Consider the following 66,050-nt stretch of genomic DNA (forward strand, 5'->3'; position numbering starts at 1 on the left):
TATGTAGTGTGGTTTTACATTCACTGTAGTGATAATTTCTGCTTATTGCAAATATGTACTGCATTTTATGTCAGTAAAAGCCACATTTTAATAAAACTGCAATCTTAGGGTCGTTTTGCAGTCTTTTTATCTGCAGCACTGTGAAAAGTGGCTCATCTTTAATTCCTTGCGCTTACATTCTTTAAGAAGCTATCCCACCCGGGAGTAAAGTGAACATGGCAGTGATAAAAGAAAGTATGGAGACCGCGCTCCGGCTTTCCCTCTGGTGAGATAATATTCACTCGTCTGTTCTGTTTGCTGCTGTAACCTGGAGCACTCCAAACAGCTCCTAAATGAGAGCTCACAGACAAAGAGAGAAAAGCAGGAAACCGTGCACAAGGGATCAGATGTTTTTTATTGATCAATACAATTTATTAAGGTAAAGTTGACCAAACATATGAACATGTGGTGTTTCGCAATTGAACACATACAAATACAATGCCGATATTAAACATTGGACTACAACGATAGCATGTCCATCTGAGGATAGCAAACATATAAATAGGAGTGGCTCTGTGAGTAAAGACACTGACTGGCACTGAGTGTGAAGCAGGGGGACAATTCCTGGTGTCAGCTCCTTGTGACCTTGGGCAAGTCACTTTTATCTCCCTGTGCCTCAGGCACCAAAAACATAGATTGTAAGCTCCACGGGGCAGGGACTGTGTCTGCAAAATGTCTCTGTAAAACTAGCAGCGCTATACAAGAACAAACTATTATTATTATTATTATTAATAAATAGGACATTTCCATGGGATTTCCATGTAGGTTGCTAATACGTGAGTCTTTTGGGCAACAGCAATACATAGATTCATCTATCTAACGGCACAGAATGAAAACAAACAAACACCAAAGATCTATTTTTATCAGCATCATCTGTTAATGGAGGGAAAATTTGAGCTACACATTTATTTTGGATCTGCACTGCACAGGGGATTAGGTCATTAAAAGAAGGAACATCGCGTTACCATGGAACCCACAGCTATTTGGCATCTATCGGTTCAGAGAACTAGTGGGTGGGAAAGGATTTATCCTTTTTGTGTGGCCTGATGTGATATGTTCATTTGAATTGTATGACCTGCCTAATAATGTTTGTAGGTCTTTTTGCTGTATTTTTCAAACTACAACCCTCTTTTCTTCATTTGCCTTGTTTAAATGACCATCACTCGCAGTATTTGGTAAATGAGCCGGCTGCAGTGTATCATTTCAGTCTGTAGAACAGATGAGAACAAACAAACAATGGGGGAGCATGGGATTAGAAAGACATATACAATAATAATGGTGATGAATATTGACAGTAGTTCCAAAGGTGGGGGGCGGGTTGTAAATATAATAATACTTACACGGCCATGTGTAAGCAACCACAATTAGTGATCACCTCCTTGAGGGCGAGCTGTGCCTCTTCCAGCTAGATATAGCTGTATGTTGATAGGGTTAGGGGAAATGATATATAATCTATAAGGCTATACTCACACGGCCCTGTGTGAGCTGGTGTAGAAATTGGGGAAGGGAAAGAAAAGAGGCAGAGAGGGAAGAGAGGAAGACGGAAATGTAGGCCAAAAAAAACAAGCTCACTGAAAGGTGTTTTTAATTTAAGTTCAAGGCCACTGGACCCAGTGCAAACACAAGTATTGGCCAAGGGACTGAATTTTGCACCCTCAAGGGGTCCCAGTGGCTTTGATCTTTTTATTGATGCACAAAAATATCTACGACAATTAACAATCAAAAGGTTTTTTATTAATAAGAATATCACTGGAAATAGCACAAATCACCATACACCAGTAACGGATCAATTAGAGTCAGAGTCCACCAGGAAGGATGTGTTTATACACTCCAACCTTAAAAATAAATCTAACTTTTACCCAGGACACTGTAAAGGCCAATACCTAGAAGTTTTCAATAAACTTATTTTGGACGACTTTGAGGAACTCGCATCTAGAAAATACAGACAACAAGAAAACATGACTAAAGAAGAAAAACACGCACTTAAAACACTAGGTGACGACACTAGCATTACAATCAAACCCGCAGATAAGGGGGGAGGTGTCGTCATCATGGACACTAGTTACTACCTTGCTGAGTCCCTTCGTATTTTAGGCGATAGAACGACTTATGAGAAGTTAACACAAGACCCTTCAAGGGCTTACCAGGAAGAGCTAAAACAAATTTTAGGCGAAGCTAGGGACATTGGAATCTTGGGTGAAAGAGAGTTCACCTATCTGCTTAAAACAGAACCAGTGAAACCGGTGTTCTACTTTTTACCCAAGATTCACAAAAACCGCCAGAAACCACCAGGCAGACCCATAATTTCGGGTATTGGTTCTCTGACACAGAACTTTTCAGAATATGTGGACATATACCTCCAGAAATACGCGACAAGTGCGAAAGCCTATCTGAAAGACACAGTAGAGGTCCTGAGTTTACTATCAAAACTACAATGGCAGGAGGACTATATATTAGTAACCTATGTCGTTACGTCTCTGTATACGTCAATCAGGCATGAGGATGGGTGTACAGCAGTGGCATCAGCTTTAGATAAAGACGCTTCAGTTCCACCAGAGCAGAAACGCTTTCTGTTAGATGGGATTAAATTCATCCTAACACATAACCTGTTCTGGTTCGATGGGTCAATGTTTTTGCAGAGGTGCAGGACCGCCATGGGGACCAGGTTTGCTCCCAGCTATGCTAATACCTTCATGGCACATTGGGAAGAGACCAATATTTGGTCTGGGAACCCATATGGAGCAAGCCTGGTCCTCTGGCGGAGATACATCGACGATGTGCTCATTGTTTGGCAGGGGAGTGAGGAGAGCCTCGGCCCCTTTTTGACGCATATTGACAACAATAGTGTCAACTTGAGTTTTACGTCTGAGATAAGTAAAGAAAGCATCAACTTCCTTGACTTAACCATCTACATTGAGGACAATGTGGTTAAAACAAAGACTTATTTCAAGGAAGTTGATGCCAACAATTTTCTGCTTAATAATAGCTGCCATCATCATAGATGGCTAAATAACATACCGTTCGGGCAATTTAGACGAATAAGGCGGAATTGTACGGAGGTTGAAATATATAAAGAACAAGCAGAAATTCTGGGAGCCAGATCTGGAGAAAGGCAGTACAAACCAGACGTAATTGAAGCAGCGCACTTGAGAGCCTTAGATTTAAACCAAGAACAATTGATGGTGCCAAAACAAAAAAAAGACAAAACAGATTTTATTGTACCATTTGTCACCAAATATAACAATGAGTCCCATAAAATTAAAAAATTTTTAGGGAAACACTGGCATGTGCTGTGCAAAGACCCAGTACTAAAAGATTATTTGCCAAAAACACCCCGCATAATTTAAAAAAAAGCAGAGAATATAAAAAGTAGACTGGTACCGAGAGTATATAGAAAAGAATCGGAAACCAAGGTTACTAATTGGCTACCGAAACCAATAGGATTTTTTAAGTGTTTTGAGTGCAAGGCCTGCAAACATGCACTTACTGACAGAATACACTTCAGTTCAAATGTCACCAAAGAGGTCTTTAAGAACAAACAATTAATTAGTTGTAGAACGAACTACGTAGTGTATTTACTCCAGTGCCCATGTGGATTGCAGTATGTGGGCCGGACCTCAAGAAGTCTTAGAGTCCGCATACTGGAACACTTGGGCAATATAAGAAGGGGCCTGACCACACATAGCGTGCCACTCCACTTTACACAACATCATGGGGGAGACCCCTCAGGACTACTCTACTACTACTAGGACTACTCTACTACTCTACTACTACTACTCTACTACTAGGACTACTCTACAGAGGATTAGAGGTGGTTCCTGAGAACTGGAGAGGGGGAGATAGATTGAAACGTCTCCGACAGAGAGAGACGTTTTGGATATATCGTTTGAAATCTATGTCCCCAGCTGGTCTCAATGTCGACCTTGATATTGCAGCATTCAACTAAAAATATAAAAAGGCAACTGTGATTTTCTAGAGGTATAAGACATTTTCATAAGTGCCACATATATGTCTAACTATTTAAGAAGAGTGTTATACATTATAAAGTATCTAAACAAACTTTTTATTTGCGCTTGTTTTTTCCTTTTTTTTCAGACTCTTTTTCCGATCATTATGCATTTTTAAACATTTTTATGTATTTATGTAATTATTTATGTTTTAATGTATTAATAAGTAATCATTGAGTGTGTCGAGATTATCAATATATTTTAGAGAGTAATTAACTTGAATTTTTAGATTACACGTGAGGTGTATATTATATGAATTTTAATTATTTTTTAGATTTTGAATATGATGTTTATAATGAACATAGCCCTTTGCTAAAATCATTCTTTGCCCAAATTCAATGCCAAATGCTTAGGGGGTATACATGACATTAATGCAAGCTGGTAACCTAATAGGACCATTAATTAATGATGAAAGAGTTAATGGAGAATTTTGTGACAATGGCTATTTAATGATTTTACAGATATTTGTATAAAGATTGTATTGTATTATATATTTATATACTTAAGACATTATAAGTAAACACTGTCTTAAATCCTTACCCCTATCGGGTGATAGTTTATTCCATTGATCCCTACCTTAATGGAGGCTTGATTAATGATTTTAACATGGTTAATGAAACCAATATAGATTTTTAGACTCATATTAGTATGAAAGTGAGCAAGAGGCACATATGTGTGTTAGAATATGTACAGAAAGGATTTTCCATATATATGCAATGCCATGTCATTGAAAACAACACAACCAAGCTGAATTCAATTTGAAACAACAAATCAGCTTTAATCAATCCTTTAATCATCCAGAGGGTCTATAAAAAGCCACCAGACCCCTGCAACGTCATTATTTGGAAGTCGATTTGTTGACGAAACGCGTTGCTCTAAACCACCAGAAGATTTTGACCTATGGAGGCTTCCGCAGTCAGACCGTGGAGCAGTGTTTGCAGCCCAGCAGGATAGTTTTTCTTCCTGCATCCCGGACGCGGGAAGGGCGCACAAAGCTGCTCAAACTCGATCCTGGACTGCGTGAGGAGGCCAGGAGTCCATTCTATATGTATGTGAGTCCCTTTGCTGTTTTAATTAATAAATGCGATTTCTTGTGAATATTTAACTGGAACCGTGCCTCACTCGTTTTTCTCATCACCCAACCCCTCCCCCCCCCCCACGTATCATAACACCTGGGGGGGGGAGCCTGGCTGACGCCTGGGAGTTAGCACTGATTTTCGTGCTGCCCTGGATACTGGAGAAAACCCCCATTACGTGACGAATAGATGTGAATGGGTTAAATTTAACCCCAAAGTAACCAATTTCTACACCAGCTCACACAGGGCCGTGTGAGTATAGCCTTATAGATTATATATCATTTCCCCTAACCCTATCAACATACAGCTATATCTAGCTGGGAGAGGCACAGCTCGCCCTCAAGGAGGTGATCACTGATTGTGGTTGCTTACACATGGCCGTGTAAGTATTATTATATTTACAACCCGCCCCCCACCTTTGGAACTACTGTCAATATTCATCACCATTATTATTGTATATGTCTTTCTAATCCCATGCTCCCCCATTGTTTGTTTGTTCCCATGTTTCTATAAGGGCTCTGGATTAACCCTTTTCTGGGGTTGAAGCTGAAGGGATCCTACTGTTTGCTCCAAGTATTTGTAAGAGAGCTATTGTCGAATTGACCGCTTTACTGTAAGCACACTTTTGTTTCTAATCTGAGGTAAGCGCCTGGTTTTTTGCACACTGTAGAACAGATGAATAAGGAGATGCACTCCGGTGGTCGGTCTTAATAAAAAGTGGGTTTATTGAACAGTAATCAATGTCTGTCGATCACTGCTCAATAAACCCACTTTTTGTTAAGAAAGACCATTGGAGTTCCTCTCCTTATTCATCTATGTACTTTGGACATTGTCTGCGTTTGTACCGCGCACCGTACCCTGTGACTGAGCACCCACGGCTGCTGGCTGCTAGTCGCGAGTGTTCCTTCCCCTTGGATCAGTCTGCCGAACATTACAATTCTTCAAATGTTTTGCGATGGGATGCCCACTGGTTCCCAAAAAGAGTTTACTGGGGTTTTGTGTTTTGGGATAGTCTTATAATACCCTGAGGAAAGGACTATAATGATGGATTTGTATTGTGGCATGTTTATTTTCTGGAGTATGTGGGGGCGCAGGAAATACACCTACAAATTATTATTATTATCTTATGATAGTCCTTTTTATTTGTAAAACTGCAACATATTCCACAGCACAGTACAGAGTGACAATTACATAAACTGAATGACATACAAGGAAGGACAGACAAGCGCAACAAGATACAGAAGGTAATGAGGGACCCTGCTCCTTTGCACTTACAAACTAGAGGGAATAAAGTTGATGATTATTAATTCTGTTTTGGACATGTTGAGCTTCAGATAATGGTGGGACATCTATGAGGAGATGGCGGAGGTAGATTTGGGTGTCCTCAGCATATAGCTGATACTGTAAACCAAATGTTTGTATTAGTTCACCGAGAGAAGAGGTATAGAGTGAGAAGAGCTGAGGGCAAAGGACAGAGCCTTGTGGGACCCCGACAGAATGAGGGACTGAGGAGGAGGAGACGCCAGAGAAGGAAACGCCAAAAGAGAGGTTGGATAGGTAGATCGTGAACCAGGAGTGAGCTGCATCATAGAGGCCAATGGAGTGAATGGTGGGCTAGAGAAGGGATGAACAACTGTGGCAAAGGCAGCAACGAGATCCAGGGGACTTTGTAAGGAGAAGTGACCCTTAGGCTGAGTCCCCGGTGGTCATGGCAGCACACGCTACGGCACAGCACTCTATGGGGGCAGGCCCCAGTGGCTGTGTGTGTGGGCGCGCAAAGCGCTGTGATGCGTACGCTGGCAGGGAAGACAAGAATTCTGTCTTCCCGTGCCGCAACGCGGGCACGTGGTTGGCGCGCAGCCAATGGCAGGGTAGATATGCCCCGTCATGGCTCCGCCCCTGCACTCCCCTAGAGCTCCCCTACAGACCGCCGATCGCGGCTGTAGTCTCTGCACGTGCCTCCAGGTGCGCGTGCAGCAGAGAGGACTGGGGCCGTAGCTGCAAGTAGGTTGTTGGCCACTTTTCACTCCATGTTGACTAATGTTGCATTTGAGAGAGGGTCAGACATTGGTTTATTAAAAGCTTTTTCTTGTTTGTATAAGCTGATTATAAAAATATCAAAAAGACAGACGTTTTGTTTAATACGTGTAATATATCACACTTACTCTGCAAAGAGATGCCCCAGTGGTCCCTCCAGCCCCTGTCCGACAAAACAGCTACTCTGTATATTTTGTTTTCCACTTTATGTGCGCTCTGTACCCATAATGTGTGCTGATCGCCATACTAAAGTAACCCCTTGAGGTCAGACACAGGGATTTATAGCTATGAAACTAATGACATAATAATCATGGTGAACTATTTCCCATCAAACCACATGGACATGTAACTTCTCGTGCCTGTCCTCCCAAGCACATGATAGCTACTACTTAACGAAAGAGTGTGTTTTACAAGATGTTATAGAAGGAATTTTATGTATACCCTCTATTCAGTTTAGACACAAACAAGGAACGGGGGGTACTCTCGCTCAGCTAAAGTATGTGGTTGGGGATGGTGCTGCTCTGGGTCGAGGTAAGTACAATATACTGAATGGAGAAAAGTAAACCCAGTTTTGGGCACTCTCTCCCCTTAGTGGATGTGTTGAGTGAGTAGAGATGGCAAATCCCACTCTTGGCATCTACTGTATTTATTTTTCAATACCTAAAAGGTGATTTATTTAAGAAAAAATGCCTGGGCACAATATGGTTTGTCCACACTTTTGTGAAGGTCAGATAATGTACAGTATAAAGAGTATTTTTTCAGAAAGGTAATTCACTACATTCTCTGCCTAAAAATCAACTAAAGGGAGTGTATGATACAGTAGCTTGCTGTGTCTCTAAATATAAGGATTTGGTGCAGTCTGAATGCATGACCAGTGTGGCAAAGGTAGATAATAACTGCGAGAGTCCATATGAGCTGTAATCTTGTATGTCAGTGACATAATCTGGTGGTATTTGGCATTCATACGGCATTCGCTTGTCAGTTCTGTCACAAATGTGAGACAATTGTCTGGGCTCCACATATCACTGCGGATCACCGCAGGCCTGGGAGGCGAGCGTCCGTGTGGAGAACAAGGGGCAAGGCTGGGAGTGATTTTAAAGCAGAGATGAGGTACCAAGCTGCGCCTTATATATGTTGTCTTTGTACAGAATAAAAAATGAGAAATTAAACATTTTTTCTTATTTTTAAGTGTTGGAAGTTAAAAAGCGTTATGCTAGTTTTTTGTTTTTTTTAAAACACAGGTTATATATATATATATATATGTATTTTTTAAATTTCTTTACTGTTTAGTTTGCTTGTCTGGCCCTGTGGTGACAGTGATTCCAAGCTTACGCTTAGTTATGTTCAGTCACTTCAGTTTTGGTTGCTGATCGGATACCAATACATCGCCTTAAGAGCACAGTCCTCTTTAGGCTGCGGCCACGCTGCCGCTGAGTGCGCTCATACTTGAGAGCAGTGATGTCACCAACTCTCCAAGCATGAGCGCAGGGTGTCCTGCATAATTTTGCAAGCGCGAGCCGGGGGGGGGGGACCCCCATCTGCCCCGCGCCTCCACTCCCACCCCTCCCTGCCTACCCGCACCTCCCCACCTTTCAAGACACGTTGAAGTCCTAGACCAGATTTATAATGAAAAAATGTGATGTAAGTCTAATCGATCATCACTTTTTAAAGTGCCCCCCCCCCTTTTAGTTAACGATCTATTCTCTATTTATTGTGACCTAGCCCTGTCACTTCTCTGTGGTTTATAATTAATAAAATAAATGAAGATTCTTAAAAATCTGATAAATGGTGTGAAGCCTAAAGAGGAATATCCCCCCCCCCCCCTCTCCACTCCCCCCACCCCCAAAAGTAAATTTGTGTGAATCCAACCAGGAATCTGTAAATTGCAGCAGATGGCAGATTTGTGGTTTCATTTCTCATCCTGTCTTGTGTAATCTCAAGGGTTTAACATTGAGATGAACGGATATAGGATGAGTGTAATGTTGGACGGACTGCCTTCTAATAAAAACCAAGAGGAAGATTTCCTTGCAAAGCTGCGTAGCCACCAGATTACACATTCTATACAACAGCAGATTAGTGATAAATTAGGAAGGACTCTTTAACTAAAGGCCAAAATATTCAGCAGTTATATATTATCAGATTCCTTTTACCCCACAATTACAAAGAATTGGATATCTCTACTATGGTTTTTTTTTTTTTAATCACAGTAAATACATTAAAGCAAAAGGTTACCCTCCGGTGTTATGCTTAACCGATTGCTAGGTAACTTCAAAGCAATACATCCTGGATCTAGATCAGAGGGGAGCATGAAGGAATAATTTGCACATCAATTGACTTGCTGATAGATGTCAGACTGCTGCATCTGCGACCCACAGTGGAATCAGATTGTAGGCTCCCCTCACCCCTCTTAACCTCCCGATTGCCCACCATGGTTTGTGTGAGGAACGGAGGGTGGTGGTGTTCCGAGTGGAGTGCTGTGATTGCCAAGTAGGGTAATGGGTGGTCATGGTTGTTGAGCTCACTGGCTCAGAGCCAGTCCAGAAGGTGAGGGAGTCCAGTGGAGGAATGGGTCCTGTTTTGCTTCCCCCTTCCTCCACCTGTCCTGTCTTTCCCCGCTATTTTGTGGTACTGACATGCGATGCCTGCTGGGGAGAGCGAGGGTATCAGAGATTTCCCTGGTGGGCCAATCCGACCCTAATGCTGGTTGTGGAACATTAAGACCAAACCCTTGTCTCCCGTTAGAGGAGTCAAGGCACCCTCCCCATGCCCGTTGTTACATAGAGCACCTACTGCTTGGTCCATATTGAGTATAAATCTTGACATAACTGATTTAAGGAGGCCTGTCCATAGTTAGTTTTGTCTGCATATAATGTAATGCTTTAGTGCTTAAAATACCAGTACATTTCTCATTGTTGCTGAAGAATGAGCCTATGCTGTGCCTGCTCTCTAGGAAATGTGTTGCTACTATATTTAATACAATATTTTTCTCGTGCTGCTATTCTTTAAATATGTATCATTTTTTACACCGCTGTAGGAGAACTGTTTTAAGAACAGCTGAAACGATTTCTTAATGAAAAGTTTGTAAATGTTACAAACCTTTTAATGCTGATTGGCTGGGAAATACATCAAAGAGCAATTAATTGCTTATCCATCCAACAGTGAAGGGAAGACCAGTCAACAGTCACCAACCCCTATTTACTCATTCAATGAAGGAACAATTAAATGGGTATTCATATCTTCACACTTATAATTGCATCTTTAATTTCCCTAAAGTTTAGCTCAGAAGCAGTGGAAGCAACTACACCACTCAGAATGAGTTGGTTCATTAAGGTACTTTAGTAAAACTGGGATATCAGGTTACGATAAAATATCTAATGATTAGGCATGGGTTATTAATTATTATTTTTTATAAAAATGTTTTACTAGGAAGTTATACATCTAGAGTTACCTCTCATTTTCAAGTATGTTCGGGACACAGTTATAATGACAATATATTGTTACATTAAATAATAAAACAGAGGTTAAGCATTATATTTAAAGACATTTCATGGATAGTTAGAGATAATAGAGAAACATGCTTTAAACTGGTTTAATTCCTAACTATCAGGCAGATCCCAACATGTGTCTATCTCGGACACTAGCTCCAACCCCTTGGATATCACCTGTGGTGTCCCGCAAGACTCTGTTCTGGAACCCGTACTTTTCTAAGTCGTCATCACTGATCTTCCTACAGCTTGTAAGGAAGCTTCAATACACATGTATGCAGATGTCACAATCCTATATGCACACAGCCCTAGCCTCTCTGACCTTGAACACATACTTCAATCTGATTTTTGGGACTTGAAAATTGGATTTCCCAAAACAAACTGTTTTGTAAATCTGACAAGACTGTAACAATGTAATTTGCGACCAATGCTAAATTTCTAAAGCTGCCAATGACAGAGCTTCAGATAAGAACCAGCTCTAATACCATCCTAGCCCGTTACTAGTTTTAAATATCTAGGCATATGGTTTGATCCCATTTAACATTTGGGTTGCATATTGATACGCTGACATCCAGCACCTATGCCAAACTAGGTGTACTTTATTGGAACAAATCTTCCTAAGCCCGCTGGTCAGAAAGCACATTGCATAGCAGATGCTAATGCCAATTATACACTATGGGGACACAGTATATAGTACACCACCCCAAACTCACCTTAGCAAACTAGACACCCTCTACAATTCAATATGCCGCTTTGTCCTCCAATGTAACTACAACACACATCACTGTGAAATGCTCAAAGAACTAGATTGGCCATCACTTTAGTTAGGCGCAAAGTTCATCTTTCCTGTCTTGTCTTCAAATACTTCTTGGGCAAGCTATCCCCATATCTGAACAAGCTCCTCACCCCTACCATACGCAGCATTTATCACCTGAGATCAGACTCCAAGGGACTTTTCATGGTCCCAAGGTTCAACAAAGTATTCGGCCGCTCACCCTCCTCTTAGCGTGCACCTCACAACTGGAACAACCAACCTGAGACTCTCAAAACCCCCACCAGTCCATGTTCTTTCAAAACTAAAGCTGTCTCACATTTTAATGTGGTCTGTAACTGTTACATACGCCTGTAACTTATTTTATCTTTAACTGTTCATGCAATGTCTTCATATTTAACCCTGTTCACCTAATGTAACCATGTATTTGTAACCATGTATCTGTCATCATAACTGTTCCCAGGACATACTTGAAAACAAGAGGGAACTTTCAATGTATTACTTCCTGGTAAAACATTTTATAACTAAATATATTTTGGGGGGAGACTTGTGGGGTCTCATATCAAAGAGAGTTCTGATGTGAAGTGATTGCTTCCAGCTGATAATAGACCCACCCAGCAAAACTGCAGGGCGAAGGACAAGAAGGTAAGGAATTCCAGATTTTTCCATGTTGCATCAGTCCTTTCTTCAGGAAATTAACCCTGTCCATGCTGGTTTAGTGGAGAGAAGTGAAGGGGGAGCATGGTGGCGAGATCTCTTTGGGGAGACTCATGTGGCTCGGTGAGTAAAGACACAAGTTTGAATCGGGGGAAACTGGTTAAATTCCCGGTGTCAGCTCCTTGTGACCTTGGGCAAGTCGCATTATCTCCCTGTGCCTCAGGCACCAAAATCAGAGATTGCAGGATCTTCGGGGCAGAGACCTGTGCCTGTAACATTCCTATGTGCTGCGTACCGCGCGCTGTACTGTAATTGTGACGCGCTTTGAGTCCCATGGGAGAAAAACTCTATATGAAATAAAGTTAAAGTCTCATATCGGAGAATCTTGAGGTGATTGCTTCCAGCAGCTAACAGACCCCCCCCTAGCAAAAATGGATGGCAGAGAAAGAAGGTAACGTATTTCAGGTTTTTCCAAGCTCGGTCAGCTCTTTCTTGATGTCCATTCTGGTTTAGTGGACAGGAGCAGTGAAGGGGGGAGCATGGTGGGCAGAGCCAGCTTGAAACTTAGCAGGGCTCGGTGCCGGCAGAGAGCTCGAGGCCTCTTTCCTGCTCCAGCATCTCCTCTCAGCGACGTAGCAACTTCACGTTATCATGGCGACCTCGTAGAGATGAGGAGACGCCGGATACAAGGTAAGAGGCACTTGCAGAGGCCCTGTGCTCTCCCTCAGCAAGCAGCTTAACTGTTGTGGGGAAAAGCGCAGGACTCAGTGTGATGCACCAAAAGCATCAAGCTGGCCTGGTGGGGAGGCCTCTTTGGGGAGGCGCCTATAATTCTCTGTCTGGATAACAAAGAGCTGTTATTCACAGTAGGCCATAGCTGTTATATACTGTAGGTAATCCGTGGAAGTACAAAGCAAATATGAGTGCATTCAGTATAAAAAGAAATATTGGGCCAGCCGAATGTAGGATGTATGTTTTTGAAACACTGTCCAGGATTGTTAGTCAAAATTTTACTTCTAATATGTTACTAATGGCTAATGTCAATGCATAATTTCAAAGTGCTTTTAAAATGAGTTCGGGGAGGATTTAATAGGGAGAACATTAGAATAGTATTCTATATCTTCAAAATAGCACTTAATAATAAATAATAGCTGTTCCTTAACCTCTGCGGCCAAGGGATAAGCACGTAATTCAATTGGAGCAAAATATATATTCAGTATTCTACTCTGTCGAGTCAGTGGCCTGTTAAAGTACATGGCCGACAATAGTGTTGCAAAGTTAGCATGTTTGATTGAAATTAGAGTGCAATATATTCACTGCTTATCTACTGAGCACATGGGAGCAAAGTCGGCTCCTGTATTAAGCACCATGATTTAGATCAGGGGGGTTCTCACGACCCCCCAACAGTTCAGGTTTTCAGGATAACCCTGCTTCAGCACAGGTGGCTCAATCAGTGGCTGCTGTTGATTGAGCCACTGATTGACCTGTTGGTAGCCCTTGAGGACTGGAGTTGGCCACCCCCTGCTTTATTTAGTCTTAGTGGCTGAAAACAACCCGTCTAGCTGCTTCGCAAAATACTGTGTAGAAAAGGGGTGCGCAGTTTTCTCCTTGTACCCCCCTGCCTGCTCTCCTCCCCTGCTCTCCTCCCCTGCTCTCCTCCCCTGCCTGCTCTCCTCCCCTGCTCTCCTCCCCTGCTCTCCTCCCCTGCCTGCTCTCCTCCCCTGCTCGCGCTGCCTCCCCCCCCCCCTTGCTTGGCTCCGGCATCAAATTACGTCACAGGGGTCATGTGACGTCACGTTGCCATGGCACCGCAACGTCACCTGACCCCGGAACGCAGTTTGACGCCGGGTTATCTTGGCGACATGTCGCCGAAGACCAGATAGGAGACGTTACAGAGGCTTCGTGCAGAAACCCGAGATTTAATTAAAATGACTTGGGGGAGAACGCGGGACCTCTGTAACCGCCGCACCCCACTTTGAAAACCTCCCCCCAGTTTGTGCACCCCTGGTGTAGAATCAGCCTATGAATCAGATTCATAGAATCAGAATCAATGGTTTAATAAATTCATGTAATTGTTGAAAAATAAAGTGCGCACAGCTCTGTTATACCAGGGCCCTCCCACACGTTATTTCGGGCTGTGTTTTCAATCCAGGATTTTTTTTCCCTTTCAACCTGGAATGATATCTCCCAAGGGATTCCCAGGCATGTGCTATTTTTAGAGCGCCATAGGAAACCACGTCCTATGGATAGCACATCTGCAATGACATTTTGCACCTGACCTTTACATTCCTGGATGTGTGATACTAGTATTGTCTTTTGAGAGCAATATTATTCAAGTAATATTTACCATGTATAATAAAACTTGGCAGGTGGTTAATTATCTATTTTTTTTAAACTTGTATTTTATTGTTTTTTTTACCAATTATATTTAGGAAAGGGGTGGCAGGTGGTTAATTTAAACAGAACTTTATTTCTTTTATTTTTGCTGTGTATTAAAGGAGCAATCCAAGCAATATCCCATGTGCTTTTTTTTCTAAAAATAAATCAGTTCTGTAGTATTAGATAATACTTACTACATTTTTTTTATTATTCAACTCTTCCATTTTTAATGAGTTTTAATATACTGAACTTTCGTTGATTTCTGTAGCCCAGCAGTGCAAGATCTTTGCAACAGTTTCCTGTTTGTGATCATTTGTTGTCATTATTCCCAGCAGTTTGAGCTGCAAACGGTAACAGGTAATGTTACCTTAGTAATATAAGAATACATTGTAGCTGCTGAGTTACACTGACTGAAGGATTGATTGAAACTGAAAGGCGACCATTTAAAACTGCAGTTCAGGCAATATCCAGCATGTGTTTTTTTTTTTTTAATAAATCAGTTCTGTAGTAAGAAAAAATACTTTTAGCATTTTCTGTTTTAAAAAAAACAACTTTGAAAGACCAATTTTCTTGTATTCTATTTTAACAAGCATGCTTGTTCCTATAGCAACGATTTTTATTCCCCATATTTAAAGATGTCGACAAACTTTGCCGATCAATAGACGGAGAACGAATTGACCGGCAGCTATGCAGTTCTTTAGGTAATTAGAGATTGCCCACATGAAACTATTGAAGTAAAAAAGTAAATAAAAACAAAAAAAAAAAAGACTGAACTGCAGCTTTAATGAACCCTGGGAAGCAGAATCTTTGCTGATGGTTTAGAACGAATCAATCGGCAGCTTAGGTCATTAGTTTTCAATAAAGGTAAGCAAAGGCTGAATATATTATATTTTTAAGTGCAGCTTGGACTGCGTCTTTAATTTGTTCATTCCAGACTTTTTGGCTCTGTAACAATGTGACAATATTCACTTAAGAATAATATTTACTAGCAAAAGATAGTTAAAGAAACATTACAGTTTGCAGACACTGCAATAAAATGTGCTGTAGCAATGGCCTGAAGCGCTTGTATTCATATGTGCTGCTGTAATTGTCTTTTATGGGATCATATATACTTTTTAATGCAAATCTCGCCTGGAAATAATATAAAGCGAAGTAAGATTTTGTTGGGAAAGTTGACCTTTTTTTCATGATGCAAAGAAAGCTGATTTAAAGCCGTATCCCTGTTTATTTTCACCTTTTTAAAAAAAAATGTATACCTGAACGGGGGGGCCTGGAGCTGATCTGTGGTCCCACAAACTCCGGGGACCACAAGGTTCCTGAGATATTTGAGTGTTTGTGTCGGTATGCGACGCACAAGACCCCCTGATAAATGTGGCGGCATATTGAAAGTTATATCTCAGGAACTGAGCAGCTGCCGTGGTCAGGGGGCCGTAAATTAGTGTAATATATATATATACAAACACAGAAAAAGGAGAAGTGTACAGGTCAACCCCCATATAACGCTGTGCTTGGGGTCCAAAGAATCACATCGCGCTATAAGCAGATGGCGTTAGAAATAATGTACAATTGTATGCATTGTACAATAAAGTATTTAAGATACCAATCATCGTGCTGTAAAGTATTCATAAATACGAAAATTGGGAGCCGCCCTTGCATTGCGTTACAAGTGGATTCGCGTTATAACGGAGTTGAGCTGTATTAAAGTAAAACTATTTTATAGGACTGGACAGATAAAAAGTGCTCACTCACACACAGCTAGAATTCAAGGAGAGAATCTCAAACTCCGACTCGGCAAAAGGATCCTCGTGGGTTTCCGCGGTGCTGTCCGGTACACCACGCTCACCGCACCCGGATGTGGAACCTGCACGCCAGGGTGTAGGTTCCACGTCCGAGGATCCTTTTGCCGAGTCGGAGTTTGAGATTCACTCCTAGCTGCTTGAATTCTAGCTGTGTTTGAGTGAGCACTTTGTATCTGTCAAGTCCTATAAAATAGTTTTAATTTAATACACTAGCAGTGCGCCTGTTCTCTTTTTTCTGTGTTTCTAGATATCCTACAGGGAATTGGTGATTCCTGCATCCAGACTGCAAAGACTCCGGAGGACTGTGTTACTGGGACTGGTTTTTACTATTTATTTTTTTTACTATTTTTCACTTTTTTATTGATTTTTCATTGTTGGTATTTGATTGTATATTTAGTTTTCTATATATAGTATTCCAGTATAGCACTTGATTAGTGGCAGAGCATCACTACTATTAGTTAGGTATTATCCATTGATGTATAGGTCATTTAGTCACTTTACTTGGCTTATCTTTCACAGGTACTGTATAATTTTATAATAGGATTAGTTCAGATTCTATTTGCATGGTATAGTATAAGGGCTGTTTCATTCCCTTGTTGTAAAAAAAAAATATATATATACAAATGTAAATACAACTGTATGCTCATCTGCATGTCTTAGGCAGGTCTGCAACCCCACCTTTCACCATTATCACCCAGCACACAGCACTTTCACTGCAGCAAGGGATTCTGGGAAATGACATGCAAATGAGCACAGTGCCACTTTTTGCTTCAAAAACCATTTTTAACATGGTTCCCTATAGGCTTAAGCTTGCTGCATGGTCACAGCTTTGAGCACAGCCAGGGTTATATATATATATATATACCCACCCCCTAAAATAAATCGAGCAGCATGGACTGATGCCTTAAGAGCTATTAGAAAAGGTTTACAGATTACAATTCATGAGGTATTTTAAAGGCATTCACGAAATATTCTTGTAACTAGTGGTACATATGTGTACCACTGCTTGAATGTTATCATTGCTGGTGGTGTTCGAAGCTCAGTGCACTGTAACGGTTTGCAGCATGGAAGGCGGGTAGAAGGTACATTTAATGTAGCATGTAAGATACATTTGAGAATCCCGTTGTTGAACTCTGACCATGGTGATGGTCGTCAGGGAAACCGCGAAAGCTTTGAGGAAGCCATAATGATTATGAGGTTTGCACAAAATGTATTAATCAGGTTTTCCAAAGAGATGTCCAGTAATTACACACATCGTTTCATTGCATGTACTACGTTGTACATTCCTTGCTTCGTATAACCATTTCCGTTTAAAGAGAGGAAAGTTGGTCCCCTGTTCCAAGCCTTTAGGTTTGTTTTTGTAACATCTAGAACGATTTCTCATCAGGTCCGTGGCAAAAGTATATGGGGGCGGACATTTTTTCGGCGATGGACTCCCCTTGCGGCCAATCAGGAGTTTCTCCGTGCCTCTGCCCTCCCCCTTTTCTTAAGTCGCTGGCCTTGTAGCCAGCGATGTCGCCTAAACTTAAAATAAAAAACTTTCGCAATGGCGACGGGAGATGACATCGGTCGCATCGCATAAGCGCAGCCTTAGGCTAGCTAAGTGTGACTGCACTTTAACCCTATCACTGGCAGCACGGGATAAAGGATAACCCTCCTCCTCACACATAGTGCCTTTATTTCCCACGGAATATGGTGCCACTGCACACAGACCCCTAGATTTTCATTTTGAGCTCTCTTTTTTGTCTCAATAAAACAAGATACAAAAAAAAAAAAGAAATGCATTTCTCCTAATATTTATTTTCTTTTATTGTTCCTTAGATAGCTACGGACAGTCCAAAGGTTTCTCCCCCCATCCCCCTTGATTTGATTGAATTAAAAAAAGAAAAAAAAGAAAGGGTTCTAATCCTGATGTACATTTACATTAATTATAGGGAGTAGGGGGAAGCTACACACAAAGCTAGTTTCCTTATCAATTTGCACTGCTAACAAGTTACTGTTACAGTATACAAAGGAGGGAGAGGGGGGGTATGATACCTTTTTATTGGACCAACAAGTCGTTTATATGTTACAAGCTTTCCAACCTCTCAGGGTTACCCGATGAAGGACACTGAGAGGCTGGAAAGCTTGTAACAAATCAACTACTTGTTGGTCCAAATAAAAGGTAGCATACCCCCCTCTCCCCTCTCTCTCCTTTGTTACTACGTGGAAGAAAGGACCAACACAGCTCTCCGCCCTTCTTTGTTACAGTATACAGAATAGTTTTTATTTTAAATGCTCATCGTGTATTACACTACCTGCATACAGCCTCTTTTCTGCTAAGGACCTATAGTAACAAATACATTTCAGGCCCTATCAGCAATGTACTAATGAAGGGTTAACACTGCTTTATATATCCATATATATATATCTAATATATATATATATATAATAATTTTTTTTACAGAAACAAATTCATGGTTATTAATAAATCCAAACTACTTCAAATTGAACAACATTCATTGCGTGAACAGACAAATACAATTGAATACCTCTGGTTACAACAGACATTATACATGATATTTTCTGAATACATAAGTTTAAACAATATGGACAACTACTGTTCATAGCCAGAATACCTACTTGAAACCATCATGTTTAAGCGATCACTAAGACACAGTTTCAGTAGAAAGAGAACTTTGGGAGCCTTAGCGTGGTTTATTCTAGATAAAAACAATCTCTCTTCTACATTTAAAATCACTGTACGGATTAATGTTACCAGACATTTGGCTCAGCTCTGGGATCAGCTATTTTGATCTCCTTCCTTCTGCAATCACCAGAAAACATTGTCGTCCCCCCTCCTTTACCAGTCATAGTTCCCCATCCACTAAAACCCTACATTTTTTACACAGGATATTGTCCATAACAAGTTATTTTCAACAGTCACTGCCTTATATACTTAGTATTTTATCTTGTTTGTTTTAAGACATATATTTATTTTTTGGGGGGATCATAAGTGCAGCTGGAGTTTAATTATTAGGTGTTGCTGAAAATTGTGATGTCCCCAAGGTCTGTGGGTTATAATTTTCAGAGGGAGTAAATTCCATCCAATCATGTCTGACCCATCACAGGGACGGTTGAATTTTGGCAGCCGTTTTCCTACTTCTCCACTTAGCCGAGTTACTTTCATCCTACTCCTTTGGTCAGTTCGTAGGTGATAGGCCTGGCTACAACTCGTCAGACCTGATGACGTGGAAAAGGGTGACATTGTAGAGTACTTGGTGCCCGTTGTTCCAAGCATACAGGGCCCTGTCTTTTGGGTTGTAGTCCAACATGGAGATGTGTGAGTATTTGTTTTGGAAAGGGATGTCAATATACTCGTAGTTGGATGTGTTGGTCTGATAAGCATAGTGCACTTTGGTTCCACCTGAATAACCGTTGGTGACATAGAGAGTCCCACAGATCATAAAGGCCTCACCAGCACTTCGCTTTGGGTAGCCTGTGTTCCAGGTCTTGAGGATCTGTAGAGTATTGGGGTCCAACTTGCTGATGACTATGTTGCCAGCATTTTGATTGGTGGCATAGACAACCCACAACCCATTTTCATCCACCATGATGTCAATATCTGACTGACCCCCCCAAGCGTAGTGGTAGACGTTGGTGTAGCCAGCTGAGTCCAAGCTGCGTGTCTTCAGTATTGTTTCTGATTTCAAGTCAAACCTGATGATAATGTGGCTTTGGAATTTGTTGAAATATATTGAACCATTATATACAACCTGTCCCGTTCCAGACCATGGATGTGGGAGGCGATGAGAGGTAAAGTTGTCAGTGTTCATGAAATCTTCCATGGACTTGTACTCCCGGACAAAACGATTATTGTGGTAGCCATCCATATACCAAACCTGTGGGAAAAATACCTGAATTAAGTGCCATGGGGAAACATGCAAGTATTTACCTAACCACTATCCATCAAGATCTATTTTGTGAACTGTGGTAGTCGGGTTAAACTGATGATGATCACACTTTGCCAGTGCTTTGCCTTGGTCTATCTCCAATCATGTGTCCAGCTGGGGACACAGTTTATCCATGATTTAGGTCAATGCTTACAATGATTGTATACCTTCTGTTCTATGACATAGAAATGGGACGAGTAAAATGCCCCTCCCCTCCCTTTATGACAAGTCTAGTTACTGCTGGTGTGTTTCAAAAAGCAAAAGAATTGCAAGTAAAAAATAATTTAAATATATATATATATGCACTGCAAAACCTTTAATTCACATTCCGATGGAAAATGGAAGCAGCCCACCCTCTGCTCAAAACAAAAAATGTTAAATGGTTCTTAATGTTCCTTTCCTTATTTGTTTGAACTGGCAAATTCATTTTACACTCCGCAACAAAAGGGGTAATATGGGGTGATGAAATGAGGGCAAGCACCTAATGCAATATTGTCTTTCCAAGCAAATAAATGTGACTTACCCTGCTGTCCCCTTCTGAAGCCAGTGGGTCTGTCATCCATGAACCAAACCTGGAACCAGATACCTTTATAGTGACTGGGTCACTGATCCCTGTGAGTTTGCCACAAGCTGCAAAACAGGGCAATGATAATGAAAGGAAGTGTGTGGACTGGAGACTTCTTCAGTACTGGGTCAGTATCACACCTCAAACATCATATAATCTGGTTGCCAAAGGGAAAAAGGCCAAAAGCCATCATCAGGTCTCAAAGATGTACAATACCAAGCAAAACGTCCAGCACATTCTATGGTTCTGCATAAATCTACATGAATTAGAAGAGTGGGGACTAATGTTTTGGTCTGAGCAGATGGTGGTCCATAATACATTCTTTTCCTCCCTTCTACCACTGAGAGAGGGAGTTCATACTGTACACATATAGGAGGTGCTCCTGCTATGTTACCGAAGAGAATTCTCAGAGTTTTTGTTCACCTCTGAATAGTTAGTGCCTTGGCTATTTTCAGCAGGTCAGTAAAAGAGTGATGGGATTAGAAGTTCACCAATTAGTAGCTAGCACTCACAATTAGGGGAGAATAGACTTAAAATGCCTCTGGCTACTTGTGTACTTAAGTGAGACAGTTTATCTCCTCTGTGAATACAAATAGAAGTGGTTTTATTATTAACATAATAATTATTTATTTTCCATCTCTATGCATATAAGAGAAATAAAGAGCAAATATTTAGATTTGCGTATGTTCTATTTTAGCTGCATTTTCTATAAATAGGGGTAATTCATTTTTTACAGATCTAATGGAAGTATCAAGCCACGTGCAATATGCAAAATCTGTCTTCTGTAAGTGATATGGCTGCGATATATTTTGCTAAAACTTGAAAACGTTTCTTCAGCTAGCAGTTCTCAATGTGCATTCTGGGGTTGCATTGAGCTTTTCCTTGAAATATATTCTAAGTGCACTGCCTTAATTAATGATTCACACCTTGGCTTGAGTATGAGTGATGATACTCATACCACATTGCCTATTAATGTATTGATTTATCAATGGATTGGGGTTGCAATGCCAGCTCTAATCCCTTCCAAGAGCAAAATTCAGACTGCAAACTCTTAGCTGCTGGATGTTCCAAAAGCAAATTGCTGGAAAGTGGTTGGAAGCTGCTCTCCTACAGCTGTGTAGCTGAACACTGCCCAGAAACAGGTGTTACAGCTGCTTATGCTATACAACATTGATCTTGTTTGCCAGTGGTGCTTGTAACACTCCAATCTGTTCATTGCATGTAAAAGTCGTTTTTCCAATGAATGCTATGTTGGCTTGTGACAGTGCAATGCATTATTGGCATTTCTAGCATTCCGTTAAGGATACCAATGAACGGTGATGGGAATTTGTAAACAAGTGCACTGGTGCAAGCATCTGTTCTCAAGCACACCAACCCATCAAAGAATAAAGTTAACTTTAACTTGATTACAGATGGACTATAACATGTTAAAATGGTAGGAAATGTCATTAGATTAAACCTAAAAGAACATCAGCTAGCACTGACAAAATATGGCATATTTAAATTGGTAGTAAGGGGGTGTCTCAACCATCGCTCAGATTTACAGATAGTGCTTTCAATACTCCTTTGGCAGGGTAGAGGTTTAAACAAGTTGCTTAATGAAGGCAGACTATGATGGACCATGAAATAGACATAAAACGATGCATCAGCGTTGAATATCAACTGTTAAAATCATACTAATTGGTCTGTCTTTTCCTTCAAAGACAAATACTTCTGCCAGGGAATATGGATCATTTATGTCACTGTGGTCTTGTGTTTCATGCTATTATTTGTACAGTACATTAAATGACAAAAATAAATAAACTTGCTGTTTGGCATGAGCACAGGAAGCCATGTTTCACATAACCAGGAGGTCAGACACATATTAATAGTAAAATCATAGAAGCCATTGTGTGACGTCCTGTCCTATGGAAAGGGAGCATGACAGTGTCCACTTACAGTATTACATGCATGATGTTCTATGACCAAAGATCTAGTGCAATACCCATCATACCTGTATTCTTTCTGAATCGTTTGTTGTTGATGCTCTGCATCTCTCCGCTGTCATCGTGCTGGTTTAGGCCGATTCAAATGTCACCACACATATTTAATTAATAACTCGCTTAACCTTATCAGGTTCACCAAAATCCCTTCCGATAGAGTCCTGTATTGTACTTGTTCACATACAATTTATGCACACGTTTGCCAGATTAACGACCACAGTCCATCTCCGTGACTAAATGGGTAAACACCAAACTGATTTGTTTGAAAATGTAATAACCAGCATATGACTCCAAAACATTGAATGGGTCAAGGGTAATTTAACTTGCTCCTTCCGGAGAGCTGGAGGGGGCAACAATGCATATGCAATTTGCTCTTATGTTCCATGTTCAGTTGCTGGCAAAGTATTCTGGTTTACAACGGGCCTTGTGACTATAAAGATATCTTTATTTGGTGCTCTCCTCCAAAGCCTATTGCAAGTGCTATTCAATAAGCATGAGACCAGCTGGTGCTGGGTCACAGGGTCTGCTAAATTTGTGCTGACAACGGGCCTCATAATCCCATTTGTTCTTTTACTATGCACATTGGGAAACCGGACTTGTATAAAGTTTCAATGGCGAATCAGCTTTCTCTATTGAGTGATGGCTGAAATAATTTTATAACAAGTCTATACTGTATGTGTGTGTGTGTGTGTGTGTGTGTGTGTGTGTGTGTGTGTGTGTGTGTGTGTGTGTGTGTGTGTGTGTGTGTGTGTGTGTGTGTATGTATATATATATATATATAGTTTTCTCTGATTTGCAAATGATTCAGTAGCTTGGCAAAGAATTAAACTTTGGACCCTACAGTTTATATTTAGCCACTTTCTTCTTGGAATTAGCTACCCCAAAGAATAACCTACCTGTTCTAGTACATCTCATTAGAACAAAATGTTTTCTTTAGCAAAGGAGAAGAACACATTAATTTTTATTTAAAGTACTATACCTTAGGGTATGAATAAACCTTCTCATTTGCTAGGGCAATCCAGTACAAATCAGATAATGTACACTGGAATTGATTAAATCCTTCAGCACGCCATGTAAATTATGTATGTCTGAATTGAATTTGAATGAAGACATAACAGAGTCAACGAAAGACCAGGCATTTTAAAGTAATAGACAAAAGAAAAGCGGTCGTCCTTGTTTTAAAATGCTGTCTTGTTCTGCTTGGAATCATATGGCAGACAAGAATCTTTGATTTTGATGCCTGGGGGGATGAAACCTTGAGGGTATTTAAGCCCAGATTAACAAAACAGTGCTATGCTTTATCCTACCTTTACTACCATTCAAACAAATGTGAGTAAAAGCGTGCTGAAGCTTAGCAGACTTTTGAAATGTCCGGGCCTCAATACCTCATACTTTCATACCAGGATACAATATGTGCAAAGATAACAAATATTGGGGAAATTATAAATTGCTTTTTTGTTTAAAAAAACAACAAAAGTGGAATAAAATGTTTTCTAAGCCCACTTAATATTGTGGTGGGTGCTTGTAATTTATATTGACCATCTTTCATCCTTTTTATTAAATACAAGGGGCTTGCAGAATTTAAATTCTTGAATAATAAACAGGGAAGACAGGACGTGCTGCTGTATCAACATAATTCAAACCTAGCGCACAATGTAACAAGGCCTTAGAAATAACAAAGACGTCTGTTTCTCATTTGTCCCAAATCTATGCACCATATGGTAACTAAACAAGCATGGTCCTCACTCAACATACCCATCATTTAGAACAGATTGTGTTTTTTTACCATGCCATATCATCCTCCTATTTAGCTGTGCAAGCATAGCAATTTCTTTAGCTAACCGAGCATGAGGTGTCTCCTTTCCAGCCCCACTACCTTTTAGGGAATATTCATTTAATACTTGGCTAAAGATGAAGCATAGTAAATGTAGGTGTCTGTGTGCACGGTTACATCTTGACTTCCATGATGTAATATGATGGCTGCACCTGGAGTGTACTGCTAGATTTTGATAAACCTCGAACAGGGGATAGATTGTAAGCTCTCCGGGGCAGGGATTTCTTTTCCTACTGTCTGATTTTGTTGTTGCCCTTATTGTATTATAATTCCCTGTATTGTATGGTCTCACTTGTAAAGCGCTGAGTGCACTCTGCATGATATATAAATAGATATATATGGTACATACATACAGCACAGGCTGTGAGGTTGTTAATGTCTCGAAATGATTATTGTGTGTGTGTGTGTGTGCGTGTGTGACATGCGAAGATATTTTAGTAGCAGACTATAGGTTAAATCCATATTTATAAACCCTTTAATATATCATGCTTAAAGCATTTAATGTGGCTAAGATGATTTGCATGCATGTTTTTTTCTATTTGTTTGTGCCCAAAATAGTACATATAAATAGTACATGGTAGTGCATAACATTCTGTATCATTAAAGTAGTCCAATGCTGGCACTTACTGTGTCTTTTTTTACTAAATATATAGTGGTACATCCTGTTATTTGCATGGCCATCTGTTTACGTATTAAAAATAGCATCCCCCTCCCCCCAAATCCTACATACAGTAGATCTGAGTTGTTGGCTTTTATCTACTGATTGTTTTTGCATTTCTTTCCACTTTGGCTAACTGTGTGGCTCTTGATAACGATGACCTGTGTAGGTGGTCACAGTGCTGTTATATACTGCGATATACAGGATTGTCAGCAAGAATTTCCATTTCGTCATGTTAAAATGTGGCATATTGCAAACACTGTGAAACCTAACAGTCAATGACACATGTTACATTTGCAAATATGTTTATGAAGTAGTCCAATTCAGTCCTAGTGAACAATGATTGTTGATTATAGGAATGTATTAATGTACCAATAGCCCTCAAAAAGGCTAGAATAATGTTGCTTGATTAAATATCCTTTAAGTTAAAAAAATTACTTAAATAGCATGAGTTTAGGGTCAGTGGGGCTACTTGTACTTTGATCCACATTGCTTTTGAGTGTAGCTAACCTAATGGCAAAGGTGTTGTCCTTTCCAGAACATTACATTTTGGCTGGCTTTATATGAGCAGATAAGCCCTTCGCTGTATGAAGAGTCAGCACTGCACTGCCAAGTAATGCTAGGCTGACAACTCTAACATCATTAGTGTAAACATCTGAAGACATCTACTGCAGGTCTGAAGGAGCTGCCTGTTTCAGCGCGGCTGACTACTGTACATGTACCATGGGTGTTTGATGATGCTAGTGCCATTAGAGTTGTTCTGAGCCTACCTAATTTTTGCATGCATGCACGGAGCCTTTCTTCAAGATTTGACACTCTGCTTTGAAGTTCTTCGTAGTCATAGGCTCCAATCTCCTCCTGAAGCTCGTTTAGAACTGACGTCAGGTTCTGGACCTCCTCTTTAAACTGCAATACCAATTTGGCATCGGCTTTGTACTCTTCCAACACTGGTATCAGAGGCCTAAGTTCCTCCATTTTCGCTTTTATTGCCTGCAAGGTTAAAATAAGCTGGGTTCAGTGCCATGCATGCAAAATTCGGCCACACCTCGCCTTGTGCCTGCCTGAGGTTTTTTTTTTTACGCGAGAGCGACTGTGTTAAAACCCCCCTCAAAAACCCATCGTGGTCCAATGGAGGTGTTAGAAATACCATATTAAACAGTCTGCAATACAACATATTTGGGAAAGGCCTTTATTAGTCATTTATTTTATTTTTTTTTCAAATGCAACATCTTATGGTTACATGCTTTAAAACACATACACAAAGATTTCTTTTCTTTAAAAAAAAAAAAAAAAAAAGAATATATGCATTGACAACGGGTTAAAAAAATTCTTCATGAAATGCAGCTACATTCGCATGCAAAGGAAGATTTGAGTTCAACGGGTTCAAGGTTCCTTAGTGATATAGCGCTAATTGGGCGAATAAAAATTAAAAAAAAAAAAAAAAAAAAGTATGATTTGGTGCCCAAAATGCTCTGTCTCTCTCTTTCATGGTAACATGGGAGTAAACTGCCTCTTCAGTCACTGCAAGTTAAGTTAGCCCTGTAAGCAAGAAAATGAAATACTGTTGAAGAGCTTGTGCACTAATCTGCCTTAACAGATATAGCCATTCATAAACAAATACTCTTCAGACCATAGGACGGACGCTAGCCGCGCTTAGCAGAAACACAGTGCTGTGATCGCTGTTATAAGGCTCACAGCAGCATTTATTTTTGTTTTAAATTGCATTGCAGACTCATTTGCTGGTTTGATAATCAAGTAAATTTAAGGAGGGCAGTTATTTTAGGTAAGGGCAATCCTGTGTGTGTGTGTATGTGTGTATATATATATATATATATATATATATATATATATATATATATATATATATATATATATATATATATATATATATATATATATACAGTGTTCGACAAACCTATACATTTGCTCACCCCGGGCGAGTGGATTTAACCCCCGGGCGAGTAAATATTGGCCCAAGCAGCACACGTTTGGTACTAGGTGGCGAGTAGATTTTTTTGTGTGGCGAGTAGATTTTTTGGTGATTTGTCAACCACTGCATATATATATATATATGCACATACATACACACAGGTATATATATGTATGTATGTGTGTATGTGTGTGTGTGGATACACACACACACACACACACACGTAGCAGACTTTACTGCGACTTTTATAATAGAAGTGCTATTGAATGTATTGCATTATTTTTGGGAGTTGGGTAGTAATGTCTGTGTGTGTGTGTGTGTGTGTGTGTGTGTATGTGTGTATATATATAATATATATATATATATATGTATGTGTATATATATTATATAATATATATATACATATATATACATATATACTGTATATACATATATATATATATACACATACATACAAATATATATATATATATATATATATATATATACACACAGATACATATATATATACATACAGACACACACACACACGTTATTTTGCCTTGTCAGGGCCACAACTTCTCCCTTCCAGAAGTCTGTAACTACACGTAAATCAGAACGTGGTGTTTGCAGTTGGGCCCTATAGGATCCCCGTGTAACAAAGCAATCTAACATTTCTTTTATTATTTATTAAGAATCCATTATCCCTCAAGTGTTTTATTTCTAAAGAAAGTGCACTATTAATCTTCTGGTTTGTCAGTACTGCATCTGCCAGCTCTGCAGCCATCCTATTGATAACCCTGTTCCAAGCCACCGGGAAAGTTTGCACTAGTACACCTTCCCCTCCCATTGGGATCAATTAAAAGGCGGGAACTGACCCTGGTGCTAGAAAACCAAAACCTGACTTTATTTTAGTGTTGACTATTTTGATAGCACTTCTCTCATCCTAGGCATTGTTCAATTAACTCCTTCATTGCCGAGCAGGGCGAACCTTTTATCGCCTTCTCCACTTTTTACTTACTGTATTAAGTAGCAGATTATGTAGCATCTTCACATTATCCTCTTTAACCCTCAGCTGAAGTGCAAAAAAGAAATAGTTCTACCTCCTTCCTGCACGTTGGCGAGACCCAACTTCATATTTACAAGTGCACTTGAAGCCAGATTAGCTAAATAACTCCGTCATTTTGATCCGGCCAAGATTGAAGTCAACACTGCAAATTCCTTGCTGTACATCGCAATACTGAGCACTTTCCATACTTTTGAGCCCTTCCAACACAAAGCTCCAGTTTTATAAAAGGTTTAAAAGTATTATTGTACTGTGAGAACACTACTCGTTCCAACATTGTCTTATTAATGGGTGTGTAAGATATTGAAGGGGTTGAACACAAACTCGTGTAGAAATATCTTGAGTAGCAGTTACAGGGCTGCGAGGATTTTTGGAGCTAGCTGATAGCTGTATCTTCTGTACATTTTTAATTTTGCTGTATCAAAAAAGAGCTAATTTATTCATTTTTTTAAGGGAAGTGCTACAGTCGCTTTCAACTGGTAGGAAAAGATTGAAGAAGGGCTTACTCCCAAAACATTTCCCCCTTTACTTGTTTTTCTGTAAGATTATAGCAGTGTATTTCTCTCATTTTACTTCTGATCAAGATTTTTGTTACGTTATCCTACGATACAAGAACACTTTTCCTGTCCTGTTTTTGTCTACATGTATTTTTAAGCGAGTATTGCTATTTTCTCTTGCATCTCTTTGTAATTTGCATTTTTTGGCTGTCCACAACTGCTCCATTTTGCCTAATATTTTCAAATATTTTGTGTATGTAAAAAATTGAGCATAATTATATTTTGTCATTACTTTCTGGGTCTCTTATTGAGTGATTGTCCAATGGAACCCAGCATAAATGTGTATATTGAAGGGGTTGAACACAAAGTCTCGTGTACAAATGTCTTACTCTGGTGTGCACCCACAAGGCTGTGTACAAACCTGCTGATTCTATTAATGATAAGATACAGCTTGGTGAACACCAAGGTCTGCGTTTGAGCTAGTTTCCCTTGTCAGTGCCTTAAATAAAATAGTAAATAGTTGAATCCACATGCGCTCTTTCTTAAACCTAATAATGCAGAACAAATTGTGCTGTGTCCACCCTGTTTTGCATACTTAATGGTGTGAATAAACGGAGAGGGACAATTTTTAAATGAAACCAACCATAATCAACAGGCAGCAGTCTCTCTGTAAACGTGAGCCCTGGAGGGAGGTATATTATACGTTTAAGTGCTTGCATGTGTGAATGGTCAAACTGGATGTATGATTTCTTACCGACTGCTCTGACATTTGCCTATTTTTCTAATGAGAGTATAAAACAAAACATTAAAGGAACAACAATCTAAGATATTGATTTTTTTTTTGTGTGTGAAGTTTTCCCCCCCTTAGGATTGAAGCAGGGGGTCTCAGGAGCTGAACTCTATTAATTTCAGCTTTGGGGACCTGCTGTTTACAGAGGTACTTACCTCCGTAGTAGGTGCCGGTAGCCGCTCTGGCTGGGCTTTAAAGTTTAAAGCTCCCCTGTCACATGGGCCAATAGGAAGCCGCACTGATGACGTCATGGCTTCTTATTGGCCTGCAGAGCGCGGGAGCTTTGTACAATACCCATTACGTGATCCCTGACGGCTACCGGCGCCTACTATGGAGGTACATATCTCCGGCAGCAGGGCGTCTCTGGAGCTGAAATGAATGAGGTTCAGCTTGGGAGACCCCCCAATGCTATATACAAAAAAACTTAAACTTTGCAAAAAAAAAAAAAAAAATCGCCTGCTTGGATTGCCTCTTCAGATCCCTTGAGCTTGGTTTTTTATAGCCATTGATTGTTCTTAAAACAGTGTTAAAAAAAGTCTTAAAAGTCCTAAAATGCCAGGAAATACACTCCCTAATCGGCAGCATGACCCACAAAATAATGGCTTTTTATTTAGAAAAAAAAAGGGTCTTAAACATGCTTTCTATGCATGGTATATTTAATGAGTACTGTAGATTTCGGGTTGCAGAATTTACTTATCTACCCTTTATTGAACCAAATACCTCTTCTAGCCTGTTACTTTTGCCTCTCGCAAAAGCATTCAAAAGTTTGTAGCACTTGTACTTTTTACAAAGACATGAAAAGAGAGAAACGGAACTAGATTCATTTGTCTTCCAGACTTGGATGAGTTTACAGTGCAATTCCATAAAAACAACTCACAAAAAAACCCTTCTACTTTAACGATTACAATTATATTCATTAAACTGCCTTTATTCTGCCTCCTACTCTCCCTATTAGGAAAAAGAAATGCAATTTGGAAAGCTTGTTGATGTAGTCAAGCTAACCATGTTTACATCCATTTGTCTCTAATTAACAAGCGTCATGCTTGGTTTCTACCAATGTATGCACTCTCTGCTCTCCTCTCCTCATCGGGCTATAGCTGCCAAATAAGCTGTCGGATCTAGGGCTCCTTCCACTCCTGATTGCTCTATCCGATCATTCGTATGTGGCTTTGGGAGTTTCAGGAGTGGGGAGAATTTGAAGCCAATTAACCCCCAACAACAGATATAGGGCCATTATGGAGGCCGCTACTTCCAATGTATCGAAAACCTCAATGAATTTTGTTTTTCTGGTCATCAAAGGTCGATATTGCAGCAGATCTTGCAATAACTGTTATTCAAGTCAACGGCAGACACCGCCATATCGGGAGTGATACCGCGCATCGCGCATTGATGACCACCGAACTCGGTTCTTTGCGTTTTTCGCTTTAGCCAGTCGCAAGTATGCCGTGCGAATTACAGTAGTATTGCTTTGTAATACGGCACATTTATTTTTCGAAGTGGGTGTGTTTCTCCTAAAGTGATGCACCTTTAGTCCCTTTATAATCTACTTCTCCATCAGCTTTTATATCCCTGCAAAGAATTGAGTCACCGTAAGGAAATTGTCCTACTACTGTAGTGGGATGTGGCTATTATTGCTATAAGGGATATTTCACATCTAGATTCCTGAGCTAGTCATCCTATATCATGCCAACATTACCAGAAGACCCCTGGGAGGAAGAAGGGAGACCATAAATAAATATATAACGATGGAACCCATTTACAATAATGTTCTAAATTGAATGAATCCCCAACCTGCAAATCTTTGTGTTGGAGGAACCTCTAGTGCTTTCTCTCTGATCGCCGAGTGGTTTAAAATGACTAGTTGGGTCGGGATACAATGAATTATATGTTCACCAGTACTAAAGGTACTAAGGTGACTACACACTGTGACTCCGGATGCAATATGCTGTGAGAACCTTCAGCGCACAGTATGTTAGGTTGTGCTGATCTATCTGGATTACAAGGTCGCAGTATGCTCCAGTTCTTACTTTGAAGGTCACATGACTGCTTGGTATCAGTTGACGTTGGACAATACTGGCAAATTCATGTCCCTAACTGAAATACATATATGTGTCTTTCCCATTAGTCTTACCTATAAACACATCTGTTCCCTTTTAGGATTTATATGCGAATATGTGGGGAAAAAAATACTACAAACCTTAACACATCCTTTGTTTTGGAACGATATTTATAAAGGAAATTAAAATATTCTGAGAGGTTACCTTTTTAATACAGGTCATTCTTATTTCTACACATGATTTAAGGTACTGTATTGTGTAGATTGGTTTGCTGTTTCTAAACCCTGACATACCTAGAAGAAACCCTACCCAAGAACAGGGAGGCTCAACTCCAGTCCTCAAGCCCCCTCAGCAGGTCAGGTTCTTACAATATCCCAGCTTCAGCACAGGTGGCTCAAGCAGTCCCTGCTTCAGCACAGGTGACTCAATCAGAGGCTCTTTGTCTAAGCCTCTGATTGAGCCACCTGTGCTGAAGCTGGGATATTGGGAACACCTGCTGCGGGGGCTTGAGGACTGGAGTTGTTGAGCCTCCCTACAATAGAACATCACTGTACATGGGTTCCACTGTGGCGCTCCAGACTGGCCTGTCCACATTTACAATGCACTGAGGGTTATGTACAATTTACCTGGCGCATCACTGATGCTTCAAAAAGTAGCATCCAATGTATCAAGGGAAAAAATCCTTGTTTTTCTACAACTCTGGTCTTGTTTTGCACCAGGGAAACCGGCCCCCACTATTTCCCTATTTCCTCCAATTCAGCATATTTATAAGGGCATTCATAGGTAAACACAGAGGTGATGTTTGCTTTTGGGGGGGTTGGGGGGGGGGGGAGATAAAAGGTAAAGCCATTGCAAATACATACATACCTTAAACTGCCTGGCCTGGTGCTGTCTGTGATTTTCTTCCACCTGTTTAAACTTCGATTCCAGGCCCTTCATTTGGTTTTCCATCCTCTCTACGTACTGCAGGTCCCTCTGAGTTCGCCTATCCAATACTTCTATTGACTGGGACATATTTTGCACCTAGAAAAGAAAAATGGTTCCCCTGGATGACTTGATGAATCCAAATACATAATGGCTAGCAACTCCTGATCTTTAGCCACTAAAGTCAAAGTGTATCGGGATAGGCTTTATTAAATAATATTACATAGTAATTTGTTACTTCTGTACCAAGCAGGTCTTTGCTACCCACCTGCCAAGATTCCTTTTAAACTTAACTGGATAGAAGTGGCATTTGCAACTTTGCCCTTTTGTCTACACTTAACTGACATCCCATATACTTCTGTACTAGGTTTAATCAGGTCACCCCATGACTACTATCTAGATGTTCTCTAATGATTAAGATAGGGATGCTCAACTCCAGTTCCCAAGCCTACCCCAACAGGTCAGCGCTTCAGGACATCCCAGCTTCAGCACAGGTCGCTCAATCGGGCTCCGTCAAAGGCTGAGCCCCTGATTGAGCCACCTGTGCTGAAGCAGGGACCGATTGAGCCACCTGTGCTGAAGCTGGGCTATCCTGAAAACCTGACTTGTTGGGGGCGGCTTGAGGACTGGCATTGTGCACCCCTTTAATTCCATGGAATAGGCACCTGTAATCTACAATGCTTAATGTGTAAATATGTATACAATGGTTTTGTGATTATAGCAAATATGTTCATTTCATTCCCCCCCCCCCAGATGTATGATTTATTATGTTTATAAATCGAAAAGAAAAATTGATGGGCGTGATCTATATATATTAATGCACCATAAGCTGTTATTATATTGAATGTGACAGAAAAGTGATTAATTGACACCCAATTTCCTGGTTATCAAAGCAGGTATAAAAAAAAGTCATTGAGTTTTGGTAGCCCAGTGGGTTGGTAAGAAAATGTTTACATTTTACTTTGAATGGTTCTTCACAATCAGTCAATAGCAGTCGCCATCAATAGTGGCAGAGCTTACATCAATGAGACATTTTGTCACATGTTACACTGGGGATCACTTTCATCACAGTTCTAAGAGCAGAGCTGCACACAGCACAACACATTCAATAAGAGACTGGAGTGTCTTCAGCACTTAGCATTAGCCCGTCCACTAGTAATTGGAGCGAATATTTAAGCTAGCCTTTATATGCAGATTTGAAGTGCATGCACCCAAGCGCAGGTAAAACCAACAATACACAAGAGATTTTAGAAGCTTTACTTTGCAATACACATTTTTTTTTATACACAAACTCAATGTTTTAAGAAAACATAAAAAAATGACAGTTGTTCTACAAAGGATTTGCAGAGGGATAATGTTCACTCCAATAGAAGCTCTAAGGCGGGGGAGCTCAACTCCAGTCCTCAAGGGCCGTCACTAACAGGACAGGTTTTAAGGATATCCCTGCTTCAGCACAGGTGTCTACATCAGCCCCTGCTTCAGCACAGGTAGCTCAATCAGTGGTTCAGTCTTTAACTGAGCGACCTATGCTGCAGCAGGGATAAAACCTTAAAACAGGACCCATTGGTGGCCGTTGAGGACTGGAGTTGGCCACCCCTGCACTAAGGAATGCAGCTGGAAGTGGTAAACATGATGTACCTTTTCTAGTAGCTGCCTGAGCTGCTTTGTCCTGGCATCTCGCGAACACATTGTCTGTTGTGGTGCCACCACTGTGCATATACATCGGCCCTCACTGTCCTGTGCAGAACTGTACACCTGCCAGCTTTCCTCCGGGTTGGTTGGCAACACCTGAGAATATGAGATGGGAAACAAACATATATTAAGGCAACAAAGAAACGAACAAACACGTCACTGACCAAAGGTGTATAACATGTATAAATGTTAATAGAAATAAAAGCATGGATTGCAGGCCCTTGACAAAACAGAAATCACAGTAATATCATTATTTTCAATGTAAATTGAGATTTTAATGTGAAGGAATAATTTGTTATACAAACATTAGGTGCTGAAAATGACTATTTGACTATGTTGTTATATCAGAATAAAAGGTTTGGAATAGTACCTACTGCAAGTGGCATTCTCATCGAACATCTGGGAGTGCTAACACCTACGCTCTTTCTGATCACTGGATCTAATGGGGTTCTGTGCTAATTTTAAGTGGATAGCAATAATATTGTAACACTTCTGAGCATGTCTAAATGTGACATGTATGTGCCACTCACATGACACAGGTTGTCCTCAGAAATGTTTAAAGAGAGCAGAAACATAGAAGCGTTTTAATGAAACGCAAATTTAGTCAGTGTTGGAAAAGATAACAGGCATACAATAAGGGATATGAGAAGTGAATATGGGCAGGGCTGGCAGCCACGGACTACAGTGTGATATCATGGCACAAACTGCTGAACTGGAGGCACGGAAAGGGAACGCCAACTCATTCGTTTCCATATTTCAGTCAACCTTTCACGATTGAATAGTGCATAGAGCCTAGGAACGTTTTCCTGGGCCTTACAAAGCGAATGGGTAGAAAGCTCTTATTTGTTACATAGCAAAAACACTGCAGTCATGACATTATATAAAGCCGATTTTGTTCTTTTTTTTTTAAACCTCCTTTTTAACCAGAACAGAGGTTTTAAATAGGTCACCGGTTTTAAACATTTTGGTGCTGGAGGGGCCTGCGCTGGCTTTGACTCATCAGCAGTGAAAGGATTAAAACGAAAATGTCAAACACAGATACGTGGGCTGAATGCATTCTGACCTCAAAGGACACGTTTAAAAGAGTTTAGCAACCCAATCTCGGTGGCTCGAGGCCAAATTGCTTGCAAGTCCTCAAATGCTAAGAGCATCGGAAAAGGAGCAGACTCGAAGGCACATTTACGTTTAAGATGTTTTCTCTTTTTGTATTTAAGATCCAGCCCTAGGAGTAATTAATCAGAATCATCAGCATCACTTAAGCATCTTTGCCGCCTTCATGTTAGGCCAGTATACAGAGATACACTCATCCCTGGGAGAAACATGTCTGGTCCACATTGCACCTGATCAATGCGTTTTATAGTTTGGTATGATACAACTGATATATCATCTACGGCCTGTTGGGGTTGTAACACATATTCTGCAGTATACTTTGCCTATGCAAGCATAGGGATTGGTTTTGGTTTGATGGTATACGTCTTTACATGTAATAGTTGCCTAAAAAGTCTGTGTACATGCAACTGAACAGATTCCCACACAACAGATCTTACAAATACCTTCTGAACACTCCAGCCACGAATATTCTGTGTTCGGAAAGGAACCATACGATCACATTCAATTGCATTAACAAAGCGATGAAAGTGAATTAATGAATCTGATGGTCACTGTCTTTTTTTCCTGCAATACTCCAATAAAATCACGTGCCTTTATTTCACTTTCTAGACACAGCAGAAGGAGTTTAGACAGGAGCTTGTACCATTAACAATTGAATTCCGAACATTTAGCTGTGCTATATCTTACCGTATTTTGACCCAAATGCATAGGTATAAGTGTTCTCATTGCTGCAGATCTATACAAAATTATATATATATGTACACACACACACACACACACACACACACACACACACACACACACACACACACACACACACACACACACACACTTATCTAGCTATCTAACAGGTTGATACTGTATGTATCAGTTAAACTGTTTTCTGCCTTTAAAAACAATATATGTTCAGTCAAATTTCTATTTAAAGGCAACAGAAGGTTAGGAAGAAGAGACTAGCCATTTGTTCAGTTTATTTTATTTCCCCAGCATAGAATTCCCTTCCACCTGCATCCTTCCTATGCCCTTCTGAGGGTGGCATTCCTTTCTCACTGCTATGCAAATGCAGACAGGAGCTCTCCTTTCAATAGCCCCTACCTGACAACCTAATGTAATGAGAATTCATTGAGGATTTGGTTGACCCACAAACATTTAAATACACACAATGAATGGAAAGTAAGGCGGGCTTTGCCACCGAAAAACTGTACTTAACATATACGAAGCAAGCATGTCCTGTTTTCATAATACAAATCATGGATGTGATCAGATATGTCAGCTGCTTAATGTCATTTGATCTACAAACAGGCCAGTGGCCTCAGCCATATCTGCATAGGATGATTTACAAAACATTTTTTTTTATTAACCTAAGTATTGATTATTAATTTTTTTTTTAAAGAGAAACCTGTATCAAATATAACCATAGTGCAAAATAAAATAAAACAAGAATTATTTGACAATGTCCCTGTATAATTGTAGGTTATCTACAAAAAAAAAAAAAAATAGATTGTAAGCTCCACGGGGCAGAGACCTGCGCGTGCAAAATGTCTTTGTAAAGCGCTACGTAAAACTAGCAGCGCTATACAAGAACATGCTATTATTATTATCATTATTATTATTATCTCATACTACACAGTGCCCAGGAGAAAGCAAAGCAACTTACTCCTGTACTCCTGTCCAGGGAGCCAGCGTTGGCTGCAGTTAGCTTGGTGGTGTTCAGCCCCACCAGGGATGGCAGAGTCTGGGACATCCAGTTGGTGATCATCGCCATGGTGCTCAGGACAACCCCAATCTTGAGTAAAGGCACCGACATTTCTGCTTGGGTTTACTCCACCAACCCTTCATTCTGAGCCAGCCCGGCAACTTGCTTTGGACTGCATGGTGCTGGCAAAGACCCCCTGCAACGCCCAGCCCCCCAACACAGCAGATCGCTTTTTAGACATGCTTCTTTTTTGGGGGTGGGTGGGGTGGATGGGCTGGGTGAGGCAGGCTGGATCACACTCACTTCTAGGCACACCCAATGAATTCGGGTGTTGCCGGGTGATGTGGGTGGCAGCTGGCGCACCAAATGCAAAGCGCAAGAACGCGGAGCTGCCCGGGTCCGGCTGGGTGCGCGCCTGGGGGTCCGCTTCCCAAATCGCTGCTCCTCTTCCCGGGAGAGAGAAGTTATTTGTAGAGCTGCTGATGTCCAGGTCTCCCCAGATCCCAACCGCGCAGCGCAATTGACATGTAACTAGCTGGAGAGAGCTGAGGCTGGAATGGATTGGCGGTGGGAGGAGGAGTTGCAGGGATCCGTGTAAAAGAACGCAAGCTGATTCTCCCCCCTCCTCTCTCACTGTCTCCCCCCCTCCTCTCTCACTGTCTCCCTACTGCCTCCCCTCCCCCTCTCTTCTCTCACTGTCTCCTACCCCTTCTCTCTCACTGTCTCCCTACTGCCTCTCCTCCCCCTCTTCCCTCTCACTGTCTCCTACCCCTTCTCTCTCACTGTCTCCCTATACTGCCTGCCCTCCCCCTCTCCTCTCTCACTGTCTCCCCCCCTCTCTCTCACTGTCTCCCTACTGCCTGCTCTCCCCCTCTCCTCTCTCACTGTCTCCTACCCCTTCTCTCTCACTGTCTCCCTACTGCCTGCCCTCCCCCTCTCCTCTCTCACTGTCTCCTACCCCTTCTCTCTCACTGTCTCCCTACTGCCTGCCCTCCCCCTCTCCTCTCTCACTGTCTCCTACCCCTTCTCTCTCACTGTCTCCCTACTGCCTGCCCTCCCCCTCTCCTCTCTCACTGTCTCCCCCCCTCTCTCTCACTGTCTCCCCACTGCCTGCCCTCCCCCTCTCCTCTCTCACTGTCTCCTACCCCTTCTCTCTCACTGTCTCCCTACTGCCTCCCCTCCCCCCTCCTCTCTCACTGTCTCCTACCCCTTCTCTCTCACTGTCTCCCCCTCTCTCACTGTCCCCCCCTTCTCTCTCACTATCTCCCCCTTCTCTCTCACTGTCTCCCCCTTCTCTCTCACTGTCTCCCCACTGCCTCCCTCCCCTCCTCCCCTCCCTCCCCCCCTCTCCCCCTCCTCCCTCCCTCCCCCCTCCTCTCCCTCTCCTCCCCCCTCCTCTCCTCCCCCCTCCTCTCCTCCCCCCTCCTCTCCTCCCCCCTCCCCTCCTCTCCTCCCCTCCCCCCTCCCCCCTCCTCTCCTCCCCCTCCTCTCCTCCCTCCCCCCTCCTCCCTCCCCCTCTCCTCCCTCCTCCTCTCCTCTCTCCCCCCCCCTCCTCTCCTCCCTCCCCCCTCCTCTCCTCCCTCCCCCCCTCCTCTCCTCCCTCCCCCCTCCTCTCCTCCCTCCCCCCTCCTCTCCTCCCTCTCTCCTCTCTCACTGTCTCCCCCCCCCCTCCTCCTCTCACACTGTCTCCCCACTGCCCCCCCCCCCCCTGTAATTATCATACTCTCAAAGGAAATAAGCATTTGTAGGGGTGATGGGGAATATTAAGGAGAAAATGCTGTTTAGTGGGGAACAATCGCTTCGTAATTAATGGCATCACCTGGTTTAAGCTTTTTTTTAATTTTTAAATCACTGTTCACTTTGCATAGACTCAGATGACGGATTGAAACGCCTGTATCCGTGAACAAAAATACTACAATAGTGTTGCTGTGGCTTATTATTTAATGGCATTTAACAGACCCGTGTGTGCCTCTCTATCTGCTGGGAAGACAAATATGCATTGTAATAAATCTATAGACCATTATAAAGCTCACTAACAACATGATTATACTCTTGTCAGAGCACCCATGCAGGCGCCTTCTTTGTCGCCGGATACTGTACAATTCCCTCCTGTCGTCACTGGGGTTGTCAGGAAGACCGTTTGGGGATTTTTGGTTAGTCCTGTGACTTACCTAGTTTAGGATAACGGATGGTGTTCCAGCTAAAATGTTGAACTCCTGAGAGCCAGAGCTTCCTATCAATCCCATTGATGTCCACGTATGATGCTTATCGGAAAGTACATGATGTGTTTTTAAGTCCTGTGTCATGATGCAGGACCTAGTTTGTGATCGTGCTGAGTGTTTGTATTGACGTGTTCCTTGTTCTTCCTTATAAACACATCGTACCGCGTCGGTGTGACACTAGATCAGGGGTAAGCAACTCCACTCCTCAAATGCCACCAACAGGTCCGGGTTTCACGATATGCCTGCTTCAGCACAGGTGGCTCAATCTTCGACTGAGGCACCGGTGCTGAAGCAGGGATATCCTGAAAACCTGACCTGTTGGTGACCCTTGAGGACTGGAGTTGCTTACCCCTGATTTAGTTGCCCAGCAGATACTGACCTTTTTTGCCCATAAATTATATATAGTTCTATATACATAACTGTGTATGTATGCACGACATTACTTATCACAGGCTACATATGTTCACCACTCTACATTAGACAGGGTAGGGGGATTTTGCTGGCTGGTATGATGTTACTGTACTTACAGGGATACAATGGGAATAATATTAGAGGGGGCGCATTAGTTAAATACACGCCTGTGCTTTAAATACGGAGCTATTTACTGCCTTGCAGCAAAGAAGAGGTTAATGTGAACATTTACATTCAATGCATGGTTGGGATTACTTAGATTGCAAGCTCTTCGGGACGGGACTCCTTTTCCTAACATCTGCTTTTATGTACGAAGTGCTTATTCCTATTATGGAATGTATTACTGCGGTGAAGCGTTACGAGCACGGATGGCGCTATATAAATAAAGATATACATACTTTCATTACTTGGGGTTTGCCAAACAATGTGTATATTTATTCTCTAGTGGTTACCAAATCAAGCACGTGCCAGAGGACACCTAAAGCTTTTAATTACTTAAAGAAAAGATACATGATTATTATAGTCTTTCCACAATCTCCTAATTAACAGATCAATATAACTACAGTATCCTGAGTGAGAGGTGTAGCTTTTGGGCAGTGATTGTGTTAATAGCCTAACGCAGTTCTTGTTTTTGTTTTTTTTTCTGTGATCGATTTAAAGAGCTTTTTTTTTTTTTTTTTTTTTGAATCTCCCCCTTGGGATTCACCAGAAATAGCGCAGGATGGCAAATCCCCTTCCAGAAAAACACACCTTCCTACCAAATTGTGTTGCCGGAAGATATAGAAAGCATTAGAATAGTTATTTCAATTATTATGCATTGTAAAAGTGCTTACACATGTATCCCTGCAGCTACATCAGATAATTGATGCTTGGAAGAGACAGCATTAATATCCACTACTAAGGATAAGGACCAGCTCAGTGAGTAAAGACACTGACTGGTACTGACTTTGAAGCAGGTGGAACCTGGTTCAATTCCTGGTGTCGGCTCCTTGTTACCTTGGGCAAGTCACTTTATCTCCCTGTGCCTCAGGCACGAAAAACATAGATTGTAAGCTCTACGGGTCTACAAAAATGTCTCTGTAAAGCGCTACGTAAAACTAGCCTCACTATACAAGAACAAACTATTATTATTAAGTACTGACAGTAGTCTATTCTTGTTTAATTAATGAACAATTTCTGTCAATGTGGTTTAAACTAGCTCTGAAATGTGGTGTGCTGGGGCCACCTGGTGGCACTTTCAAGCACTGCACTTTGATTTGCTCAGTGGATCAATGGTTGAATACTGCAATTAAGGGATGTGCATTATTCCCTTAATTAAGGGGAGTTGGATCTGTAAGAATACCCTTTTAAATCCCAGCCTACTGTAGTTCTATTTCTCAGTAGCTAGCACCTCTGTCTCGCTCAGGCAAAATGTTAATACTCTTAGGTCCAATTATTATTATTTCAAAAGAAGCTGATGTATTACCCACAGTGCAGCTTCAATAAGCTTATGGTTTTTTTCAGGAGGATGATTTCCTTTGGCTGCATCATTGCAAAGAACCATTTATTAGTGAAAGAAAAAAAAATACCAAACAAACCTCTTATTTAAGAAATGGGGAAAAAATGGCAGATACATATGTCATTGATCTATAAGAAATAACGGGTAAAATATTGCACGCGTTAAGAAGATAACGCACGGGTTACAATTGTATTCAAAAGTACAACTTGCGGTAATAACACGGTAGCATCAATGCATCTTTTTAACGGGAGTAATACTTTCGGCTCCATCTATACATGTAACTGTAATGCGTTCACAAAATGATATTTGATGTTTCGGAGTCTACCTTTCATGTTGAGTTTTGATGTCCCCAGAAATATGGGGACCACAATCGGTTAACCTCTTAGTTGCCAGAAGCCCCTTGCGCTGAAAGCCAGTATTAAGCCTGATCTGTTTTTATAAGAACACACCACATAATGGCAGCTTTTAATTTTATGCCCTTACTCTGTTTTGAGCGATAGAAAATAAATGCAGATTGCAGCATATGACGCATTTATGGTGCTACAGATCACACTGCCCGCTTTTTGTTTTCTCTCCAGTAAATTATACATCCGTGGAAAGTACCGCTAGAAAGGAGGCACAGGATGTGAACTAAAAGGCTTTTAAAAAAATGTACCCTGGTGTATTGCAAAGCATTAACCGCCTGCGTACGTAAGACATGTCCATCTCCCCTTCTGCTTTTTACTCCTCAATTGCAGATTCATAGCTGGTAAAGTATTACTTTACAGGCTCCAGTTCTTTAGACTATTGATTTCTGCCTAACACAGATTAACTCTTTAACTGTTGGAGAGATACTCCATGCTTTTTAAGTCATAGAGAGGCGAAGAAGGGTAACGGTTGGCCTTTTGCTTTGATCCTTCTAGGATAGAATAAAGTCGGCCTTAAGTAGACAAGGCATTTTTTCTGATTTAAACATGTCAGTCGCATTGTTGATCCAGGGAGACAGGTTCTCCCTTTATCAGAGTCGGACGTTGAATTTTTTTGCCCGGTGGAACAGCACGCTGCACTTTTCTTTCTGCATTCCTCTTAATCAATATAACTGCAGTGTATATTCATGTGTAAGGTGGGGAACGTAGGTACAGTTTTCCTCCAGTATCAAAGCTTAACTCTTTTGCTGCCAGACAACCCTGAATTGAAGTCACTACAATAATAATTCCACGTATTATAATACAGGCGGTCCTCGGTTATCTGATAGAATGCATTCCGGAAACTAGCAACGCATGGCAAAAGCGCCCTAATGCGGAACCTCATTTGATGAGCCCTGGTGAGCATCGGATAAGGCATTTTCCGCGTCGGAAAACGACCCAATGTAATACATTGTAATGCGTCGGATATTCTGTTCATCGTAAAGTGAAACGACGGATAGTGAGGTCCGCCTCTATGTAAATGCAATTAGTGACCTAAGTCATTAATGCAGTCTTAAAAATGTGTGTGTGGGTGACCAGCAGACATCTCAAAAAGGTCATCAAGTGTGAATGCTTCAGGTTTTAAGTTAAAGGACATAGGCAGTAGTCAAGGTTACTACAGAGGGATAATACTATTTCTTACAATAAATGCACGTAGTCACTAGATCTCAGGTGAACACGTTGAAAGCCATTATAGTTATGTGGAGAAACATAGCATGGTGATGCGGAGAAACACAGCATGGTGATACGGAGAAACATAGCATGGTGATACGGAGAAACACAGCATGGTGATACGGAGAAACAGCATGGTGATACGGAGAAACACAGCATGGTGATACGGAGAAACACAGCATGGTGATACGGAGAAACACAGCATGGTGATACGGAGAAACACAGCATGGTGATGAGTATGGTGATACGGAGAAACAGCATGGTGATACGGAGAAACACAGCATGGTGATGAGTATGGTGATACGGAGAAACACAGCATGGTGATACGGAGAAACACAGCATGGTGATGAGTATGGTGATACGGAGAAACACAGCATGGTGATACGGAGAAACAGCATGGTGATACGGAGAAACACAGCATGGTGATACGGAGAAACACAGCATGGTGATGAGTATGGTGATACGGAGAAACACAGCATGGTGATGAGTATGGTGATACGGAGAAACACAGCATGGTGATACGGAGAAACACAGCATGGTGATACGGAGAAACACAGCATGGTGATGAGCATGGTGATACGGAGAAACACAGCATGGTGATACGGAGAAACAGCATGGTGATACGGAGAAACACAGCATGGTGATGAGTATGGTGATACGGAGAAACACAGCATGGTGATGAGTATGGTGATACGGAGAAACACAGCATGGTGATGAGTATGGTGATACGGAGAAACACAGCATGGTGATGAGTATGGTGATACGGAGAAACACAGCATGGTGATACGGAGAAACACAGCATGGTGATACGGAGAAACACAGCATGGTGATACGGAGAAACACAGCATGGTGATACGGAGAAACACAGCATGGTGATACGGAGAAACACAGCATGGTGATACGGAGAAACACAGCATGGTGATACGGAGAAACACAGCATGGTGATACGGAGAAACACAGCATGGTGATACGGAGAAACACAGCATGGTGATACGGAGAAACACAGCATGGTGATACGGAGAAACACAGCATGGTGATGAGCATGGTGATACGGAGAAACACAGCATGGTGATACGGAGAAACACAGCATGCTGATGAGTATGGTGATACGGAGAAACACAGCATGGTGATGAGTCTGGTGATACGGAGAAACACAGCATGGTGATGAGTATGGTGATACAGAGAAACACAGCATGGTGATACGGAGAAACACAGCATGCTGATGAGTATGGTGATACGGAGAAACACAGCATGGTGATGAGTCTGGTGATACGGAGAAACACAGCATGGTGATGAGTATGGTGATACGGAGAAACACAGCATGGTGATACGGAGAAACACAGCATGGTGATACGGAGAAACACAGCATGCTGATGAGTATGGTGATACGGAGAAACACAGCATGGTGATGAGTCTGGTGATACGGAGAAACACAGCATGGTGATGAGTATGGTGATACGGAGAAACACAGCATGGTGATACGGAGAAACACAGCATGGTGATACGGAGAAACACAGCATGGTGATGAGTATGGTGATACGGAGAAACACAGCATGGTGATGAGTATGGTGATACGGAGAAACACAGCATGGTGATGAGTATGGTGATACGGAGAAACACAGCATGGTGATACGGAGAAACACAGCATGGTGATACGGAGAAACACAGCATGGTGATACGGAGAAACACAGCATGGTGATGAGTATGGTGATACGGAGAAACACAGCATGGTGATACGGAGAAACCCAGCATGGTGATACGGAGAAACACAGCATGGTGATGAGTATGGTGATACGGAGAAACACAGCATGGTGATACGGAGAAACACAGCATGGTGATACGGAGAAACACAGCATGGTGATGCGGAGAAACACAGCATGGTGATGAGTATGGTGATACGGAGAAACACAGCATGGTTATACGGAGAAACACAGCATGGTGATGAGTATGGTGATACGGAGAAACACAGCATGGTGATGAGTATGGTGATACGGAGAAACACAGCATGCTGATGAGCATGGTGATACGGAGAAACACAGCATGCTGATGAGCATGGTGATACGGAGAAACACAGCATGGTGATACGGAGAAACACAGCATGGTGATGAGCATGGTGATACGGAGAAACACAGCATGCTGATGAGCATGGTGATACGGAGAAACACAGCATGCTGATGAGCATGGTGATACAGAGAAACACAGCATGGTGATGAGCATGGTGATACAGAGAAACACAGCATGGTGATACGGAGAAACACAGCATGGTGATACGGAGAAGCACAGCATGGTGATACGGAGAAACACAGCATGCTGATGAGCATGGTGATACAGAGAAACACAGCATGGTGATACGGAGAAACACAGCATGCTGATGAGTATGGTGATACGGAGAAACACAGCATGGTGATGAGTATGGTGATACGGAGAAACACAGCATGGTGATACGGAGAAACACAGCATGGTGATACGGAGAAACACAGCATGGTGATGAGTATGGTGATACGGAGAAACACAGCATGGTGATACGGAGAAACACAGCATGGTGATACGGAGAAACCCAGCATGGTGATACGGAGAAACACAGCATGGTGATGAGTATGGTGATACGGAGAAACACAGCATGGTGATACGGAGAAACACAGCATGGTGATACGGAGAAACACAGCATGGTGATGCGGAGAAACACAGCATGGTGATGAGTATGGTGATACGGAGAAACACAGCATGGTTATACGGAGAAACACAGCATGGTGATGAGTATGGTGATACGGAGAAACACAGCATGGTGATGAGTATGGTGATACGGAGAAACACAGCATGCTGATGAGCATGGTGATACGGAGAAACACAGCATGCTGATGAGCATGGTGATACAGAGAAACACAGCATGGTGATGAGCATGGTGATACAGAGAAACACAGCATGGTGATACGGAGAAACACAGCATGGTGATACGGAGAAGCACAGCATGGTGATACGGAGAAACACAGCATGCTGATGAGCATGGTGATACAGAGAAACACAGCATGGTGATACGGAGAAACCCAGCATGGTGATGAGCATGGTGACACGGAGAAACACAGCATGGTCATATGGAGAAACACAGCATGGTGATGAGCATGGGGATGTGGACCACCCCATCATGGCGATGTGGAGAAATCTATCATGGTGATGTAGAGAAACCCAGCACGGTGATGTGGACAGCCCCAGCATGCTTATGTGGACAGCCCCAGCACAGTTATGTGGAGCAACGCAGTTCTTGTGGTTTGATAGCCGCACCGCCCCTGAGTTTGGCACACTGCATTGAATTGTAAGTTACTTGTTTAATTTATTTATGAATTGACACAATAGTCTGTTTACATTTGGAGTGCTGTGCATTTTGTATCGGAGGTCCTATGATCATCACAAAGAGGTGCCAAGCAGAGGAGCATTAATGTGGATGTTGCACGTAGCAGACAGAAATTAGGTTAACAAATGTACAGTTTGATGGATAAAATCATCTTGTTCTCTGCCTTTGATTACTGCATGGTAACCCATCTCGTCAACACAAATTATCGGGTCAAGGAACCAAACCATGATTTTCTCCTCCATTTTCTCCATGATATTCTCTTCTTCTGTTTTAAGGCTCTCTTCTGCCCCTCCTTACATCTCAGCCCTTATTTTATGCTGTACACCGCCCTGACTCTTGAGTTCTGCTCTAGAATATCTTCTGTCTACCCCTTTTGTATCTAAAGCCCTCTCCCATCTAAAACCTCTCTCCCTCACTGCCCCACGCCTCTGGAATGCCCTTCCCATCAGTATCCAACTAACACCCTCTCTATCCACATTTACGATCCATGTTAAAACCCACCTCCTTAAACCTCCTTTGGTTAGTACTATACATCTCATACACCTTGACCGTGGCCCGTTGCAGATGCACTAATCACAACACCCTCCTACTGTCTCTGTAAGTTCTCCGGACTTACCGCTTAGATTGTAAGCTCTTCGGGACAGGGTCTCATTTTCCTAATGTTACTTTTATGTCTGAAGCGCTTATTCCCATTATGTTTTATATTATTATGTCCCGCGTATCACTGCTGTGATGCCCTATGTACATGGATTACGTTATATAAATAAAGACCTACATACAGTTCAGTTTTTACCGACTGCATTAAATCTTTCTTGCACCCTATTGTTCTTGTATTGGTCTGAACCCCTTTACGACAAGCGGGTTATGCAACACATTGCATCTAAGGGTTAACTAAACCTATCCAACTTCAGTCAATGTATTTACCCGTATCAGTTTAAGTAAGGAAACACAATCAGTGATTTGACTCGGCAAGGTGTTGTTATTCCATTAAGGAATTATTTAACCAATGCTAGAGAGTCCTGCAACCCATTGATCTTGCAGCCGAAAGTTTAAAACAACAATCCCGCCCACTTTGTAAATTGATTGTGTTTACAGAATTCAAACACCGGTTGCGGCTTCCTATTGGCATGCCGGACCTGCGTGATGTGGGGCCATTTTTATTTCCCGGATGGAAACTTTAACACGGCAACTAAAACTGTCAGTACTCCGGGAACGGGCGGCTTTCAACTTCAATGGTAAAGCATGGTGCGTATTGTTATGCCAACACCATTCTACCGGGTTCAGTCTTTGATCAACAATGTCACTGCATTGTATGTTCTTGTGATCACCACACTGTACGCCTCGTGACACTTGATCTGGTTTGGTGTGTCAGTAGCTGTCTGTATGTTCTGTGATCACCATACTGTACGCCTCGTGACACTTGATCTGGTTTGGTGTGTCAGTAGCTGTCTGTATGTTCTTGTGATCGCCACACTTTATGCCTCGTGACACTTGATCTGGTTTGGTGTGTCAGTAGCTGTCTGTATGTTCTTGTGATCGCCACACTTTATGCCTTGTGACACTTGATCTGGTTTGGTGTGTCAGTAGCTGTCTGTATGTTCTTGTGATCACCACACTTTACGCCTCGTGACACTTGATCTGGTTTGGTGTGTCAGTAGCTGTCTGTATGTTCTTGTGATCACCACACTTTACGCCTCGTGACACTTGATCTGGTTTGGTGTGTCAGTAGCTGTCTGTATGTTTAACATTTCCCCGGTCAATGTAAGAGTCCAAAGAAAATTGTCACTTTGTGACCGCAGGCAATTGTGATGAAAAGGCCAAGATGTGTTTGCACCCACACTTTATATGATATATTTGCAGCCCTTATCCTAAAATGTATAAAAGTGCTCGTCTACACTGTACTGTTAGATGTATCAGTAGGAACGAGGTGTGATGCCAAGATAATGACATAGAAATGTTCCATGTTCTGCAGAAGCCTATAATTTGTGTTGATTCAGAAAAGTCTAAAATTCTAAAATACAAGTCTTTGTATTTTTTTTTCTGTAGGTGTTGACACTCGCCATCTTTTTATGGCTTATCATAGCTCTTATTTTAACATTGGAGCTACAGTATACAGGTAGGGCATTTCATGATCTAAATATATGGAGGTGGATTCTGGCATCAAATTCTTCTCCAGTGTTGAACCATTTCGGTTTAACGCCAAAAAATCCTATTACTTTCAGCCAAAAAATCCTATTACTTTCAGCCAAAAAATCCTATTACTTTCAGCCAAAAAATCCTATTACTTTCAGCCAAAAAATCCTATTACTTTCAGCCAAAAAATCCTATTACTTTCAATAGGAAATTTTAGTTGGTATTTTGCCTGTTGTAAAATTAAATAAAAACAACAACAAAAATCACTTTACATGATGAAAAATTAGAAAAGAAAGATACAATAGTTGTTTCTAAGGGTACATCATGGTGATTCATTATCTCTGCATTTCTAGACCGTTCATTGTAGTTACCCTGGCTAGTAACAGGGTGAAATTTAGAGACCGCTTACTTAGGGGTTGCCAGGTATTGAACCGGACTGTCCTGTATTTTGACACTGTCCAGTAAAAAATTGAGGTAATACTGGACATGTGTGTCCGGTATTACCTCTCTGGACATAGTGACTGACCAGCTTGGGAGGCCACAGGATTTTCCCGAGCAGGGCTGCTGTAAAGGGGCTGGGCAGCTTCCTCCATCCTGATTGGCTGCTGCTTCGTAATGCAGCCAATGAGGAGGAGGTGTCAGGAGCCTGAGGGTGGGGCCAAAGAGAGGAGGAAACAGCATGAGAGGAGAGAGAGGAGTGTGTGTGTCTCGAGCACGTCGCACCTTTCATCATTGTGTCCTGTATTTTTTAAGAAGCCGCCTGGTGACGCTAACGCTTACTCAGTGCAGCAAGTGTTAAATTAACGTCTAAATACAGGGAAACTGGGTAGTGGAATGTAAAACGTTTTATTACGTTGGAGAGTGGCAACCGAGGAAGCAATCTCTGCTAAACAAGGCTTGCCGTATTTTAAATACTGACATTTAAAATGAATTGCAGCTTTTTGAAGTAAGATTCAAATGAAGGCTTCGGAGTAAGGGCTGTTCCAGCCCTCATTCCTCATCATTTCAGGACAGCTCAAGCATATCGGTCACGGCTGTAAAATTAGTCACCGCTGTCAGCACACCTCACATTCTTCATGTATTTAATCCCATTAGATAGCAATTAGTTGTGCATTACTTTTTTTATTTTTTTATTATTATTTTAGGATGCTAATACTGATTACAAGGACTGATAACATAAGTAATAAATACAGCCCGGGAATTCAAATGACCTGTCGCTTTAATAGTGAGAAGCCCCTGAAATGAGATGAAAATTGGTTTATAAAATGAAGCAGCTGCCTCCTGTTATAAAGCACAGATTTACAGTCTAATCCTGCCTGTTTCGCTGCCGACACACAAAAGTAGACAAAGGATGAAAGGGACTCAAAGGCTGATTGGGGGACTTTGAAATCAACCACTTTTATTAATATGGACGGCCTTTTTTTTTTACAGAATAACTCTATTACGTTAACAATTCAGACAACTTGGTCTTTTCATATTAATGTTAATCGTGTCGCTTTACAACGTGGGGGCTCAACTCCAGTCCTCAAGACCACCCCCCCAATAGGTCAGATTTAAGGATATCCCGGCTTCAGCACAGGTGGCTCAATCAGAAGCAGAGACTGATTGTGCCACCTGTGCTGAAGCAGGGACCGATTGAGCCATCCATACTGAAGCAGGGATATACATAAAACCTGACCTGTTGGGAGGGTCTTGAGGACTGGAGTTGAGCCCCCCTGCTCTACACCATGCTTTATATGGTACTGAAGAACACATAGACGCATTGGCTGTTTTGCCAGTCGATGTTGGACCAGTGGCACTTGGACTTATATTGGCTATCAAAGGTCACAAGGTTCATGTAGAAAACCCCAGACTTCTCATTTAGCCGCTCACTATGCAACAATGTAACTGTAGCAAAAACTTTAATAGTGTGGCAGGAAAGCAGTTTGCATGGAAGTATTACCACCAAGTAGATCATACATCCAAAAATATGCAACCCCCCTAGGTGTCAGGGAAGTAACCGCTATATCTACAGGAACGGAATGTTAACCACTTAATGCTAAGAAATACAGTAAGGTATAAAAGCAAAATGGTATACTGTTCATATATCAGTATATAGACCGGACAAGACTTCGAGGCTCATCTGGGGAATGTGGATGTCTCCATCATCCCACTGTAATCTCAGGTGTAAAAATAAGAAAATTAACATGGCACATTCTTTACTGCTTGGGAACCAAATATTGTCCATTTACATGAAGGAGTAGTTTGTTGTTTTTGCTTTTAGTGCCTTTACAAATAAGTCACATGCGGGTGTAGCATTATTCCCTTTACAGGCAGGGAAGTTTCAAAGGACCATGAAGGTTTTGCTAGACCTTCTGGGACTGTCGTAATGCATTAAATTTGTCATAAAATATCAATTTGACCACTTTGCTGCAGAACAACAGTTATTTCCTGGCACTTTGTTCCCTGCAAAGCATTGTTCTAGATTTTAAATTGAGGTAGTACCTTGCTGCTTTCTTTATCAGACTACATGTTCTATTGGCATGTATGTTTCACATGAAATATACAGTATGACATGTTTGCCATGTAGTAGAAGTTTTCTGAATGTCGCCGAAAACCTCCGTCCATCCAACGCCCCGGGAGTGAAGGTGCTAAACTGCACGCGGTTTTGGGAATCGGATCATTGGTAATGGAACTAAACGCCATGACTGGTCCAGCTCAACAAAATGAAAGGCTTATCTTGGGATTGCAGCCGACAGCCCCATCAAGAAATGAGGTTACGCAACTGGAAAATGCAAGTGGAGAGGCAAAGATCATTCTACCATTAGAGCCTACACTGTCACATGGAGGATTTCAGAAGGATTGTCTGTATTAATGCAATCATTTACTTACAAGTAGAGAAGGTTTATGCCACTGAATTGACCATTTTTATTAACACTCTCAAAAAAACACATATCGGCCTCGGAAATATATTTACTCTGCCATAGAAAAATATAAAGCGGATTACAGATGTGGAACATTGGAATAATGTATACCGACGTTTCATAATACACAATAGGTGTTTCCAAGGGTCTGTGATTAAGTTACTAGCAGTGCTACAGGTGCCGCTAAATTGGCTACCATATGGCAATTACTGCCTAAACTTGTAGTATCACATGATGCAACATTATTGCATTGAAGTTTGATTCTACGGTATGTGGGTACTTTTACTAATAATGTTACTCATTCCAGTAATAAGGGCACCTAGCGCCTGAAAAGCAGGGGTTCAGATAAGCCAAGTCATTTTCCTTAATAAATACAGCATATTAGTCCATGTATGGATCTCAGTAGTTTATGCAACAAAAAAGGGCGCAAAAAGAGAAGAACACAATACTGTAAGTCTTAAGTCATTAAGACTGTATAAAAAGGACTAAATGACACTTACATAATACAATAGGATCATGTAGCTTTTAATTTCCTGTTTACAGAACCCTGTAACAAATAGCGCCTCCCCCCACCCCCCCCCCCCCCCCCCACTTGTGTCTCCTTTCCTGGATTTAGTGTGGTTCTTTTAGGGGATCAAAAGTTGTTCTCTAGGATAATCTCTACTTTTCATGATTGATTTCTCAATCAATTGTTTGTCATATCCTTTATCTATATTTTTCATATAATAGTTATTTCATTAACCCATTGCTACACATTAATTGGAAGGCTTTTCTGTATCAATCTGAGATCCCTATTGGCTGGGGGGAATGATCCATTTCGCTATTTAAAACCGGCTATAGGATCAGTATGACCAACCCCCTGATGAAGCGTCATATGACGCGAAACGCGTAGAGGAGAAGTCATCACGTAGCCCGGAAGCTACGGTACCATCATTCCACGAACTCCAGCCATATCCACAGCTCTAACATCTGGCAGTGGGAACCGGATTATATTCCAACTTGAATCCGTGTGTTGTGGACTTGTGGGACCGTATCCTCCTGGCAGTTTTTCATGTGCGGATGATTGGATCTACACGATCCTATTTTATTATGTAAGTGTCATTTAGTCTTTTTTTATAAAGTTTGAATGAATTAAGACTTATTGTGCTTTTCTCTTTTTGCGCCCTTTTTTGTTGGATATGTTCTGGTCTAACCCCGCTGATCACTAGAGAATAGGAGCAGCAGAGGAATAATCACCAATCGTAGAAATAAAGGGAACTCTTTAGGGACAGCGTGCACTTTGTTCTTTACTGGATTTCAGTCGTTTGGATTCTTGCTCAATATTTGGCCATTTAATCTCAGATTGGCTTTTATGATGCCTTTCTAACATTGAAGGAACATCTAAAACATTTTGTTCCATCTTGGATTCCAACACCAATTAATTTGGAACCGATGCGATACATATCCCATCCTACCAGAAGATACGTATCTCCTGCACTCTTTTTCCATCATGTAACCAACCTATGTAATCCACCAGCAGTGACCCCAGCCTAAAGGTAAACCAGTTGCTGTGGCATGGTTTAAAAACTCCAGTTTATAATATGGAGAAAACAAAGTATGCGCGGACACACTTTAGAATGCACGTAAAACTATGTGCATCAAAAGCAAGTGACAAACTCAGTTGCTTTGAAGATTCTCCCCCCCTAACCCTCTTATGCTGCGTCCATGCTGGCAAAGACCGCGCTGAGGCGTGGGCGCGTGTGACGTCACCCTCCTTAAGCGGTCAAGGTAGACGCGCCGTGGTGGGGCGTGTCTATGAAGTCATGGAGCTTGTTCGCCCTCATATGGCGAACCGCTCATGTGACCTGCCCGTCGCGCCGAGGAATCAGATTGAACGGATTCCTCGCGCACTGTGCGCCCCCTCCTGCTGTCACGCACGGTCTATGGGCACAATCATTGCCTTAGGCAATGTGATCACGCCACGCGCTTACGCACGGTCTTCGCCAGCATAGACGCAGCCTTATTCACAAAGCTTACAAAGCACTTAGTTCAGATAGGTAGCTGATAGCATAGAGTAAGTACCACAGTACCACCAGAGCTTTGGGAAGAAGGATATTGAGTCCATCAGGCTCACTTGTTGGGTTCTTGCATTGTTATTTTGATCCATAAAAAGGGAAACCGGAATACAGAGGTAAAATAACAACATTATACCAGATATATAGATGACCAAAAGAAAACATGGAGCTGTTACACTCTGTTACCCTTTTGTAATAAACTGGCAAACTACTGTAGAGGTTACTGTCAAGAGGTTATTATCGGCCAACAATTCCTATTTGTATATATTTGTTTCCTCATAACTACATTTTAAGACCAATTGGAAGAGCAAATAAGCGTATATATTTTTTTTTTATAGAGGTGCATGAATATTTAATTGGCAACCATGTCCAAATGAGGACACCAGTTACACTAAAATCCCTCACTACCCCCTGCCATCTCCTACCCCCTGCCGTCTCCTACCCCCTGCCGTCTCCTACCCCCTGCCGTCTCCTACCCCTGCCGTCTCCTACCCGCTGCTGTCTCCTACCCCCTGCCGTCTCCTACCTCCTGCCGTCTCCTATCCCCTGCCGTCTCCTACCCCCTGCCGTCTCCTACCCCCTGCCGTCTCCTACCCCCTGCCGTCTCCTACCCCCTGCCGTCTCCTACCCCCTGCCGTCTCCTACCCCCTGCCGTCTCCTACCCCCTGCCGTCTCCTACCCCCTGCCGTCTCCATCCCCCTGCCGTCTCCTACCCCCTGCCGTCTCCTACCCCCTGCCGTCTCCTACCCCCTGCCGTCTGCTACCAGCAGTCATTACCTTTATTGAAAAACGTTAAATTTAAATCTTCAATGCAGAAGCCTGTGTGAGTTTAATTCATACCATGTATCTTACCCCCTGACCATGCCCTGCTCTTTAAAAGTTAAAAGTCTTAACCTCTAGCTTCTGCGGTTACCATGGTAACCTTCAGACGGCTCTGGGGAGAGCTCCATTTTAACCTTCCGGGCACCTAATATTTAACATGCTGCTGATCTTCAGAACCGAGCATCAGATTTAACAAATACAAACCGCTTTGGAAAGGGCGAGAAGAAATATCTTGCAGTAAATATGACTACCAGCGCCGACTGCGGCTTTAACTAGATTCCACAGTGGGTGCCTTTGTACGTACCAAACTGTTATTTTATTTTGGGAATAAGTAATGCAAATCAAAGCAGAGTGCATGCTAGTAATATACAAACACACACCCCCTGTAAGCTCAGAAGCCAAACCCACCACACCATATATATGTGTCAAAAGGAATACAACTGGGAGTGTGACCTCGGGTATACAACAAAAGACACAGCTACATCCAACATGACGAGTCATGTAGTTAAATACTTACCTATTTTTCTTATTTCGTTCAATTCTTTGGCGAAAGTGTTTTAAGCCTGCAAACCCCGCCCCTGCAAGTCCTCACACTGCTGTAAAAGCTCTCCTAACCTCTCTAAGGCTGAGTCCCCGCTGGCGCTGTGCACGCTCATGCTTGGAGAGTGCTCCAAGCATGAGCGCCGGGTATCCTGCATATACGTACATATTGCGGGTAGTTGAGCGCGCGGGAAAGTATAGTTTTTTGTTTTACTTAAGCGCGAGCACAGTTGAGCGTGTGCGCGCGCGCACACACAGCATGAGCGGGGACTTACATATAGATACATGGAGCGCATGGCGTCGCACGCGCCTGTCGCCCGAGCGATGTGTGCACTCTAAATGGGGAGGCGTGGCAGACGCATCACCAAGCTGGTGGCTGAACCGCTCACGTGGCTGTCGCGTGAAAAAAACTAAATTATTTGTCGGCTCAAAATTCTGCCGTGCTGTCGCTCTTCATCGCGCGCGCACTATGGCCAGCCCAATAGACCCGCTGCATTTTTTTTGCACCGCACATACTATAATCGCGGCCTAATGGAGGGATAGACTGGTCTCAATAGACTGGTCATTCACAGGTGCTTAGGTGGATTTAAAGGTGGAGTAAATTAGCTTGAAACCAGGGAGTAGGGGTCACTAACCTCCATGTTGTTCACCAATAGAAATTCACAAATACTCGCAGCCCCTGTAAGCTCAGAACCCAAACCCACCACATCATATATATTTGTGTCAAAAAGGAGATTGTGTCCTCATGTATATAACAAAAAGCAACATTCAATATGACAAATGATATAGTTTTTTGCGGTTACAGCAGTGTGAGGACTTGCAGGGAGGGGGATACCTTGGCGGGGTTTGAAGGCTTAACACTCTTTCGCCAAAGAATTTAACTTATTGACCCTAACTTATGAAGAAAAACAGAGAAGTATTTAACTATAATTTTCCATATTGGCTGTAGCACTGAGGCTTTTTGTCTGCAGTTACAATAACATACAAACACTGATATCTTGATCTGACTACAAACCTTCATTAACAAATGTATTTGTCGAACTCAATGATAGTGTTAATTGTTGTTGTTAAACGAAGCGGTTAAGAACGGTACAATACACACCTTGTTACTTTACCCGTTTACATTCGCTCAAAGAAGGCAGGTGCTGTGCGCTAAGAAGAGCAGAGAGGATTGGCGGACAGCCAAAAAATGCCTGGAAGCACTCACAACTCACCAGGTGGGGGACATGTACATTTTTTTTATTAAAGCTACATAAAAAACACGTTGGACATAAGGGGAACAGAAAACAAAAAAAAGGGGGGGGGGTTCTCCTCCCACGCGTTTCACGCTGCTGTAGCGCTTTCTCAAGGAGAACGCTCCCTATATATCCACTTGTCCCTGCTGGAAGGGCATAGAGAAAGGGGATAAACAAACAGCTTTTTATTATTCTTATGATCTGTAATATTGGCATAATAATGTCAGGCAGCCCGCTGACATAGCTTCTGCTTCAGTGTATTGCTACATTTAAACTTCTGCTTTAAACTATTTGGTCTTGGTGTAGTGGCTTTCCCGTCTTTAAATGTTCCATTATTTGGGTCGTATTTGTCATGCTTTCCATTCAGCACTTCCCTTGCAGCGGGCTATGAAATGCATGTACAGTATTTCCAATCAAAGCTATCTGCTTCTTTACTGGGCCCCCACCTTAACAATAAAGCCGTTATTGCCAACATCCCCTGGCTTAAGCTGCTTTTAATAGGTGTATAATTCATAGTGCCCTACATGTGACATTGTGACCAGGCACACACCCGGCTTCACTAATGTTGCTTCATCATTAGAATATACAGAAGTAATCAAACACTGTGTGCTGCTGTCCATGGTAGCATTTACAAGCACAAGAGACCCTGCTAGAAAGAGTTTCTCATATAACCCTTTTAAGGGACAGGGAAGTAGTCACATTGCCATATACTTTAAAGAGTGTTGTAATTAATTACCGGGAACTGGAGCACTAAGTGAACTTGCTGTGTTTACAGGCGCCAGAGTCGCTAGGTTAACAGCCTTGTCGCAAAAACCAGTATAATCACTGAGCTCGCCTTGAGAGGATTAGACAGGATATCACAGACTAGAGCAGGGGTGAGCAACTGGAGCCCTCAAGGGTCACCAACAGGTCAGGTAGTCAGGCTATCTCTGCTTCAGCACAGGTGGCTCAATCTTCGACTGAGCCACGGATAGAGCCACATGTGCTGAAAGCAGGGATATCCTGAAAACCTGACCTGTTGGTGGCCCTTGAGGACTGGAGTTGCCCACCCCTGGACTAGATTATATTGTTGACATTAACCTTTTATGTATTTTGTAGACCACACATTTTTACTAATGTGATGCTTTGCTAGGGACATCCTTTTATTGCAATCTACATAGGTGCATTATACTGTAGGCGTTTCGGTGCCACAGCTATAATAATTGTATAATGCTTTTGGGACCTGTGTGTATGTATGTATGTGTGTGTGTGTGTATATATATATATATATATATATATATATATATATATATATATATATATATATATATATATATATATATGTGTGTGTGTGTGTGTGTGTGTGTGTATATATGTGTGTGTGTGTATATATATATATATATATATATATATATATATATATATATATATATATATATATGTGTGTGTGTGTATATGTGTATGTGTGTGTATATATATGTATATAATGTATTTCATTTATTTTAAAGCTAGGCCCTTTAACCATGAACAGGTTGAATCATTCAGAAACAAATACATTAGAACTTATTTTTACATTGCCAGGTAGTACTACCCTAAGACATTGGATACGGCCACAGTTGGTTTACAGGACATTTCATTTACTTTCACTTGCATTAGCAGGGCTGGTAAAGCCATATAGCCTTCATGTGAGGGGAAACAGCGGTGTGCTATAACAAAAACACTTCACCGAGAAAGGGGTAGCCGGCAAAAACAATGTAAAGTAAATATATGACTGACAATGTACCCGTATCTCTATGTTTTGTGAAAGTAGGACAGAGATGTTTCTAGTACAGCAAGTTAATAATAATATAAACATTTTCCCCTATATAGAGCTGACCATGTGTACACAGAAATTTGCCGGTACAACTAGTCCATGCACCGGAAAACTTACTATCTCAATTTGGTGCCTGAGGCACAGGGAGGATAACTGGGTCTAAGTATCAACAAAGTGGTCTGCGCTGATGTGTTTGCACCAAAGAATGACAATCTGTTCTGTCTGAAACATGGCATTTATGTGGAGTATTTTTACTGTGCTGGTATTCTGCGCTAAATAGAGACTTACGCCACCTTGAAAGCGACGGAGAAAACCGACGCAATAAAAGTGAAGAAAAGTACTGGGAGCCAAACATCTCCTAACACACAAACTTGGACCAACATCCACATGTAACTCCTCCCGACGCTCCTCCCACTCGCTCCAGAAATCCCTCATCGCAGACCGACGCAGAAGTATCTGTAAATAGCGCCGATGAGAATTCTACGCAGACGCTTCCTGGTGCCACAAAATAACAACCTTGTGCCTTAGTTTTTGCTTTTGATACATGGAGCCCAAATTGACTTTCCCAAGGTCACAATGAGCTGACGCCGGGACGTGAGCCATGGCTACGCTGCTTTACAGTCGGTGTCATTGTTTTAAGGGTTTGCCCAATTCCCACTGTACTTTTAATGTGTGCAGTAAGTGTCTTACTTTTCTTTACTTTTTGTCACGAAACCACAGGGCAAGAACAGAGAATCCTTTTTAGGTTTGAAAGGCATTCTTTGTAATGTTTTCCACCACAGGGCTCCCGGCTAACCTCAAAATGCCCAGTACACCATTCAGGTACCAATTTATCTCCAGCTCTGCTTCTATTCCAGTTATCTTAGGCACTCTGCTGCTTTGCCGAGGAGGATGTGTGTGTCCTGGCTGTGCCATTGATTGTTATTTTCTGCTGTGTGTGATTGTGCATACCAGGGGAGCGTGTACTGTATCTCACATCTCTGAGGAATTGAGAATCTCTGCCACTTGGGGTTGCCTCTTATGGCTGTTTTTCATAATTAAAGCCAGCTGTTCCAAAACCGTATATTAAAGCATTCAGGGTAATGGTTGGCTGCTAATTTCACTCTGTCCAGTGTTACATATGCATGTTGATCAGCTACACAGACACTCTCTGTATACATGTACAAACTGCCTTTCTAAAGTATACAGCGACTCCAGAAAATAGAATGGATGTGGTCTCACATCTCCACCCCATTGTAATTACCTCATTCCATTTATCTTATCTAATTAACTAAGTGCTGCCTGAACCATAACACTGAACATGATAATGTCAGGGGAAATTAATGCCCTAATTCTCTTCTAGATTATTTTGAAAAGCAAAAATAGGTTGGCAACCTGGAAATATTTTCAGAAATCCAGTGCCATGTTTGTCAAATCCCATGAAACACAGAAAGTTTGCTGAGCAAATGTTCCCTTTTTATATTCCGTGTATGCACTTTGATTCTATTTTTCTTGCCTAAATAACATATGGAACGAATATTATACAAATGTACCTGTTCTCATCTTTAGATGGACCACAACCAAATATGTCTCAAAGCCAATAGGGAAATCTAAACTGTGTGAGCAGACACCCAAAAGAAGATACTCCCCAGACCAGACTGAAACTTAGAGATGCCATGCTGATCATCCTGCTTACTGGTCAACAAAAAACACATCTAATTGGTTTAATTGCATTCTCCTTGCTGATCGCCTTTTGTTCCTAATCTCATTATAAGAGTGCAAATCCCTGCTCACTGGACTTTAATTTATCAAACAAATCTGTAACGTGTGATCTGCCCCCCCCCCCACCCCCTTGGACTGATTCTTAAAAATAAACAGGTGGGCTTCCATATCAGCAATGCCACTAATTGCCCCCCGGATGTGGCCACTGGAGACCTAAAAAAGGACGGTCAATTGTCACAAATGACAGAACAGTAATAATTTTTTTTTTTAAAAGTCAGTTGTTTGGATGTACGACAATAATATTGGGACTAAATGAAGACACGAGCATATACAAACATAGCATTAGACCTTTGTACACTTTACGTGGATTATTCAATATTTTGAATAAGGGCTGTAATACTTTCCAAAGAATGATTAGTCTCATTCTATTTATAGCATATCATATTTTTCTAGTAAGACCTCTACAAATCTGCAGCAGGTTGATTAAAAAACAGGGTTTGCTCTATGTACCGGTAATCCTTTTTTTCCATTAGAATGCATTGGTTAAATACATACATGCTAAGTACCTTTACTACTAACCTCACCTTCCAACATTAGGCATAACAAAGAAGCAATCATATACTCACATGACCTCAATAACCCAACTTTACATTTCATGGGGTGTTGACCAGAAATAAGCATGAGGAAGAGAAACCCCCTGAGTTGTTCGGATGCTCAAAATGCCAAACTGGACCCATGGATGTATTTTGGCCACTATGAGATCAGTGATTGGAAAGAGAAGCAAAGATATGGCATGCTTAGACGAAAAAACAAGGTATGAATGCCACAGACCGACCCAGTGCAGCGTCTTTTCATTTTGTGATAGTAAATCACTTTTAACGGGGGGGGGGAAATAAAATGGTTTGGGGATAACCTACTTGAGTTAGTTCGGTGCCCATCAAGATGAGAAAGAATAGACTCATAAGCTTGCTTGTCGGTTGCATTGCTTGATGCCAGATTCAAGCGTGCCACGGATCACCTCCTGGGTTATATATTTTTTTTTTTTGCTTGCCTTCTTTTCACTCTGCTTGTGTTCCAGGCTCGCCCGTTGTGCTGTCCTTCTGGTACGTTACAGCAGCCCTAGGAGACAAGGCAAGCAGTCTGGTTTGTAAAGTGGCCCACTTAGCATATTTATTCTATCCCAGTTCCTCTCTTTTCTGCCTGTTTTTTTTTTTTTTTTTTTTAATGGCTTCCTTGATTGAAAGGCATTTGCAAGGAGGGAACTCAATGGAGCACAAAATGATGGTGTCGCTTTTGTCAAAAGTTTGCCTTTGAAAGGGAGGGCTGGGGGATAGAGGGAGGAAAAAATACAGAAGCAGTGGTGTTAGCAGTGATGCAGCTAGCAAAAAGGTACCACAATTTTTTCCTTAGAGGACTGGTTTTCTGCCAGGAAAACCGAAGATGTAAGCTAGACCGTGATTGGCTATTGTACACTCCATCCAGATTGGGCATTAATATTTTCCTGCCCAGCTTGCTTGCTGGCCTTGTCATTGACTGTGCAGGGTTCCTGTGATTGGAGGCGGATGTGATCACCCTGCCTTCTTGTCTTTTTGTTTCTCTCGCTCTTGCAATAATATACAGATTGTTGAAGCAATGGCTGGGTTTATATGAGGCTGCACTGCTCAACCACATCATCAGGCTAGTACCTGCAAATTTGACACCACCATTAAGTAACTATAAATTGATCCTCACTGAATTGAAACAAGGACACAGAAACATGCTTATTTACACGGTGCATTTTTATACGACTGGTTAAGGTCACAAGGGGTATCATTGCTGATGTATGCAAGAATTAAGCATGACATTCAATATGAGAGACGAGATTTGTTAAAGTGACGACATCGTGAAGGGGAGCGGTTATTTCTATTCATTTTATACAGTGTTTTATAGTTCAGCCTAAAATGAAATAGATGTTCATATCTCACACGGAAAATATAACGCGTCTTTCCACGAGTTGTCAGGGAACAAGGGGCCCACATTGCCAAAAAATAATCTCTGCCTCTCTTCTCTTGAGATTCTCAGATCACCAGGGAGGTAGGTTGCCAGGACCTTGTGCCAATGATGCTTACGGCCATAGCACAAAGCCATGAATCAAACAATCTAGGTCAGGGGTTCCCGTGTTGACACCCCCTGGGGGTGCGAGATGAGGATCCTGGGATTGTGCGGAAGAGGCTTATACAAAGTCCACCCCTGATGGTGTTTTATTTTTATCATTAAAAAAAAAAAGCAGAAGTATTGTATTTCGGGTAGTTGGGCTTAGGCAATGCGTGCAATTTATTAACATGAAAACGGAAGCAGTTTTTGATTTTGATATTAAGATATGATGTTTTGCTTTAAGTGCGTTTGTGCTCAAAAATGTACATTTTTTAGGGGAGGCATACAAGGTTTTGGAGGGCCTCTTTAGAGAGTGCGAGGGCCACAAAAGGTTGCGGACCACTGATCTAGGTTGAAGACCAATGACCTTAATCTGTATTAATGGTGCCTTAGATCAGGGGGGCGCAAACTTTTTTCCCTGCGCCCCCCTGCCGGCTGTCCCCTCACTCCCGCGCCCCCCCCAACCCCAACTTACCCTCGCACCGGCGTAATGATGTCACGTTGCCATAGCAACGTGACGTCACATGACCTCGCAGCGTCATTTTGACGCCGCGTTGCCATGGCGACGCCGGGAGGAAGCCGCCGGAGCCACGGGTAAGTATGGTTTACAGAGGCCCTGCAGCTCCCCCGGCACTTAATTTAAGTGCCTTCGGGAAGCGCGCGGGGCCTCTGTAAACCCCGCGCCCCCCGTCGGCAGTCTCGCGCCCCCCCTGGGGGTCGCGCCCCACAGATTGCGCACCGCTGCCTTAGATAAGGGGTGCACAAAGTTTTTCCCCTGCGCCCCCCTGCCTGCTGCTCTCCTCCCCTGCTCGTGACGCCCCCCCCCTCTCAGCTCCGGCGTCACATGATGTCGCAGGTCATGTGACGTAATGTGACCCCGCAGCGTAATTTGACGCCGGGTTACCATGGCAACACATCGCCGAAGGCCAGGTAGGAGAAGTTACAGAGGTCTCACGTGGTCCCCCGGCATTTAATTTAAATGCCTTGGGGGAGAGCGTGGGACTTCTGTAACCATCGTGCCCCCCCTGGAAAATCTCAAGCCCCCCAGTTTGCGCACCCCTGCCTTAGATAATAGTGTAGAGATCTAATCATTATTCGAGTGTGCACTGTTTCACTTTATAAAGAACTGCAAACATTGGCGGAAATACTCGAAAATAGATCATTTGTATATCAACAGCAATAACTTAGTCTCTTGCTAAATCAACGTAAGTCTCTCGTCATTTCCCTCTTTGAGGCACAGAAGACGATGTTGGATTAGGAAATAGCTGATCATGTCTGGCAATGCTTCTTTAGCATCACTTGTTGCATTCAGGTACCTGTGGGGTTTTAGTCTACAGTGTTTTTTCTGCATAGACATGATAAAGAGACCCGGTGCGGTTTGAAAAGCTCCACGCGCTATAACTTTATCTATGAATGCTTATATTACTAAAATGTATGCATCTAGTGCACACATTATTCTGTGATTATCTGTTAGCCATGAAACACCTTCATGGCTGGAGGGACATAAAGTTGGATTGTTGTTTTCCATTTTGTTACAGGCACACCAGCAGTATGGGGAGCTTGCTTTGTACTGTAGTTGCCTGTAACAGGGAACTTATCCCTGTTCAAAAATGTGGATTCTGACATTACCTTAGCACACAAGGGTGCTTAGCACAAAATGTGGATTCTGACATTACCTTAGCACACACAGGAGAACAGAGAAGCCTTCCCCTACAGCTACAAGTGACAGATAAGACTTTTCTTATACGACTGTTATCTATATCTATATATAAATGTCTCTATGATTTGGGCTGGTGAATCGCTGGGCTAACCACGCAGTTAAAGAGGGCTGGATTGCAAGTGTAAATATACTCCAAAGTGGAGCAGATTTTGTTTACGGGTTTTCACATGTTTGCTGTGTTTAAAGCGACAGGCGCAATAAATCCGTATTTTAATTTCACCTTAAAACAGAGTCCATTGCGTACCTCTGCACATGTCCTCTTACATTGCCCCATTAACATACTAGTCAAAAAGGAAGTTTTCTGTATACAGTATTAGTCACATCTTCCATACACGGTAGTCCTTGCCTTGCTGTAGAATCACAAATGTTTAAGGCAGGAATGTGATGCAACACATTCAACACCGTATGTTATCAGCATAAAATGACTAGACAAGGGGCACTGCTCTAGTAGTGAGACAAATCTCTGTATCTGGAGGTTCTGTTATTGGTGCTAAAGAGTTCTAGTTTCCATCTAAGCAGTGTCCTGTTTCAACTCTGCCTTCTCTCAGGCTAAACAAACCTACTTTTCTTAACTAATCAACACGCACAAGTGTAACCAACACCGCCTCTTCTCTATCTTTGACTCCCTACTCAGGCTCCCCTCTGCTGCCTCTTTTTCTTCCTCCATCTCACCTCAGGACTTTGCTGAATATTTCAAGGAAAAGGTGGAAACCATACGCCAGGACATCACCTCTGTATCCTCCTCCCATCCTACACCTTTTCCTAACTCTCCTCCTGTCTTCCTTGGCTCTTTTCCACTGTCACAGAAGAGGATTTGTCGTTGCTGATTTCCTTTTATCCCTCTACTGCTTGCCCTCTTGACCCTATTCCCTCCCATCTCCTAAAACTTCTTGCTCCTACTCTAATCCCTACACTCACACATTTTAATGCCTCTCTCTACTCTGGCACCTTTCCCTCCTCCTTCAAACATGCTACAGTCATACCATTACTCAAAAATAGCAAGCTTGACCCTACCTTTCTTTCTAACTATTGTCCTGTCTCCCTCCTGCCTTTTGCCTTTAAACTCTTTGAATGCGTTGTATTCTCTTGATTGCTCCATTTTCTCACCACCTATTCTCTCCTAGATCCTCTACACTCTGGCTTCCGCACTGCTCACTCCACTGAAACAGCCCTCACTAAAATAACGAATGACCTCCATGCTGCCAAAGACAATGGTCATTAGACTCTGGTCATATTACTCAACCTCTCTGCAGCATTTGATACCATGGACCACCCTCTACTCCTTCATATTCTCCATACTCTTGATATCTGTAACAAAGCTCTATCCTAGATCTCCTCTTACCTCTCCCATCATACTTGCAGTTTCTCTTTTGCAACACCTCCTCTATCGATCTCTCTGTGGGGGTACGCCAGGGCTCTGTCCTGGGAACTCTTCTCTTTTTTTCTCTTTACACACTCTCCCTAAGTGACCTAATCACATCTCTTGGGTCCAGAGATTACCTCTATGCTGATGACACACTTTTACTTTTCAACCCCTGACCTTACACCTACTGTTCAGACCAAAGTTTCTGAAGGTCTCTCTGCTATATCATCCTGGATGGCCCTCCGCCGAGTCAAACTTAACATGTCAAAAACAGAGCTCCTCATATTTCCTCCCAAACCTGGCCATACTACCTCATTCTACATTACTGTTGGAAGCACTATTATACTCTCAGTAGCACAAGCACGCTGCATAGGGATCACACTCGACTCCTCTCTCACATTCAAAAGGTAGCTAAAACCTATTGTTTTTTCTTCTGCAATATTACAAAGACATGCCCTTTCTTCGGTTGCTCTACTGCTAAAACTCTGACACAGGCTCTCAGTCTCTCCAGCCTCAACTACTGTAACATCCTCCTGTCTGGCCTTCCTGCCTCTCACCTGTCTCCGCTACACTCTATCCTAAATGCTGCTGCCAGAATCACTTTACTCTTTCCTAAATCTGTCTCAACATTTTCCCTGCTTTAATCCCTCTCCTGGCTTCCTTTCAAATCCCATATCACACACTCAATTCTCCTCACGTTTAATGCTTTACACTCTTCTGCTCCTCCTTACATCTCAGCCCTAATTTCTCGCTATACACCATCCCGACTCTTGTGTTCTGCTCAAGGATGTCTTCTCTCCACCCCTTTTGTGTCTAAAGCCCTCTCCCGCCTTAAACCTTTCTCACTGACTGCACCACACATCTGGAATGCCCTTCCCCTCATTATCCGACAAGCACCCTCTCTATCCACCTTTAAGACCCACCTTAAAACCCACCTCCTTAATGAAGCATATAAGTAGCTCCGTGGCTGATACTTTACACCTCATACATCGACCTTGGCTCCTGGCAGACGCACTTACCAGAACACCTTCCTACTGTCTCTGTACGTTCTTCTTACTTACCAATTAGAATGGAAGCTCTTTGGGGCAGGGGCTCATTTTTCTAAATGTTACTTTTATGTCTGAAGCGCTTCTTCCCATTATGTGTTATTTATGTTATTTGGTATTTATATGATTGTCACGTGTATTACTGCTGTGAAGCGCTATGTACATTAATGGCGATACATATAATTAAAGACATACATACATACATGCTATTGGGGGACTTGTTACCATGATGACAGGACATCTCATTATCTCCCTCCCCTGCTCAATCTCACCCACCCAAGGTGAAGTGTGTTATGACACACGAAACGCGTGTCGGTCACGGCACCAGCTGCCAGGCAGCTTTCAGTTAGGAGAGCAGTGACTCCTGTGCGATACCACAGCCCACGGGTATCCCCCTGTCCCTACTGGCTATCAAGCTAGCACTCTAATAGAGCGGATGCAGCAGGATTTAAATTCTTAATAGGGAAAATGTCTTCTATATTTCTCTACCATCTCATATTCTCTTTCTTTCTATCTAGAGCACCGCATGTGTAGCCTAACCCTGAATGT

At 42.0% G+C, this 66,050-nt stretch overlaps 1 protein-coding gene across 2 annotated transcripts; it reads right to left on the reverse strand.

Moving 5' to 3' along the window:
• Positions 1 to 18,035: 18,035 nt before the first annotated feature.
• Positions 18,036 to 60,651, reverse strand: OLFM1 (olfactomedin 1). 2 transcript variants are annotated; one of them, XM_075578916.1, is made up of 6 exons: positions 60,157 to 60,651; positions 34,104 to 34,253; positions 32,409 to 32,564; positions 25,993 to 26,212; positions 20,707 to 20,813; positions 18,036 to 20,132 (listed from the first exon to the last, which is right to left on the reverse strand). In XM_075578916.1, exons 1-6 carry the CDS (start codon positions 60,220 to 60,222, stop codon positions 19,458 to 19,460), a joined length of 1,374 nt encoding a protein of 457 aa, XP_075435031.1. In that variant the 5' UTR covers positions 60,223 to 60,651; the 3' UTR covers positions 18,036 to 19,457. The 2 variants fall into 2 exon arrangements, with proteins under 2 accessions (XP_075435031.1, XP_075435030.1); XM_075578915.1 differs by lacking the exon at positions 60,157 to 60,651 and adding an exon at positions 36,925 to 37,560.
• Positions 60,652 to 66,050: the final 5,399 nt, after the last annotated feature.

The sequence above is a fragment of the Ascaphus truei genome, chromosome 21 (genome assembly GCF_040206685.1).
Source record: "Ascaphus truei isolate aAscTru1 chromosome 21, aAscTru1.hap1, whole genome shotgun sequence".
Classification (NCBI taxonomy): Eukaryota; Metazoa; Chordata; class Amphibia; order Anura; family Ascaphidae; genus Ascaphus; species Ascaphus truei.

Bases quoted from the DNA above. Each gene is read 5' to 3' on its own strand.
- OLFM1 (XM_075578915.1), bottom strand. From the start codon at position 37,074: ATGTCGGTGCCTTTACTCAAGATTGGGGTTGTCCTGAGCACCATGGCG. The intron at 34,254-36,924 runs GTAAGTTGCTTT...TCATATTCTCAG, and splicing joins CCCTGGACAGGAGTACAGGA to GTGTTGCCAACCAACCCGGA. The intron at 20,133-20,706 runs GTAAGTCACATT...TTTTTCCCACAG, and splicing joins CTTCAGAAGGGGACAGCAGG to GTTTGGTATATGGATGGCTA.